Source organism: Vidua chalybeata (assembly GCF_026979565.1).
Source record: "Vidua chalybeata isolate OUT-0048 chromosome W unlocalized genomic scaffold, bVidCha1 merged haplotype SUPER_W_unloc_2, whole genome shotgun sequence".
NCBI lineage: Eukaryota > Metazoa > Chordata > Aves > Passeriformes > Viduidae > Vidua > Vidua chalybeata.
This window is the reverse complement of record NW_026530331.1, coordinates 1,196,845-1,268,933: the sequence shown is the minus strand read 5'-3', so window position 1 is coordinate 1,268,933 and position 72,089 is coordinate 1,196,845.

Sequence of the window (72,089 nt, the reverse complement as noted above, 5' to 3'; positions counted from 1 at the left end):
GGTGGAAGAGCAACGCGTGCCAATTGCGACCTCGACAGTGCATCGCCGGCAGTATAGAACGAATCGAGATGCCGTGATCCCCATCCACAAACTGATTCGTGAGCTGGAGAGCCAAGGGGTGGTTAGCAAAACCCACTCACCCTTCAACAGCCCCATCTGGCCTGTGCGTAAATCTGAAGGAGAATGGAGATTGACTGTGGACTACCGAGCATTGAATGAAGTGACTCCACCACTGAGCGCTGCTGTGCCGGACATGCTGGAACTCCAGTACGAGCTGGAGTCCAAGGCAGCACAGTGGTACGCCACTATTGACATTGCTCATGCGTTTTTCTCCATTCCTCTGGCAGCAGAATGCAGGCCTCAGTTTGCCTTTACGTGGAAGGGAGTGCAATACACCTGGAATCGACTGCCCCAGGGGTGGAAGCACAGTCCTACCATCTGCCATGGACTGATCCAGGTTGCACTAGAAAAGGGTGAGGCTCCAGAACATTTACAGTATATCGATGATATTATTGTGTGTGGGAAAACAGCAGCAGAAGTGTTTGAGAAAGGAGAGAAAATAATCCAGATTCTCCTGAAAGCCGGTTTTGCCATCAAGAGGAGCAAAGTCAAGGGACCTGCTCGAGAGATCCAGTTCCTGGGAGTGAAGTGGCAAGATGGGCGGCGTCAGATTCCTACAGATGTCATCAACAAGATCACAGCTATGTCCCCACCAACCAACAAGAAGGAGACGCAAGCTTTCTTAGGCGCCATAGGTTTTTGGAGAATGCACATTCCTGAGTACAGTCAGATCGTGAGCCCTCTTTACCTGGTCACCCGCAAGAAGAACAATTTCCATTGGGGCCCTGAGCAGCAACAAGCTTTTGCCCAGATTAAGCAGGAAATTGCTCATGCAGTAGCCCTTGGCCCAGTCAGGACGGGACCAGAGGTCAAGAATGTGCTCTACTCTGCAGCCGGGAACCATGGTCTGTCCTGGAGCCTTTGGCAGAAGGTGCCTGATGAGACTCGAGGCCGACCACTAGGATTTTGGAGTCGGAGCTACAGAGGGTCTGAAGCCAACTACACCCCAACAGAGAAGGAAATTTTGGCTGCCGACGAAGGAGTCCAAGCTGCCTCAGAGGTAATTGGTACAGAAGCACAACTCCTGGCACCCCGACTACCGGTGCTGGGGTGGATGTTCAGAGGAAAGGTTCCTACTACCCACCATGCCACCAGTGCTACATGGAGCAAGTGGATTGCCCTCATCACGCAGCACGCCCGTATTGGTAAACTGAATCGCCCTGGGATTTTGGAAGTGATTACAAATTGGCCTGAAGGTGAAAACTTTGGTGTCACAGACGAAGAACAAGAACCAGTGACACGGGCTGAAGAGGCTCCACCCTACAACCAATTGCCAGCAGAGGAAACACGCTATGCTCTTTTCACTGACGGTTCCTGTCGCGTCGTAGGAATGAATCGGAAGTGGAAAGCAGCTGTATGGAGCCCCACACGACAGGTCGCAGAGGCCACTGAAGGAGAAGGTGGATCAAGTCAACTTGCTGAACTCAAAGCCGTTCAACTGGCCCTAGACATTGCAGAAAGGGAGAAGTGGCCAAAGCTCTACCTCTATACTGATTCATGGATGGTAGCCAATGCTCTGTGGGGATGGCTGGAGAGATGGAAAGGGGCTAACTGGCAGCGTCGAGGAAAACCAATTTGGGCTGCTGAAGAATGGAAAGACATTGCTACCCGGGTAGAGAAACTGCCTGTGAAGGTTCGCCATGTAGATGCTCATGTCCCCAAGAGTAGAGCTAATGAAGAACAGCAAAACAATCAGCAGGTAGATCAGGCTGCAAAGATAGGGGTGTCAAAGATAGATTTAGATTGGCAACACAAGGGGGAGTTGTTCCTAGCGCGATGGGCCCATGATGCCTCAGGCCATCAGGGTAGAGATGCCACCTATAAGTGGGCACGAGACCGAGGGGTGGATTTAACCATGGACAGTATTTCTCAGGTTATCCATGACTGTCAGACATGTGCTGCCATCAAACAGGCCAAGCGGGTGAGGCCCCTATGGTATGGGGGACGGTGGTCCAAGTACAAGTATGGGGAGGCCTGGCAGATTGACTACATCACACTGCCTCAAACCCGCCAAGGCAAGCGCTACGTGCTCACAATGGTGGAAGCCACCACAGGATGGTTAGAAACCTACCCTGTGTCTCATGCTACTGCCCGTAACACCATCTTGGGCCTTGAAAAGCAGGTCCTTTGGAGGCATGGTACCCCTGAGAGGATTGAGTCAGACAATGGGACTCATTTTAAGAACAGCCTTATCAACTCCTGGGCTAGGGAACATGGCATTGAGTGGGTGTACCATATCCCCTACCATGCACCAGCTGCAGGCAAGGTAGAGAGGTACAATGGACTGTTAAAAACCACCTTGAAAGTATTGGATGGGGGATCTTTCAAAAACTGGGAGCAGCATTTGGCACAGGCCACCTGGTTAGTTAACACCCGAGGTTCCACCAATCGAGCAGGTCCTGCCCAGTCTGAGTCCCTGAATATAGTAGACGGAGATAAAGTCCCAGTGGCACATATCAGAGGTTTGTCAGGGAGGACAGTGTGGATCAATTCTGCCTCGAGTACAGACAAACCCATTCGTGGGATTGTTTTTGCTCAGGGACCAGGTTGTACATGGTGGATAATGCAGAAAGATGGAAAAACACGATGTGTACCTCAGGGAGACCTGATTGTGGGGTGAGACTCATATGCAAACATCTCAATTTGCTGGATGTCACTGCCATTGTTTGTACATTAAACCACACAGACATGGGACAGAAGGAAATGTGTAAATGTCGAAAGTCAGAGCAAGTGAGAATGGAAGGGAATGTGTAAGTGTGGAAGGTTTGAGCAGGTGGGAAGGAAGTTCAGTAACATGTTCACGATATGGGATAAGGGGTGGAATGTCGTGGGGACAGGACATTTTCATGCTCATTATCCCAATCGTGGTTTCTGTTCCCTGTCCTCAGTTTTTTTTGTTTTCCTTCCCCCCCCCCCCCCCCCCAGCTGGCTGCTGGCTTGCTGCTTAGCTTGCTTGCTGCTTTTGCTTGCTGCTGGCTGCATGCTTTGCTGGCTCTGCTTTCCTCTCTTTTTTCTCTGCTTTTCGCTGGCTTGCTTTTTTGCCTTTTTTTTTTTTTTCCCTTTTTCCCGGTTTCCGTTGTTCCCTTTCCCCCCCGCCCCCCATGCCCCAAGACATCGGACCTACTCCGGGCAGGAGCTCCCCCGGGGTCTGCGAAAGAAGCTGCGTACCCTCTGCGGTGAAGAGAGATACAGCTCAACCCCCTTGGACTGGTGAAAACATCTGTGGTCATCTTGGGCTATTTCTCTTGTGCTGGGGAGTGTTTTTTGTTGTGCCTTAATAAACAAGTTTTTTCCACTTCCCCTCTGAAGGAATTCCTCCCGAACCCGGTGGTGGGGGGGAGGTTGCGGAGGGTTTGGTTTCCTATAGGGGGCTCCTTTGGAGGTGTTTTCCCCTAATTTGTCCAAAACCAGGACAGGATGTCATCCTGGAAAAAGCAAAAGATATCAGAAAAACAACCCAGGTACCGGTCCAAAATGGGGAAACAATGTTAAAAACTGGCTGGTGGGGTAATGTATTGGGGATAGAATGGTGGAAGAAATTAGGCTTCTTTCTTTTGGGTGTTAAAACTGTTTTGATATTTCTTCCTTGTTTAATTCCATTTTATTTTATTACCAGCATAGTCCAAAGAATGCAAGTAGACAAGAAATATTGCTCAAGCCAAATGATTTATAAAGAATAAGAGGGGGGATTGTTATAGATAGATATTATAATATTGGCTTTTCACAAATATTAAAATGGATTTTATATGTGTGATGTTAAAGTAATTTTGTTATAAAGATATAGTTTGTATTTCTACTGTTAATTAAGCTTAGACATATTAGTGAAATAGCTATGCTTGTGTTAAAATGCCTGCTTGGATGGGATAACATCCAATGAACACATGATGAGGACACCTGCTACAGATATGCCAGCCATCAGCACTCACCATCTGAAGAAAGCATAGACCAAGGCCCAAACTGAAAGTGATAAAGAGAAGGAGCCAAAACTACAGCCAAGAAACACGCATGCTCTAAAAAGGCAGCCCCGAGGAGGGGCCATGTAAAATAGTTCCTGGAAAATTCAAACTAGTTTAATGGATATCCATAAGGGTCTATGAATATGCAACAGGCTGATGTAAGGGAAAAAGTATTTAAGGGGTATCCCCAAAGGTAACAATGTGGTCTTGGCTGAGTGCCAAGATGCACCCGGCCGTAATAACCTTATAACCTTTGCTTTATGGTGCTTGTCTCCTATTGTCCTTTAATAAACTTTTTAAATTTTCACAGGAGAATGAACGTCTTTTTCACATATATAGAACTTTCTCCAATCGACTGAATTGCAGGGTGTTTTTGCCTTTTTTTTTTTTCCATATGCTAGCGTGGGCCGGTGACGCGGATGCCACCACTCCGCCCTGGGCCGAGCCCAGATCCACTTGGTTTGTTCCCTTCCCCCAGCTTTTCACTTTAGGAGAGGGAAAGGAAGGAATGCAAGAGGGGCTTTCCAGGGAATATGGAATTTCACCCTGGATTTGGGGTCCCTGGCACAGCCCGTGCTTGCCCCAGGACGAGCGAGTCACTCTCGCTTTCTCCTTCACTGCCCTCCCCCACCATACAGCTGTCCTCTCGGCCAACTCCCTGGCGTTCCACCCATCCCGCACCCCTCCCAGGCATGGAACGAGCCGCATGCCCTCCCAGATCCCGCTCCTCCCGCCCCGGAAATGAGAGCAGGATGCGCGGTCCCAGGGAAGGTGCTGGTCCAGGAGGATGTTGGTCCCCAGGAAAGTTCTGATCTTCAGATTTCGCAGCACGGTGGTGCCGGTGCTCAACTGCAAGGACATGCCCCCGCTGAGGGAAAGGCTGTCGATTTTCCTCAGTATCACTGTCCGTGTCCCGTGGCAACCTGAAGGAAGCGGTGGGGGACGGGCCAGCTGGAAGCAGCGAGGCGGGCTGTCCATTTTCCTCAGTGTCACAGCTCGCATCCTGGAGGGGTGGCGGGCCATCTGGAGGAACCGAGGCAGTGGAGCCGGTTGCGAGCCCCGAGGTAGGGAAGTCGGCAGCAAGCGGTGGGGCGGGGGACCCGCCCATGGCGAGCGGAGCAAGAAACCAAGCCACTGGTGCGGCGGGGGGCGCAGCCTCTGGCGGCGTAGCCCTGCCCATGGCATGCGGAGCAGGCTGTGGTGGTATAGCTGCAAAAGACGTCAGGTCAGCTGATCCACACGCCGCACAAGGGGGAGGAGGCAGCTGTCCCTTTTGCGCTGATGGAAGCCGAGGGGCGGGGGCTATGGCAGGCGCTACTGGTGGCGGTGCCAGTATTGCTGAGACAGGGGGCGCGGCCCCCGGAGCTCCGCTTGCAGCAGGAAGAGGCAGTTGCACCCGTCCCGCAGATGGAGGCTGGGGGGTGAAAAGGAGCGCTGCTCCTGTTGCATCACTTGCCGATAGAAAAGATGCTGCTGGTGCCGCTGGCAGTGCCGCTGTCATCTGCGCCGCAGAAGCGGGGGCCGGGGGAAACTGGCGGGGAATCCGACGTTAGCTGGAACAAGGGTGCACCAGCGGGCACTGCTGATGCAGGGGGTTGTGGCCGGTACATTTGTGCAGGGTCCGTAGCTGGCAATGAAGGAGCTGTCGGTCCAGCACGTCACTCGCTGGCGGCGGAGGCGGTTCCACCCCCGCCTGCAGTGCAGGTGGAGGGAGAACCAGCAGCGGGGACAATGGCGCTGGCTGGCCGTAAAAGGGTTGTTCCCCGACTCTCTGCGGCGGAGAGGAGAGTGGAGTCGGCATGTGGGGTCAAGAAGCTTGTGGAGCAGGGATAGCCGGCACCGGTGATTGGGGCAAGGCTGGCTGAGAAAAAGACGCCCGCTGCTGCTTGTGCAGCAGAGATGGGTATCACCGGCAGCTGGAGCAGGCCCCACTGTGGCAGAGACCCCCCCGCCGCCGCCTGCGGGGCTGGGGGGCAGGGGGGGGCGAAGACGGTGCGAATGGAGAAGGGCGCTCCTCCAGGTCCGATTGGGATGTGGCTACTGAAGTTGATTTGCTTTCCCTTCGGGTCCGGCCCCCTATTGCTCTGGAAAGGACTCCCCAAGTCGGTACTGAAATGAACAGGGCTAATGCCTTTATTAATATTCAGCTCTTTATTAAAAAGATCAGCTGGGAAGGGGGCTCGACGCAGAGCTTGCCCCCGCGGTCATAGCTTTCCCAGGCAGCCGAAAGGAAGGAGGCGTGCAGAGTCTGTCACTGGAGTCCAGAGCAGCAGCTGTCCCCGCTCCTCCCGTGGTGGCAGCACCAGGGCTCTCTGTCTCTGTGTCTTCCTGCTTCTCAGAGCCTTATATAGTCTATTCTTTCTTAGGTGATGGCAACGGTTAAAAGTCAATCAGGGGATGTGTTTCCCTCTTCCTCAGCTAGGGCATTTGTCTAGACTCCTCTACTGTGTTCAGTTTTTGATTTATGGTCCTTTTTATCTCCTAAAAATACTCCCATGATCCTAAGCGGTTTTTTTATTTGCATGTTAGTCCCAGAATGGCAGTGTGGAGGGGTGGGAGGCCAGTTACCTCCAGGTAGTTTAGAGAAAACAAACAGAGCAATTAGCATTTCAATATCGGTACTTAGCTAGAGTTAGTAGTTTCTTTTAGTGTTGCCATGGGAACTAGGAAGGCCCTGCCCGTGTCTCTGGGGAACACGTGGAAACTGTTCATTACAAATCCCTCCTTTATTTCTTTGATCGGGTTTAAGTCCGCATCAACTTACAGTCTTTGGCTTTTGAGGGCTAATTTCTTTTGGCATTTGTATGCTTTCACTCATGTCTGATGGTAATTCTAGTGTTCTTTAGAAACCAAGTAAGACTTAATAATTAAATTTTTTTTCAGTTAACTCCTTTGGTTAAAGGACACTTAGTCTTATTAAACAATTACCAAGTACTTAAACCTTTACTATGGTATTTTAACTCAGAAACAGTTATTAACAGCTTACTGTATATCAGTCTCTAGCAAGTCTTCCTTAAAGTTAATTTTAAGTCCTCTAGTTTCTTAATTACGGTCCATGCACAAGAGGAGGCCGGTGACACTGCTGGGTCTGGACTAGCATCCGGGGTTGGCACTGGTCCTTTGACTCTGGTGACGTGGGTCCAGCCTTTTTCTTGAGTCTGCACCGCAGTGTGTGTGGTGAGTAGTACCTGGAAAGGTCCTTCGAATTTGGGGGTTAATGGAGTGGTAGTGTTCCAGGACTTTATCAACACCCAGTCCTCAGGACTGATGTTGTGCGCATTGCAGTCTAGAGGGGAAGTTTGGGAGAGATACCCCTTCTTCCTGAGGCCTTCTAGGGATTTTCCTATGACCTCTAAATATTTCTGAGTTGCTGCCTCCCCTTCCAGATAATCTGCTGTACTGAAAGGGGTGATTAAAAAGGGAGTCCAAACATCATTTTATACGGAGAGACCCCTATGTCGGACCAAGGTCTGGTTCTGATGCGCAAGAGAGCGAGAGGTAAACACCTGAACCAATTCATCTTTGTTTCTTCAATTAATTTAGTTAACGCATTTTTAAGAGTTCTATTCATCCTTTCTACTCTTCCAGAGCTTTGAGGATGCCATGGGGTGTGCAATCTCCACCTTATCCCCAGGGCTTTTGTTACCTGATGTAAAGTTTGAGCGACAAAATGTGGACCTCGGTCCGAGTCAATGTTATTGACTAGCCTGTATCGTGGTATGATGTTTTCTAAGATTATTCTTGCAACTTCCTGCGCAGTTTCCTTTTTGGTTGGGAAAGCCTCCGCCCAGTGAGTGAGGTGATCTACGATCACTAGTAAATGTTCGTACCCCTGCACAAAGGGCATTTCAGTGAAATCTACTTGTATGTTTTGAAAAGGTCTCAAAGCAAGTTTTCCTCCCCCACACGCTGTTTTTCTCATTACCTTTTGGTCAGTTTTCAGGCAAATCGCACACCCTCTTGTGACTGCCTTCGCCAGATCATATACTCCAAGACATAAATTTTCCCGTAAAAAGTGGTCGCACAAACCTTGGATTCCCCAGTGGGTCAACTCGTGTAACTCTACTAGCACTCTTCAAGCTAGGGCTTTATTTAGGAACCTACGCCCATCAGGAGTTAACCATTCTCCTTGTTTCCCTTGATGTAATTCTAGTTCTTCTATTATTTTTAATTCTTTTTCACTGAACCTCAGCTCTTCTACTTTTCTTTCTCTACTTGGTCCTACTTCTATTTTAAAAGCTTTTACTGGGTTTCTTGCGTCTAAGGCTGCTTCTTTAGCTATCTGATCTGCTAATCGGTTTCCCTTTTCTTCACGGGTGTGTCCTTTCTGATGTCCCTTTATATGCACCACAGCTATCTCTGTGGGCTTTTGTAAGGATTCTAATACTAGTTTTATCAGTTTCTCATGTACTAGGTTCTTCCCTTTTGAGTTTAAGTAGCCACGCTCCTCCCAAATTTTTCCGAAGGTATGGATGATCCCAAACGCATATTGCGAGTCTGTGTAAATAGTTCCTTGGTCTCCCTCTAACAGGTCTAATCCTCTTTTCAAAGCATAGACTTCGCAACACTGGGCTGACCAGTTCAAGGGCAGTTTCCCTTTTTCCATGACTTTCATGTCTTCCCCATCTATGACAGCATATCCTGAGGCTCTTTTCCCTCCTACTACTCTTGAGGACCCATCTATAAAAAGGGATCTCCCATATGGCAAGGGTACATCTTCTAAATCCTCTCTCACATTGGTCTGTAGATTTATGAGTTCAACACAATCATGTTCTAGATCCGCCAGGAGTTCTCCGGTAAGAAATTGTGCAGGGTTTAGACATTTGGAGGTGACTAACTCTAAGTCCCCTGTGTTCATTAAGATGATCTCATACCTCAATATTCTAGAGTCAGTCAACCACTGCTGAGCTTTTTGGCTTAGCACTATTTTGAGATTGTGGGGAGTGTGGACTTGAATTTTCCCTTGCAAAGTCAATTTTTGGGCTTCTTCTATCAGGATAGCTGCAGCTGCAATTACATGTAGGCAAGTTGGCCATCCTCTGGCTACTGGGTCTAGTAGTTTTGAGAGGTAGGCTATTGGTTTTTTTTGTCTTCCCCATTCCTGGGTTAATATCCCATATGCAATTCCCCCTTCTGTACTCACAAACAGGTTAAACTCTTTCTTAAGGTCAGGCAGGCTTAGAACAGGTGCCGAGGATAGTTTATCTTTCAAGCCCCGTAGCTGTTCCTCATCCTCTTCTGTCCACTTTACAGGCTCAGAGTCTACTAATTTATCATAAAGGAACTTCATGCTTTTGGTGTATTGATCTAACCACAGTTTACAATAACCAAACAGGCCTAGTAGCTTCCTTACATCTCTCTTGGTTTTGGAAGCTGGGATAGACAGGATACCTGAGATTCTCTCGGGACTTAGTTTCTTATACCCTCCTCCAATTATGTGACCTAGGTAAGTCACTTCAGATTCTACAAATTGTAGTTTTTCTTGGGATACTTTTAGACCGTTTTCTCCCAGGAAATGTAGGAGTCGAACACTGGTGGTTTTGACCCGGTCTCGCTCATTTCCAGATACTAATAAGTCATCTACATACTGTAAGATCTGAATGTTTTCTTCAGGGGTGAACTGCCCTAGTAGTTCCTCTAGTGCTTGCCCAAAGAGGTTTGGGGATTCTGTAAACCCCTGTGGGAGGCGTGTCCATCTTAGCTGTTGCTTTCTCCTTCTGTCAGGATCTTCCCACTCAAATGCAAACCAGTCACGACATTCCTCTGCCAGCGGACATGCCCAGAAGGCACCTTTCAAATCTATTACTGTGAACCAGGCATGTTCCCTTGGAATTTGGCTTAAAAGGGTATAGGGGTTGGATACCACAGGGTGTCTGGTAATAGTCCTCTTGTTTACTTCCCTTAAGTCTTGAACTAGTCTGTATTTCCCCTCTGCTTTTCTTACGGCTAGTATAGGAGTGTTATGGGGGGACATGCAGGATTCTAGAATACCTTGCCCTAATAGTCGTTCGACCACTGGGGCTAATCCTCTCCTGCCCTCAGGGGATATTGGGTATTGCTTGACTCGGATAGGGGGTGTATCTTTTTGCATTTCTATTTTTATTGGTGTGATGTTCAAGTATCCACACTTACTTTCTTCTGCCCATACTCTGGGATCTATTTCCTCTATGTCTCTCTGGGTCAGCCTCATGACCTGGACTACCATCCTCCCATCCCTTGGGATGATCCCTACCCCCAGTTGAACTTGCAAGTCTCTTCCCAAGAGGTTACTTCCTAAATTGAGCAGATAGATAAAGTCTGCCAAACATTGTCTTGAATTCCCCTTGATTTCTATATTCTCAACTATAGATGCTTTAAATGGTCTTCCCTCTGCCCCTAAAACCTCACAGACCTTCTTCCCAATGGTGATTCCTACTGGTAACTTGTTTATACTGGACTTATCTGCCCCTGTGTCAACTAAGAACTCAAATTCTTCATAGTGGGGACCCACCTCAAAGTTTACCAAGGGCTCTTCTTGATGGTTCATTGGGTGTGGTAGATAGGGACAGGCGAACGGAAGATCTCGGGATGTGACGGAAAGCTAGACCCTTCCCCCCTTCTTCCTGCTATAGTTAATCAATTACCCCTAAAGCATGCAGCCCCTCCTAAGCTCAGTAGTTTTCCACTCCTTACTAACCCTAGCCAGACCCACGATCCCCTTCTGACGTAGTGAAGCCCCCTTGACTATTTAACCCCATGAGATAAGATAATAAACGCCATTTGACCATCCACCACATTGGTGTCTGTGCATGTCTGTGGCCCGAGTGACCCGGGTGAGGCCGGGTTGCCGTGCTGTGTCTTGAAACCAGGTCGCCCGCCTTCTCATCAGAAGGCGACAATTGGGTCCCCTAACTTATAGAGCCCCTGACACCCCTAGTCGTCTCCCCTTGAAATCTCTTCTAAGACTTCTTGTTCTTTATGCATTACCTCATCAAACTGAAACTTCTTACAATTCCTTTTAAGGTGTCCTATCTCGCCACAGTAATAGCATCTCCTGTTGCTTTGTGAGGCCTCAGGTTTCCTGAACTCATTAAAGTTCTTATTTGCTCCATATGATGGTGTTGGTTGGTCTCTAATTTTTGGTAATGGCCCTGGTCTATCCTCACTTGACTTAGACGGCAGTGCTGGTGATCTGTCTGCTTTTATACTTTCTCGAGCAACCGCAACCATAATTCTAGCCTTAGTTTTGGCCTTTTCTTCTTCCCTCCTTAGATAAACTCTCAGGGCTTCTTTGAGCAGCTCATTCTTTTCTTGCCAGTCCTCCATCTTTTCTAGCTTCCATCTAATATCGGGCCAGGATTTGGTGACAAACTGGACCTTCAAGAGGACTTGGCCCTCTGGGCTATCTGGGTCTATATTTGAATATAACTGGAAATTTCGTTTTAGTCAGTTAAGCCACATGGCTGGCGTCTCATCCTTCTCCTGCATACTATCAAAGGCCAATTTCGTGTTGATTCCCCTAGGGATAGACTCTTTGATCCCTCTTATCATGAGTGACCTATAGTCTCTCATGTTTTGCCTTCCTTCTTCCTGGTTGGGATTCCAGTTGGGGTCTACTAAGGGTATCTTTTGGTGCCCTGGGGGCCCCAATCTATTTTCTCTTTCCCATATTTTTACCCCTGCTGTTCGGATCATCCGGACCTCTTCTGGAGAGAACAGAATGCTTAGAATAGAGTTAAGCTCTCCCCAGGTATAAATATTCGGCCCTAGAAATTGGTCTAACTGGTTAGATATTCCAACGGGGTCTTCTACTAAATTTCCTAGCTCCTTCTTAAATCCCCGGACTTCGGAAGCTGTCAGAGGTGCATCTACAAACCCAACTCCTCCAGATGCTCCACCCATAGGGACTTCCCTAAGGGGAAAGAGCCTTTCTACCCGTGGTGCTTTGGATCGGGTGTTACAATATGGCCCTCCTTCTAAGGCCCCAGGTAGGGAGGTAGTAGTTGAGGCAGGCGCACTAGGCAAGGGAGCTCCCGTTGGGGAAGGGGAAGAGGGAGTTGGGGAGGTGGTTGGAATAGAGGTGGGAAAACCGGGGAAAGGAATAATAGGAGGGGCCAAAGGATTAATTGGGGAAACTGTTGGAGAGGTAACAGGAGTAGAAGGGGGTAGGTAATCAAGGGGGTCCCATCTTTTTCTTTTTCTAGTCTCTTCTTCTCAATTCTCTTTGGCTTCTTCTCTATTTCTTTGTAACTTGCATATTCTCACAGTCTCATTATTTATAGAGTTCTCCAGCCAGCAAGCTGCATAAGATAGTTGTTCTATATCAAGGTCCTCTCGGGTTTTTAGGTGTTGGTTTAACTGATTAGACATCCACTGATCTTGGGTTCCATACCATGGCCACTCTCCCTGTAATTCTAACTTCGGCCATACTTCTATACTGTAATGTATCATCTTACTCTTGTTTAGACCCTTCGTGGCTTCCAGAGAATCCCATTGGTCTAACAATTGCCCTAAGGGGCTGTTAGGGGGAATCCTCTTTGCTTTCTCTTTGGAAGGATCTGCTCCTTTACTATAGCCTCTTCCCATTTTCAGGCCTCAGAAAGGAAGGGAAAGAAAATACTTTAAATGGTGAATCTATGTAAAATGGAATATACTAACAGGCAGCTAAAGCTCTATTCCCAGAACTTAGCACTTTGAATCCCTTGCCTGAATTTAGTCTTTTTTAACTAAACCCTGACTCTTGGTACTACCTTCTGGACACTTTAAATTGTTTCTTGGCTAGGACAATCACTAGTCACATTCACATCGATTGTCCTCTGTTCTCTTGCTCTTTGGCCTAACTTTTGGACTTCTTGTTGGACTTTCTAGGCTTGTACCCCTGCTAAGTCTCACCCCAACTCCTACTTGACCCTTTGCCTAACCTTCTTACTAGTCTTTGGAAGCTTGGTCTCCCTGCCGAGGTAAGGTCGAACGTCCTGCCGAGCCTTACACTCGAACTCCGGCCAAGCCCCCTTGCCTGACTCTCCTACTAGGCTTGGGAAGCTTGGTCTCCCTGCCAAGGTAAGGTCAAACGTCCTGCCGAGCCTTACACTCGAACTCCGGCCAAGCCCCCTTGCCTGGCTCTCCTACTAGGCTTGGGAAGCTTGGTCTCCCTGCCAAGGTAAGGTCGACCATCCTGCTGAGCCTTACACTCCAACTCCGGCCAAGCCCCCTTGCCTGACTCTCCTGCTAGGCTTAGCTTGCTTGCCTTCCTGCCTTTCTGCTTACTCGGGTTTATGCCTGCTCTGACAGGGACATCTGTCCATGCCTGCCATGGACGTCCCACCTGCCTTGTTATCCTGTCCTGCTTGCTGGGGACATGCCCTCTGCCTGGCAGGACTTGCTGTTCCTGCCTGCTAGGACATCCCACCCTACCTGCCCTGTTATCCTGTCCTGCTTGGCGGGGACATGCCTTCTGCCTGCTAGGACACACCTGCCAGGGACATTCCACCTGCCGTCCTATCCCATCCTGCCTGCCGGGGACATTCCCTCTAGGACCTCCACATCCCACCTGCCCTGCTGGGGACATTCCCCTTGCCCTGATTGTCAGGGACTTACTTTGCCCCTAGGGCACCTCCACATGCTCGGAGGAGGGCCTGCTTTACTTCTAAGGAGATGCCTCAGTCACTCCTGTATTCCATTCGCTTCCCCCCGTTCCTGGACGGCCCCTTCACAGGAGTCCGGAAATGCGGTACTAGCGTGTCCCTCTCACTTCGGGGGTCCGAGCTGCCGGCCCCCATCTCACTCACTCACTCAGTCACTCACTCCTCTCCCGGTTTTTCTTACCAATCCGATGCTCCTCTGCGTTGCTCGTCTCATGCGGATCCTAGGGTCCGAAGGTAGCCAGCGACTCCCGAGGGTCCCTCAAAGCAGGTGGTCGAGCTGTCCGAGGGTCCTCTTCAGGCGTGGCTATCCCGGACGAGCCCCCAATTGAAATGAACAGGGCTAATGCCTTTATTAATGTTCAGCCCTTTATTAAAAAGGTCAGCTGGGCAGGGGGCTCGACGCAGAGCTCACCCCCGTGGTTGTAGCTTTCCCAGGCAGCCGAAAGGAAGGAGGCGTGCAGAGTCTGTCACTGGAGTCCAGAACAGCAGCTGTCCCCGCTCCTCCCGTGGTGGCAGCACCAGGGCTCTCTGTCCCTATCTCCCTGCTTCTCAGAGCCTAATATAGTCTGTTCTTTCTTAGGTGATGGCAACGGTTAAAAGTCAATCAGGGGATGTGTTTCCCTCTTCCTCAGCTAGGGCATTTGTCTAGACTCCTCTACTGTGTTCAGTTTTTGATTTATGGTCCTTTTTATCTCCTAAAAATACTCCCATGATCCTAAGGGGTTTTTATTTGCATGTTAGTCCCAGAATGGCAGTGTGGAGGGGTGGGAGGCCAGTTATCTCCAGGTAGTTTAGAGAAAACAAACAGAGTATTTAGCATTTCAATATCAGTACTTAGCTAGAGTTAGTAGTTTCTTTTAGTGTTGCCATGAGAACTAGGAAGGCCCTGCCCATGTCTCTGGGGAACACGTGGAAACTGTTCATTACAGGTACTAAATGGGGTGCGGTCTTATCTCCCCTGATGACCCCATACCACAGACAATCGCCTAATGTGTCCCAAGTCAGTGGATTAAATGCAGTTTTCACATCTACTGGGAAGCCATAAGCTTTAGCCTAGTCTAAAAGGGTGCAGAGGGCATCTTCTGACACAGCAATCCCCTTATGAGGGATCATATTTCTCCACACAGGAAGAATTACATTTTCTTTTTCAGAAAGCTGATTGCCCATGGTAAAGGCAACCCTTCCCAACAGCCCGCAAGCCTACCCCGGGATGTAGGCAGCTGCTATGTTGGGAAAGCCATTCCTCGCCCAGCTCTTAAGCTATTTGGGCCAAAACCCGCGGTCCCAAAGGGACAGATCTTCTACAGGAAGATGCAGAGAAAAGTCACTGTTACCTCTCCAGGAGGACAGAAAGTGTCCGATCGTGATGGGACCGGCGGGACGCCTCGGTGTCTCCCAGCGGAGGAGTCCAAAGCGTCTGTCTGTCCTGCAATTTCACGAGGGGTCATTAGATGTCACCGTTGAGTCAGGAATGGATGAATGAGTGACACATAGACTCTAGGTCTCCAGAAGGCTAATAATCCAGTTTATTAGAAACCCATTCCTTTTTATACACTGTCGTGACACAGGTGGAAGTGACTGGTCATTCAATCAACACACCCTCACCACTAGCTAATTAAGAAAACACCCTTTGGTAAACAACTTATGAGAAACAACTGTTCAAAACACCAGCTGCAAGATTGTTTTAATTCTTTCTCTCAGCCTTCTCAAAACTCTCCAGAACAATTCCTGGGAAAATTTATCTGGCTTTCTCTCTCTGACCAGGCTGTCGCAACCACAGGAAAGGGAATTCACTGCCACTGCCATAGCCCAACCCAGTCCTGCTTCTTCTACTGTGGGGTGAGCCTCTGCTCATGAGAGCAGCCACTGAACTGGGACCTTATGAACACCTACCGCACTAAAAGAGGCACTTTTCACCATCTGCTTGGGTGCCTGGAATCCAAAGCCTGCCTCTCCCTGCCCTGCTTGGAACTGGGCTGCCACTGCCCCACCCCGCCCCCACCGTTTTCTTTGGCACAGCTTTGAGCTTTTGCTACACTGTAGCCCCTCATCCCTTGCCTGCCAAGATGTCCCACGGTTCCAGCTACAGCCGCGGAGTTTTTGCTACATCTCGTCGACCACCCTGGGATTTTTGCTCATTCCTGCCATTCCAGCTTGCTGCTTCTGAGAGTCCTGCTGGGGCACTGGGATCGGCTGCCCCTGGGGGGTTTATGAAGCAAAGCCTCTCTTCCATCCCTTCCCATCTCGGTCAAGCCGCCCTTACTGTGTGCTCCCCAAGCTCACGCTGGAGCACTCCCTGCAGCTGCAGGAGAATTATCACTCCCACCCTGCCCATTGGGAGCCACCAGCACCCCTGCCAGCTGTGACCATCACTACACCAAAGGGGAAAGTGCCTGTGGCCAAGAAGGCCTTTAGTGGGTTTCTGGTTCTGTTTGTTGTTAATGCCATAATTATTGTTGTTTGTTTGCCTTATTATACATACTAGTAAAGAACTGTTATTCCTATTCTCATATCTTTGCCTGAAAGCCCCTTAATTTCAAAATTATAATAATTTGGAGGGAAGGTGTTTACATTTTCCATTCCAAGGGAGGCTCCTGCGTTCCTTAGCAGACACCTGTCTTTCAAACCAAGACAACTCGTAAATTAAATATGCTTAAGGATGTTTCCTAGACATTAAAACCACCAAAAAGCAAAGAACTGTGTCCATGGCTGCTAGCAAAACATCTCCTTCCTTCAGACACTGCCTGTTGCAGGTGGACTGTTGAACACAACTCCTGAAGGGTACTTGTTTTGGTTTAGGACAAATTTGGAAGAAAACCTCAGAATGGGGTCCCTCTAGAAAGCAAGTTCAAGAGGCCCCTCCTCCAACTGGTTCGGGAAAAGATTTCCTTGGACAAAAGTGGAAAAAAACTGTTTATTTAACAAGCAAAGTACTCACAAACATGAAAAAAAATGAATACTATTAAACAATGGAACCTTTTGTTGTTCTCAAGTGATGGCAAATTCAGAGACAGTCCTTTCCGTGGAGTGTAGCTCAGCTTGCTCAGTCTCTTATCAGTCCCTCTGGTGCTGGAAAATGCCGCATCTCAGACCCCGGTGAGCCACAGGTGTGAGCTCCTGGTGTTTTTCTGGGTTTTCAGTCCAGAGAAGGCTTGAACAGTTCCAAGAAAAAGAAAAACCACAGTCTGGGGAAGTTTTCTGCCTCAGCTAGCAAAAAAAAACTAACTAAAAGCAGAGCTCCCTCCCGCATGTCTGTGCTGCAGACAACAGTCTGTGTGAAGGAAAAATGCAGGGGAGCAAATGCTGTTTCTGAAAACAAACTGCACTCTTCTTCTCTCCCCCACTTAGTTCTCAGAACCAGTCTTAAAGCTGCAGAACTTAATATCCAGCAGAAACAGAACAGATGATTTGGGATACAAGCATCATAAAGTCACCCTAGGGCAGTACAGAAGAAGGAGGCTGGTGGGAGCAGGGCACAAAGCATGTGGAGATAATCCTAAAAGTTTGATGTTACAGGTGACCATGTTCTAGCACTATTTAATTTACTGGAAAAGCAGAGAGTATGTTGCAAAAATACACATCACTATCTCCTGCAAATCTATACTCTGAGCTTTGACATGAGAAGAAGGAAGGAACCCCATTACTGACATCTCTTACTACTGCTAATCACATTTTTGTTCAGATACCATGGTGTTGGCAATGGAGGGAGATGGGGAAGACTGATTCGGTGATCAGAATCCGATTTATTGTGGGATACAAATGCTTATATACTATTTTAGGGAGGCTAGTAATGTTTCACTACAATGATTAGGTTAAAGATCACATAAACAAACATGCATTTTAAATATCTCTTGCTTGCAGAAGTCTGATGTAATTTTATTTTTCTGGTAAACCTGTCTGATTGAATCTTCTTGCAATCCTCAAAGTTCTGTTTGCTATTGCCAAGGCATCCTGTTATCAAATCTCTTATGTTAACCAGGTCCAAAGTCCATCATCTGTCTTTTGTCCCCAACATCCCAACACCATGGTTTTGTGGAGCATATTTACCATAAAGAATAGGCATGCAAAGTAAGTTTTTAAATCCCCTTGTTTTCTCTATCTTCCCAGGCTTCAATTTTCATGAGTCCAAGTAACACGGCTTTCTGCAGTACCAACTGGATTTCTGTATAATGTTGTCATGATCTGATTATTAAAGTTATTAGAAATGCCTCTGCCCAAATTAAGTTGCAAATAAGACCATGTGCCAATGTCAATAGTATGGGTTTTATTTGATAGTAAATATGAGAATGAGAGAGAGAGAGAGAGAAAAGAGATAGAAAATAGGTGGGGGGAACAGAAAGAGAGTGACAGAGACAGAATAAGGAAAATATCACTACTCCATGAATCCCAACAATGTTCTCTTGATCCTCTCCAGCTGGTCTTCTTGGTGGTGAAGGTCCCCCATAAAAGCATAGAATCTGATGGGTTAATATACACTCAGGCCACGTGGCAATGTCCAGGTATGTCCCCCGGGGCGGGGGGGGGCAGTCTCTTGCAGCAGACTCTTGATCTGTTGCATCACATGCAATCCTGTGGTGCATGGCCTCTGGGGAATGCTTTGGCGGGGGGGGGGGGTCTTTGATGGATTATGACACCCCCTCATCTGCCTACCACATGAATGTCCCATGGATGTGGCCTGTAGGGAGTTGGGGGTTCCACAGATAGGCCACTTTGTGTAAGGGAGGATGGGTGTTCACTGCCTCTCATCAGAGGTTACGCCATGCACCCAAAACCTGCTCCCCCACCTCCCCTTGTTTCAGGGGGAGTAAACCTGGCTTCTCTGGGCTGTGATCTCCCCTACTGCAAACTCAACCAGGGAAGAATCTCTGCTGGGGTTGGCTCTTCTGTGGGTCCATTCCTTTCCCTCAGCCTTGTTAGTTTTTCCCTAGGCCTGAGATGATTGAACGATAGTGTCCCCTTTATCTTATCTAGGCGGCTTAACTTACAGTCCAAAGTTCCAGTCAGGCATCTTCAGGGAGTCTTCTTTGGTTGTAGCTTCTTTATAGAGTTTTTTTTATAATGAGCAAAACTCTTTCATAACAATGTTTAAGGCATGAATCATTTCCATCTGACAAATGCAAGAAAGCTAGACTTTTAAAAATAGTCTTATTTGTTTGCATTTCATGCTAAATTTTCAAAGGGAATAGTTTCCCTTACCTCTTTCTCAAGTGTCTTGCTTTGAAAAGATAGGTGTCTGCTAAGGAGCACAGGAGCCTCCCTTGAAATGGAAAATGTAAACTCCCTCCCTCCGAATTATTATAATTTTGAAATTAAGGGGCTCTCAGGCAAAGATATGGGAGTAGGAATAACAGTTCTTTATTAGGAAAAAATAAAAAAATTAAAAGAAAATATAAAAATAAAAATGCAGTAATACAAAACAACACTGACAGTCAGAATACAACCTGACACTCTGTTGGTCAGAGTGTTGGTAGTAGTCCGATTAAATGGGGGCTGCAGTCCTCCTGGAGTGATAGATGTGGTTCTGTTGAAGCAGTGATCCTGTAGAAGGGTGTAGTTTTCCTCTGAAGGTCCAGTGGTGGTGTAGATGGGCCCAGTCTTCCTCTGGGAATCCAGTAGAGAAGAAAACTACTCCTCTGGGAATCCCGTGGGAGAAGGCTGCCTGTGGTATTCCAAAATCTCAGATTATATCCAGGTAGGAATGCTTGGCTCCTCCCCCTGGGCAGAGCATATCACAATAGGATGATGTAGTTTTATCAGTCATGCAGTGACACCCAATGGCCCATTAACAGAAGATATTTCCTGGAGGGAGGATTGGCTGTGGAAGAGATAAAGAAAACTGTACAATTAAGAGAAGATAACTGCCCCACCTCTAACAGATGGCAATAGAATACACACCCCCAGCTACATCTTGCAACCTAAGACATCAAGACTTACTATTCTGCTATTTTTATTTTAAAAAGTTTAATTTTACCATAAAGAACATAAATAAAAACTTTTAACTGATTTATTTTTCATAGTAATAATAATAATATTAGTAGTAGGCAAAGAAAGCAGCATATTTTTGTGAAACTTACCAACAACCAGCAGATTTACAACAAGGGAATGTTTTACCCAGACTTACAGACAGATACAACACAGTCATGTAAGGACATCACTGGTCCTTAAGAGATGGTATAATGTGTGCATAACAAATATTTTAATGTAGGGGAAGTTGGAGAGCTTCTTTTATGATGAAACCTAGGTGATATGTAACAAAAGGCTAACCAGAAGTAATATTGTAAGAAGATATTGTAAATGTGCAGGCAAAGCAAGCAAGAGAGCAGAGAAGGTGAGATACATGCAAGCAAAGAAAAGCAAGATAGCAAGTTTTAACAGAACTTGCAAACTGCAAAATTACCTAAAAACAGACTGAAAAACAAGAGCACAGGGCATGCGTAGAAGACAGAGGTAAAAAGTTCAAATGTGAGGAAGACTACAAAAGTCTTCATCAAAAGACCACCAGAACACTGATGACCACCACAGAAGGAACTGACGCATGCTCAAAAGCAACAAACTTATATAACCATGTTATAAATGAGCAATGCGATGGTTGGCTCTCAGAACTGAAGGATGAATATTATGTGTATGTTAAGACACATTTTATAAATGTATAGTCATGTTATTGCAACATGTCTTCCCATAGTCCTCTTTCCCCTCCCCCTAGTATTGTTGTCACGGGATGGCCTTGGTAGTTGGGGCATTTGGGGAGGGCTGGCTTGTTACTATGGCAACACCTGGCCTCCAATCAAGATGTAAGAAAGTGATCTCCACCAATGGACAGCAAAGAAGGAGTTGACTGACAAAACTTTGGGAGGGGCTAGGACTATAAAAGGCAAAGCATCCATTTTGTAGACTAGCATATGGCAGTTTAGTCTTATGCTCCTTATTCAGTCTTTTGTTGCATTTTGTTAAGGTTTAATTGAAACAGAGTAAAAATTTAAGGGGGTAGAAATCCATTTGGATTTAGGTGAAATGTGCCACGTAGTAGCTTGCTAACATGGGTAAAATATGCTGTTTAGTCTGTTAACTCTGCTGGGCTTGTAAAACTGTCCCAGCCAGGGAGAAAGAATGCAATCTCCAAGGTGAAGAGATAAGAAGGGCCCCTTGAACCCTGAAATGAAGAAGAAAAAACCAAAGCTAAGTCTGCAAGAGATGGACAAAGGGATTAGAGAATTGTCTGTACAAGGACTAGTTGCAAATTGTAACGCAAAATCAGCAGAATGAATATACATGAACCTATTGTGAAGTCCTATGCATATGTAAATTCGTAAGGGGAAATAAAAAAGGATCAGGAATCCTCAGGGGCGTGCATGTCCTTTGAAGGGGAACAACCCCCACATGCGCCCAGCACTGTAATAAACATACCATCTCTAAAAATCTTCATTGGAATTGTGGGGTGTTGATATTTCACTGCAATTCATTTGGCGAGCCAGGTAGGATGGCCTCTGTCCTCACAGGGGCAGAGGAGGGGAGTGGACCTCCTTGGTGCATCCCAGGTAATTTCCCTGGAGGGGCTCCGCTCCATCTCGGCTTGCCACCTGCGGAGACAGACAACAACCTGCTGGTGTGCGGATAAATGGTATGTATCGAAGGGCCCTGGGGGGAGAGAGAGACAGGACTGCTGTTAAGTCACTCAAGAGACATCTGAGTGTGCAGTCTCATTCCTGTGCCTGCAGGCCGCCCGGCCGATAGGACGGCTGGACTGGAGATGGGTTCACTGTTGAATAGGGCGGCCACTAGCGACTCTAGGGGTGAGTCGAGTGAACCTGAAATTTGTATGCTTGTTGTGTCCGGACACTGGGTGCACTGTGTGGTTCATGTGTTTGTAATTGTGTGAGTGCGTGGTGTATAAAGAGAGTGAACGAGTGAGTGTACCCGCGGCGCGGGGGGCGGGGGGGGAGTTCTACTCACATCTGAAGCAGCCGAGTGAGGCCCGAGGTGCTGGCTGGGATAAGCTGTGGGGGCAGGGAGTGCCCCGTGGAGAAGTGGAGAAACCTGGGTGAGGACATTTATTGTGTTTAAAGGTGGTGATTTGTGTAGACTGTGCACATTTTAACTGTGGCTCGACGAACTTCGGGGGATCCTCTGCCCCAGCGGTTTGGACTTGATTCCTGGAATTTTACTGTGTGCTGTTATTCTGATTGTGTCTAGAGTGTGTAAGGACCAGAGGAAGCTGATGTGGGTAGATGCTGAAGTGTTGTATGATGTGTTGTGTTGGAAAAGCGGGCACTTTAAGAGGTATCACCTTTCCCAGTGAGTTTGTGTGGTTCTTCCCCCGCATTGTGGTAATTTGATTCTCGGGATTGTAGGGATGTGTTTGTAGAGAATTCAGGATTTTGTCTGCAACAAGTGTAGCATTTTCTGCAGAAAAGCTACAGTATGGTGATTTATGTTTAACTGTGTTAAAACAAATTAAAGGAATTCCAGGAATTCCTCTCCCACAGCAACTTAAGCCCTGACTCTCATGAATTTGAGATAAGGAGGGGGGGGGGTCTGTGTTTGTGGGCATATCAGAGTTTTTGCTGTAACAGGCACAGCCTTTTGCAAGGCAGCAAAGTGAGTGTGAGTAGAAACAATGCTTTAATTAGATTGTGCAGGAAGAGAACTAGAAAAGACTGAGATTTTGTAAAAGAGAGTTTAAATAAAGGAGACAAATGAGTTTATATAAAGGGGCTTTATTGGACTTCAGCTGGTAATATAGTAAGTCTGGACTGAAAACAACCCGCCGTAGAGGTTAAGTGATAAACGCCAAATTGATAAATGGAATAGCCTACAGGCAATTCCCAGAAGTTTTTGGTGCATTGAGAGGCTGGCACCTTGCGTGAGTTCTATTGCAATGCAAAGTTTGTGAGAGGCACTAGTATTGCTGTTCTATGCCCCAAGTGTAAATTGAAGATTCCTGATCAAGCCGATTCAGAACCTGAGATCTTAAAGCTTATGTGTGAAGGATCGCATCTGATACCTGCCACCTGGAGGTCTGTGTGTGAGAAAAACTGAGAAAAGACTGTGAGGCTTGGGTGGAAACAAAATAGTATAAGGAATGAGAACTAACCACAGCAAAGAGGTTCCCAAACTAGCCCCTTTGGGGGGGCTCACTGGGAGAAAGCCACCAGTAGGGGTGGCTCGGAAAATAAAAAGATTTATAATACCTTATTGCAATTAATGCTGTTTCAAGACAAGAAAGCAAATAAGGTGAGGTCTTGCATGCTGATATGTTTTTCACCTTAAAGAATCACCCAGAATGGCAGAGTAACTGTGGGTTCAGAGCTCCCTCTGACCCACTGGTGTTAGCTCTTGAAAAAGAGAATAGAGCAAAGAGAAGACAAATCAAATGTGTTGTAAGGCAGCGATGTATAAAATCAGACAAAGTTAATCATGCTGAAACGCAAAAACAAAATACATGATTTGTTAAAGTCTCCTCCTAAGGTAACGGAGGATGAGGAGGACCTCCCCAAAAGGGAGGCTCCGAAGGTATACCCACTCAAACCCATCCCCCTCCTGGCAGTCCAATTTCATCCAGAACTAGGAGGTAACAGACCCATCTGCGAGAGGCAGTGGGACCAGAAAAAAGGAAAAGGGTGGAATTTTGGTTAATACAGGGGCCATATACTATATATTCAGTTTTAAATAAAGCTTTAGTACCTGTGGAGAATGATTATATTGTAGTGTGGAGAACAACTGGCCAGTCTGAGAAGGCATACTTTTGCAAACCTTTCAAGTAACAATGGGGTATTTACAAGTTTTTGTATATACACAATTCGCTAAACATTCTAAAATGGGGAGGTTACTTTGGAGGTAAATGATCAGAAGTACATAGAGGTGTTAAGTTTAACATTAAGAGCCATTGAAAATAAGGAGGAAATTAGAGCAGAGATATTAGGACAAGTATTTTCAGGGGTATGGGCATCTGATGTACCAGGGAGGGCAAAGAACGCCCCCATAGTAATCCAGCTTAAGGAAGGGCCACAACCAGTGAGAATTAAGCAGTACCCCCTGAAAAAGAAGATAGGGAAGAAATCAGCCCAGTAATTGTTTGAGGGCTGTCAATAAGATAACAAAATATTTATATACTGTGGTAGCAAATACATATATTTTACTAACTTAACACCTGAACTAACCTGGTTTACTGTTTTAGATCTGAAAGATGCTTTCTTCTGCCTCCCTATCCATGAAGCCAGACAGAAAATGTTTGCATGTGAATAGGAAAGCCCTAAAAGAGGGTGCAAAACCCAGCTCACATGGTCCATGTGCCTCAAGGCTCCAAAAATTCCCCCACTCTGTTTGTAGAACAACTTGCAAAGAACCAGAGTCCTGGGAAACTCCACAGGAAGAAGGAAGAAGCCTTTCAAATTTCCTAGAACTCCAAGAATACAGAGTATTAAAGAAAAAGGCACAGGCATGGCAGGGTGGTGCTGGCCGTGGGTTTATAATTACGGACCGTTCGTCAGACAGAGATCTCTAGTGGACAAAAGAAGCCATACGGGCCTTTCATAAACTAAAGAGTGCCCTCATGTCAGCTCCAGCTTTAGGACTTCCAGATGTAAGTAAACTATTCTTTCTATTCTCCCATGTGGCTCAGGACTTGAATTCATACCAGAGGGCAGTTGCTTACTTTTCCAAGCAACTAGATGCAATGCCAAAGGATGGCCAGGTTGCCTCAGAGCTGTAGCAGCAGTCACGCTGAATATACAAGAAGCAGGCAAGTTTACCCTGGGACAGAAAATGACTGTACTAGTGTCCCACACAGTGTCCGCAGTACTAGAAGTAAAGGGTGGCCACTGGCTCTCACCACAGAGGTTCCTGAAGTACCAGGCCATCATGGTAGAACAAGATGATATAGAGAGAGTGGTAACTAACATTGTCAACCCAGCTTCTTTTCTCAGTGGAAATCAAGGAGAAGCAGTACACCATGATTGCCTGGAGACTACTGAAGCTACTTACTCCAGCTGCCTAGACTTAAAGGACACTCCTTTGGACGATGCAGAGACCTGGTTCACTGATGGGAGTAGCTACGTTGCCAGCGGAAAGCAACATGCTGGATATGCAGCCACTACCTGCAGAGAGGTAATAGAATCTGGACCCTTACCAACAGGCACTCTGCGCAGAAGGCCGAGATTATCACACTGACCCGTGCCTTAGAAATGCATTCGGAGCTGTGCACACACATAGAGCTATCTGGAGAGAGAGGGGACTGCTGAAGAGATAATCCAGATACTGGAAGTATGCATATTAAAGCACAACAGAAAATGAGCTCAGAATTGGGAAAAAGAAATGAGCTGGTGGATGGAAAGGCGAAGAAAGCAGCAAAAGGTGAGGTAATTATGGACAGATTTCCCTTAAAGGTAAGACAGAATATAATAATAATACTAACCAAAAGGGACATATAACCAAGAGGGGTGGGCTCCCATTGAAAGGGAGCTGATAATCCCTTCCCATACGTGTGGTCACTAGTAAGGAAGGAGCACCAGAAAACACACTGGGGCCTAACAACTTAAAAAGTGTGTCTCCTGTCTTGGTTTTGGACAAATTAGGGGAAAACACTTTTAAAGGAGCCTCTTATAGGAAACTAAACTTTCTGCAACCTCTTCCTCTTACTACTGGGTTCGGGAGGAATTCTTTTAGAGGGGAAGTGGAAAAAACTTGTTTATTAAGGCACAACAAAAAACACTCCCCAGCACAAGAGAAATAGCTTAAGATGACTACAGATGTTTTTACTAGTCTAAGGGGGTTGAGCTGTATCTCTTTTTGCTGCAGAGGGTACGCAGCTTCTTTTGCAGACTCTGGGGGAGCTCCTGCCTGGAGTAGGTCTGATGTCTTCGGGGGGGGGGGGGGGGGGAAGGGAACAACGGAAACCGGGAAAAAGGAAAAAAAATGGTAAAAAAGTAAGCTAGCGAAGAGCAGAGAAAAAAGAGAGGAAAGCAGAGCTAGCAAAGCATGCAGCTAGCAGTAAGTAAAGCAGCAAGCAAGCTAAGCAGCAAGCTAGCAGCCAGCCGGGGGGGGGGGGGAAGGAAGACAAAACAAACTGAGGACAGGGAACAGAAACTACGATTGGGATAATGAGCATGAAAATGTCCTGTCCCCACGACATTCTACCCCTTATCTCATATCGTGAATATGTTACTGAACTTCTTTCTTACTTGCTCAAACTTTTTACACTTATACATTCTTTTCTATTCTTACTTGCTCTGACTTTCGATATTTACACATTTCTTTCTGTCTTATGTCTGTGTGGTTTAATGTACAAACAATGGCAGTAACATTTAGTAAATTGAGATGTTTGCATATGAGTCTCACTCTACAATCAGGTCTTTCTGAGGTACACATCGTGTTCTTCTATCTTTCTGCATTATTTACTATGTACAACTTGGTCTCTGAGTAAAGACAATTTCACGAATGGGTTTGTCTGTACTTGAGGCAGAATTGATCTACACTGTCTTCTTTAACAAACTTTTGATATGTGCCATTGGGACTTTATTTCTGTTTACTATATTTAGGGACTCAGACTGGGCAGGACCTGCTCGATTGGTGGAACTTTGGGTGTTAACTAACTAGGTGGCCTGTGCTAAATGCTGCTCTTAGTTTTTGAAAGATCCCCCACTTAATGTTTTTAAGGTGGTTTTTAACAGTCTATTGTACCTCTTTACTTTGCCTGCAGATGGTGCATGGTAGGGGATATGGTACACTTACTTAATGCTATGTTTTTTAGCTTAGGAGTTGATAAGGCTGTTCTTAAAATGAGTCCTATTGTCTGACTCAATCTTTTTAGGGGTACTATGCCTCTAAAGGACCTGCTTTTTAAGGCTTAAGATGGTGTTACGGGCAGTAGCATGAGACATAGGGTAGGTTTCTAACTATCTTGTGGTGGCTTCTACTATTGTGAGCACGTAGCGCTTGCCTTGGCGGGTTTGAGGCAGTGTGATGTAGTCAATCTGCTAGGCTTCTCCATACTTGTACTTGGACTACCGTCCTCTATACTATAGGGGCTTCACCTGCTTGGCCTGTTTGATGGCAGCACACGTCTTACAGTCATGGATAACTTGAGAAATACTGTTTATGGTTAAATCTACCTTTTGGTTTCGTGCCTACTTATAGGTGGCATCTCTACTCTGATGGCCTGAGGCATCATGGGCTCATCGCGCTAGGAACAACTCTCTTTTGTGTTGCTAATCTAAATCTATTTTTGACACTCCTATTTTTGCAGCCTGATCTACTTGCTGATTGTTTTGCTGTTCTTTATTAGCTCTACTTTTGGGGACATGAGCATTTACATGGCGAACTTTTACAGGCAGTTTCTTTACTTGGGTAGCAATGTCTTTCTATTTTTTAGCAGCCCAGATTGGTTTTTTTCGACGCTGCTAGTTAGCCCTTTTCTATCTCTCTAACTATCTTTACAGAGCATTGGCTACTATTTATGAATCAGTATAGAGGTAGAGCTTTGGTTACTTCTCTCTTTCTGCAATGTTTAGCGCTAGTTGAACGGCTTTGAGTTTAGCAAGTTGACTTGATCTACTTTCTCTTTCAGTGGCCTCTGCGACTTGTTGTGTGGGGCTCTATACAGCTGCTTTCTACTTCCGCTTCATCCTTACGACGCGATAGGAACTGTCAGTGAAAAGAGCATAGCGTGTTTTTTCTGCTGGTAATTGGTTTTAGGGTGGAGCCTCTTTAGCCTGTGTCACTGGTTCTTGTTCTTTATCTGTGACACTAAAGTTTTCACCTTTAGGCTAATTTGTAATCACTTCTAAAATTTTAGGGCAATTCAGTTTACTAATACGGGCGCGCTGCGTGATGAGGGCAATCTACTTACTCTATGTAGCACTGGTGGCATGGTGGGTGGAGGGAACCTTTTCTCTGAACATCTACTTCAGCACCGGTAGTTGGGGTGCCAGGAGGAGTTGTGCTTCTGTATCAATTACTTCTGAGGTAGCTTGGACTTTTTTGTAGGCAGCCAAAATTTCCTTTTCTGTTGGGGTGTAGTTGGCTTCAGACTCTCTGTAGCTCTGACTCTAAAATTTTAGCGGTCGGTCTTGAGTTTCATTAGGCACTTTCTGCTAAAGGCTCTAGGACAGACTATGGTTCCTGGCTGCAGAGTAAAGCACATTCTTGACCTCTGGTCCTGTCCTGACTGGGCTAAGGGCTACTGCATGAGCAATTTCTTGCTTAATTTGGGCAAAAGTTTGTTGCTGCTCAGGGCCCTAATGGAAATTGTTCTTCTTGCGGGTGACTAGGTAAAGAGGGCTCACGATTTGACTGTACTTAGGAATGTGCATTCTCCAAAAACCTATGGCGCTTAAGAAAGCTTGCGTCTCTTTCTTGTTGGTTGGTGGGGACATAGCTGTGATCTTGTTGATGACATCTGTAGGAATCTGACGCTGTCTATTTTGCCACTTCACTCTCAGGAACTGGATCTCTTGAGCAGGTTCCTTGACTTTGCTCCTCTTGATGGCAAAACTGGCTTTCAGGAGAATCTGGATTATTTTCTCTCTTTTCTCAAACACTTCTGTTGCCGTTTTCTCTCACACAATAATATTATCGATATACTGTAAATGTTCTGGAGCCTCACCCTTTTCTAGTGCAACCTGGATTAGTCTATGGTAGATGGTAGGACTGTGCTTCTACTTCTGGGGCAGTCGATTCTAGGTGTATTGCACTCTCTTTTACGTAAAGGCAAACTGAGGCCTGCATTCTGCTGTTAGAGGAATGGAGAAAAACGCATGAGCAATGTCAATAGTGGTGTACTACTGTGCTGCCTTGGACTCTAGCTTGTATTGGAGTTCTAGCATGTCTGGCACAGCAGCGCTCAGTGGTGGAGTCACTTCATTTAATGCTCGGTAGTTTACAGTCAATTTCTATTCTTTTTCAGATTTACGCACAGGCCAGATGGGGTTGTTGAAGGGTGAGTGGGTTTTGCTAACCACCCCTTGGCTCTCCAGCTCACGAATCAGTTTGTGGATGGGGATTACGGCATCTCGATTAGTTCTATACTGCCGGCGGTGTATTGTTGAGGTCGCAATTGGCACTCGTTGCTCTTCTACTCTTAGGAGCCCTACTGCAGATGGGTTTTCTGTCAGTCTAGGCAAGGTGTTTAATTGCTTAATGCTTTCTGCTTCTACAGCGGTAATTCTAAATGCCCACTTGAGTCCCTTCGGGTCTTTGTAATAGCTGCTCCGGAGGAAGTTTATGCCTAGAATACATGGAGCCCCTGGGCCGGTCACAATGGGATGTTTCTTCCATTCCTTCCCAGTCAGGCTTACTTCAGCTTCTACCAGGGTTAGTTGTTGTGATCTCCTTGTCACACCGGCAATGAAAACAGGCTTTGCCCCCACATATCCCGATGGTATTAGCGTACACTGTGCACCAGTATCTACTAAAGCGTCATATTCTTGTGGCTCTGATGCGCTAGGCTATCGGATCTACACCGTTTAGAAAACCCGGTTTTTCTATGCCTCTACCTGGCTAGAGGCAGGGCCCCTCTATGCCTGATTATCCTTCTTTTTTTGGGCATATGTCTTGGAGGTTCCCTTAAGGGGATCAGACGTGTTATCATCATACCTGGCTGTTCGGCTATGGGCAACTGGGGCTGTTTTCCTTTTCTTACTTTCCTTCAATTTACGCACCCGTTGTGCCAGAACAGCAGTAGGCTTCTTATCTTATTTCTTCATGTTTTCTCTAGACTCACGCAAGAAGAACCACAACTCAGCTCGTGGGGTGTACCTTCTCTCCCTAACAAAGGAACGTCTGCGTTGGGTGCCAGGGCCTCTAATTTGCACAGCTGAGATTTGGAGGAGGTCCTCCTTAATCTCTTCTCTGAGTTTCTTGCGGCTTTCTTCTATTTTTCCTTCTAATTCCTGCAGTCGTGTCTCCACAGCTGCAATTTTGGCATGGGTCGGGCTATGTACAGCATCCGCATATGCCCGAAGCTTCTTTGCTATATCAAGCACAGTCTCATATACCTCTTTCTGCTTCATTATTGCTAGAGCAGAAGCGTATTCATGTGGCCCAAGTCGCACTAGTTTCTTTCACATTACAGGTGTGCATGGTACAAGGTCTGGATTCCTAATTGTTACGTCTTCTGAAAAAATGATCTCTACTACTGCCATCTCTTTTAGGCGCTGGATCCCCTGTTCTATGGTCTTCCATCGTGTCTGCTGGACATAGAGGTCATCGGCACACAGATATCTTTGTGCTACGCTGTCCAGGATCCGTTCTCAGAGGCTTTGAGGGCTAGCGCCCCTCATCATGCCTTGGTCGATGACAGGATCATGTGACAGGGACTCCAAATGCCTCGCTTCAGTGCCATCCAGAATGGTAGCCTCCCCTGCCGCATCCCAAAGGCGGACTAGCTAACTAATTATAGATTCGTCGGGCTGTCGCCGATAATCTTTTCTTAGGCTTTGGAGGTCCTTTAGGGAGAAGGAATCAATATTAGCTTCTGATCTGGTGCCACTTGCTTTGACTCCTGATTTTATGTCAGGAGGTGTTGAGGGTCCTTCTCCTGCATCGTACTCATTATTGTCATCTACGGGTCGATCAGTCTTTTTTGTGCACTTTCCACTTCGTGTGCTAGTAGCTACGGCTATTGGTTGAGGCTTACAGTCTGGTTTAACTACTGGCTTCGAACCTGGGCTGTTGGCTGCAGCCTGAGTGACTGGGATTGCTGCTGGTTTATCTTCCTGCCCCCCTTCCTCTGTCTGCTGCCCTACAGTATCGAGTAGAGTACGATAAGCATATGCCAGGGCCTAGTTTACTGCAATGATCCTTTTCTCCTTGGGGTTATCCTGGCATTTCCCTTTCAGATACTTTGCCACCTCAGCTGGGTTCTGGATGTGTTCGGATGGAAAGTCCCAAACTACAGGATCAGAAAACTCCTTTAAAATTTTGCCCATATCTTCTTATTTCCCGCACTACTCAGGATTTTTCACCCTTGGTTGTACTCTTAAATCAGAGGTCTCACCAGCCCCTCTAGAAATCTCAGCTTTCATTTTATATAAACTGCAGACAGTATAGAGAAAGGTTATTAAATTAAATAACAGAAAGATGGTATCTTTGGCAGTCAGGGAGGACAGGACATTTCCTAATAGAGATGTAAACAATTCGGAGGAGGAAAAGGAAAGCAAAGGCTGAAAAACCTCCTCCCCGATAACAAATTTAGTACACAGCCACAACTATGAGTTATACATTCTTGGAGCCGATAACAACATTTTTATAAGCCCCTTGCAAAGTATTACAGCTAAGCCCAGCCCGATAAATATTCTCGTTAGTGCCCCTCTGCTACAAAAGCTACGTATTAGGGACAATACCGGAGCTACTTCTGGATAAGAAAATAACTCTAGGGACTATAAAGCGATCAAAACTTCAAAGAACCCTAATGACTACAAATAGAGGCAGGCTTTCACTCCAAATGACATCATAACTTTAAAAAAAGACATACTAATATTCTCGCAGAACGGTTAAAGTCAAAAATATTATTAGAATAAAGTTTTTTCCACTTTGTCTGGGCCTCCCCGTACGGGCCACCAAATTATTTGTCTTGGTTTTGGACAAATTAGGGGAAAACACCTTTAAAGGAGCCCCCTATAGGAAACTAAACCTTCTGCAACCTCCCCCTCTTACCACTGGGTTCGGGAGGAATTCTTTTAGAGGGGAAGTGGAAAAAACTTGTTTATTAAGGCACAACAAAAAAACACTCCCCAGCACAAGGGAAATAGCCTAAGATGACTACAGATGTTTTTACTAGTCTAAGGGGGTTGAGCTGTATCTCTTTTTGCTGCAGAGGGTACGCAGCTTCTTTTGCAGACTCCGGGGGAGCTCCTGCCCGGAGTAGGTCCGATGTCTTCGGGGGGGGGGGGGAAAGGGAACAACGGAAACCGGGAAAAAGGAAAAAAAATGGCAAAAAAGTAAGCCAGCGAAAAGCAGAGAAAAAAGAGAGGAAAGCAGAGCTAGCAAAGCATGCAGCTAGCAGCAAGTAAAGCAGCAAGCAAGCTAAGCAGCAAGCCAGCAGCCAGCCTGGGGGGGGGGGAAGGAAGACAAAACAAACTGAGGACAGGGAACAGAAACCACGATTGGGATAATGAGCATGAAAATGTCCTGTCCCCACGACACTCCTTTCCCAGAATGACCAAGACTGCCAGTGTTACAGAGCACATCGAAATGAAGTGTTGACTTTTAGGTGGTATTTTCCACAGGCTTTTTAGAACACATATCTCACTGAAGGATCATTGCCAGGAATTTATATGCCACTATCACTCAGGTGAATTGACAATGTGATCCTTGCCTCCAGACTAACCCCAAGAATACCCCCAGACCAAAACTCGTTCAGATTAGGAGGGGCCATGGACCCAGACAGCAGTGGTAAATTGGCTTTTCAAAACTCCCAAGGAAAGGGGGGTATAAGTATTTATTAGTGTTGACAGATACATTTTCAGGGTGGCCAGAGGCATTCCCCACCAGAACTGTCAAAGCTCGAGAGGTGACCAGGGTATTATTACAAGAAATAATACCACGCTTTGGAGTTCCAGCCACAATAGCCTCAGACAGGGGATCACACTTTATTTCCAGAATAGTGCAATAGTAGCCACCTGGGCATAGATTGGGAACTTCATACTCCATACAGCCCCCAATCGAGCGGCCAGATGGAGAAAATGAATCATCTGATTAAGGAGCAAATTGTAAGGCTGGGGCAGGAAGTTAATCTACCCTGGCCCCAAGCTCTTCCACTGGCACTGTTGCGGATTCGAACTAAACTTAGAGCTAAAGAAAAGCTGAATCCCTTTGAAATGCTTTATGGAAGGCCATATGGAATACAAAAGGGAACGTTGACCCACATTGGGGAGGTAACACTGGCCACCTATATGGTGGCTTTAAGTAAACAGCTCAGAAAAATTGAAAAACATGTGGCTGGAACTCGGAGCAGGGAATTAGATGGATCAGTACATAACATACAACCTAGGGACTATGTATATGTTAAGTCTTGTGAAAAATGCATGTTATATGGCTCTACGCAGATATTTACTATATGTATTATGCTGAAAGTTATGCTGTATTAACATTTTAATAATATAGTAAATGTAGTTTTGTAATCAAAATTAAGCATTAGTAGTTAAAATAGAAACTATGTGTGTGAGATATTCTTTTTATTAGAAAAGGAGAAGATAATCAAGGAATTCTTCACACAGAGATAACAATTACAGAAACCCCTAAATTTTCCAGAGAAGAGGAATTTATGGTTTTCCTTATCAACAGAAACAAAGTTCTTCAAGCCTGACTTAGACTCGAAGGCGCCTAGGGATTAACAGAAACTTTTTGACAAGTACCATATGAATTTCTTGTTTTAAATAAAATATATGCTTAATCATGAAGTGTTTTGTATATGCAACAGGCTATTGCTTTTAAGGTTATTCCTTTGTTCACAAGGCATGCTTGTCGTGGCTTAAGTGCCCGAGAGCATCCAGACATCCATAATTCTTTGCTTTTTATTGTCTTGTAATTGTCCTAACTCTAAATTTTTATTACTCTATTTGTATTACTATTTTTATAACCATTTTATTATTATTAAACTTTAAAATTTTTAAAAAACAAGTGATTGGCGTTTTTCACAATTATGGTAGCAGAGGATGGTTCTTAACACCTCTCTGCCGGTGCCTTAGGAGAGTCAGAGTGAGGGAGATGCGTCCTGCCCTGTTAGGCAGCCTCACTGTGCTCCCCTGGTGTGACCGACAGACGCAGGTTAAAATCCGATGGACAAAAAGACAATAAAACAAAGAAAAGGGAAGGGATTCCCTAAAAACCGCGGTAATTAGCCCCTAAGACTAAAGTGTACACGAAGAACAAAGACCAAGGACAAAGGATAGGTAAGTATTTGTTGGGACGGGGTGGATAAAGGGGGGATGAATGTGTGTGAATGAGAGGCAGGCTGGTTATCCCAGACCTGCTAGAGCGAGAGCAGTAGTCTCCCATGCTGCGTTTCCGTCTTTTTTTGCGAGAAAAGCGGCCAGTAAAGAGACAAAGCGAGTGGTAAAGAGTGAGAGAAACCCCCACGGGAAACTGAGACTGGGTCTCAGGGAAAGAGTGGGACCCCTTGGTGGGGGAGGAAAATAAAAAGGTAATTAATTGGAAAAAAAATTAAATTAATAAAAGGTTAAAAGAGGGTTTTCTTGGCATAATCTATTGGGGAAAAATAAAAGGTATTGGGGAAAATTCGAGAGTACTCAGGATGGAATAAAAATTTTGCCGGTTTGAGGATAAGCCCAAGAGAATCTGGGGTTGGAAAACACAGCTGGATTGAGGGATATCCAAGAGCTCTGGGATTGGCCAGAGCAAGGTACCTTGTTGTCTTGTTGTGTACGCGAGGGTGGGTCCCACACCAACAAGTCCCCGCGGGTGGGAGCTTAGGCAAAACACCGCAAACCTAGCCTTGTTCCCCCGGGCGTGAGGGGGAAGCTGTGACTCGCACCAGGTGTGAGTCGCATGCAGCCAGCCTCAAAGGTGAATTGGCACCAGAGGCAACGAAATTCAGGGCACTTCCCAGAGGCCTGGTGGTACTGAAGCCCAGAGAGGCTGCCCCCAAAGCAAGGATGGCTCAGTATCGTAGGACCTTTTAGCACCGCGGCTGCGAAAAGTAGTCGTTTAACCCATTCCCCTGGGGGAGGGGGGGGGGAGTCCAGATCGAGCATCCGAACCCCTGACTCTGAGGCTATCCCTAGGGAAGAGGGATAGCCAAACGTCGGGGAGGTGGAATGGGTCAGGGTGGGGCTTACACGATCCACGATTTCCTTCCTCTGTGCAATAAAATAAAGGAAAATGTAGAAGTGTGAATGAACAGGCTTGAGGGTGTGAATGTGTGTGCAAGAGTGAGTGGAAAATAAAGGTGAGTAAATGTGAAATGAACAGGGCTAATGCCTTTATTAATGTTCAGCTCTTTATTAAAAAGATCAGCTGGGCAGGGGGCTCGACGCAGAGCTCGCCCCCACGGTTGTAGTTTTCCCAGGTGGCCGAAAGGAAGGAGGCGTGCAGAGTCTGTCACTGAAGTCCAGAACAGCAGCTGTCCGTTCTTCTTTCCTTGTGTCACACCAGTGGCCAGAGGGTGAGGAGGCGTGGCGTGCTGAGTCTGTTGCTGAAGTCCAGAACAACAGCTGTCCCTGCTCCTTCTGTGGTAGCACGAGGGCTCTCTCTCTCTGCCCTTCTGTCTCCCTGCTTCTCAAAGCCTAACCTAGTCTATTCTTTCTTAGGTGATGGCGACGGTTAAAAGTCAGTCAGGGGATGTGTTTCCCTCTTCCTCAGCTAGGGCATTTGTCTAGACTCCTCTACTGTGTTTAGTTTTTTTATTTATAGTCCTTTTTATCTCCTAAAAATACTCCCATGATCCTAAGGGGTTTTTATTGCATGTTAGTCCCAGAATGGCAGCGTGGGGGGGTGGGAGGCCAGTTATCTCCAGGTAGTTTAGAGAAAACAGAGTAATTAGCTAATTAGCATTTCAATATCGGTACTTAGCTAGAGTTAGTAGGTTTTTTTTTAGTGTTGCCATGGGAACTAAGAAGGCCCTGCCCGCATCTCTGAGGAACATGTGGAAACTGTTCATTACAAATGGAAATGAGTGGAAGACGAAAATTTTGCCGGTTTGAGGATAAGCCTGAGAGGATCTGGGGTTGGGAACAACACAGCTAGATTGAGGGGTATCCAAGAACACCGGGACTGGCCAGGGACACCTAAAGGTGTAAAGGTACCTTGTTGTTGTGGTTGTTTTGTTAGCACCCAGAATTAAGCTTGCTGGGTTGAGATATTATTTGAGAGCACCCAGAATTAAGTTTGCTGGGTTGAGATATTAATATTCGAGAGCACCCAGGATTGAGTAGGATCTGGGGTTGGGAACAACACAGCTGGATTGAGGGGTATCCAAGAACACTAGGACTGGCCAGTGACATCGAAAAGTACCTTGTTGTTGTGGTTGTTTTGTTGTGTATGAGAGTAAGCAAAAAAATAATGTTGAGCAAATGTGGACGAATGAAAGTATATGTAATGTAGATTGTTTATTTTAAGCTTTATTATAGTTCCTCGGAGGAAAGTGTTGTATTGAAAAGTAGTGTGAGAAAAAGGAGGTTTTTTGAGAATATAGCCAAAAGAAAAGTGGTATTTAGGTAGTGAGAGGAAAGTGAAAAACAGAGGCAGGGGGTGAATAGATAAGATCTTGAAAAATGGGACAGAAATCCGGTAAGGAGAATAGAGGAGAGAAAAAAAGGAGTAAGAAATTATCAACAGAGATACCCCAAGATAGTCTTCTGGGAGTTATGTTAGCCAACTGAGAAAAAAAACCCCTGTACAAGAAAAAAGGACAAAGTAAAAATGATACAATTTTGTATGCTTGAATAGCCAACAAAGGAAATAAGATCGGACCACGTTTATTGGCCTAGATATGGTTCTTTTGAAAGATGGATTTGTCAGGCTCTAAATGTATTTGTAAACTCAAAGGAACCATTTAATCCAGAAGAAAGATAATATGCCACATGTTGGACAGGGGATTTTAGGAAAATAAAAATCTTTAAGGTATCAGAAATACCTGAAACAAAACAAGAAAAGAAAAAAGGGAAAGAGAAGGGAGGGGAGCAAGAGGAAAAAAGCGGAAAAGAAAAAGAATGAGATCCTTTACAAGTTCTACCCCCTCCCTTCCCATTCGCGCCTGCACCACCTGCGGCCCCAGTGCCGGTTTCAGGTCCCAGCGAGCTGCTCCCTTCAGCTCCGCCGGCCCTGGTGTTGGTGCCTGTCCCGGTCCCAGCGCCTACCCCGGTGTGATAAACTGTGGTAACTTGTTTGTTCATCAAAAAAATTGGAATATTAAAGGAGGAAATATAAAATTAAAGTATAAGGGACTAGCTTGCTTGTTAGGAGATAGGGGAAGCATCTGTGAAGTTGGGAAACAGCAACTTGTGGGTTTTACTAAAAAAGGACAATAAAGAAGCAACTGCTACAAACCGCAAGGCTACAGGCATATTGCAAGGCTATAGACATATTGCAAAACGCAAGATCACAAGTATAATTAATCACCATATAGGGAGCTTTTCTTAGCTTCTCTTGCAGACACAGGCTAAGGATGTTGGGGGATGGCCGGAGCTGATTATGAAATCAGCGACCACCAGGCAACGGCCACCGGACTAGACAAAGTAGGAGTGCTCCGGGTACGCCCATCACTGTCCGGAACCGATTGTGAAACCAACGATCACCTGCCTCGACACAATGCAGACACGATGCAGAGGGATGCTCAAGCTACGCCCACCGCTATCGCAAGAGACACGAATGAAGAAACCTCCAAGAAACTATAAAAGAGACTGAATAAGGGGGTGGGGTGTGGGGCACTGCAGTGTGGGACACTGCAGGAGGGGCGGCTTGGAGATCCCTACCCACCCAGCGCTGTTTTGCTTGCTACTGCTTGCTGTAATTAATAAAATTCTAATTGACCTTAAAAAGGCTGAATCAAATTATTCGCCTCAATTTATCACACCGGGTCCTGGCTTGCCGCGTGTTCCTGCCCCGGTTTCCGTCCCAGGCGCGAGTTCGCTGCCCGCGGCGGCGGCTCTGCAGATTCCCGCCCCGCTGCCTGCAGCAGCCCCCCCGCTCTCTCTTTCGCCACCCGCTGCTTCGGTACCGGCCCCCGCCTCGCTGCTCGCGGCTGCCCGAATGGCACCCGCCCCCATCCTGCCCGGCTGGTCCGCGGCTAGTCCGCTAGCCGCGTCCGGCGGGCTCCCGCCGATCCCGGCCATCCCGTCTTTAGCCGCTTCTCCCGCAGCGGTTTTCTCGGTCCCATCCCCAGCGGCTTTGCCCATTCCGGCTACGCTGAGTGCTGCCGCCGCTGCCTTGCCTCTGCTGGGAGCGGCTGGCTCTGCCGCCATTAGCCACGTAGAGGCTGACCGCGCTGCCGTCCGGCACCCCCCGGAAATGCTCCCTCCTTCAGCAGTTCCAGCAGCAAGCCCCGCCCATGCACCGCCTCTGGAGGACCAAGTCTCGATGGTATGCCCTTCTCACACCCCCCTCCCTGCTCGGAGTTCCGTTCCCTTAGAAACCGCTGCTCCGGCTCAAAGGAACTCCCTGTCCCTAAAAGATGCTCCTTATAAAAATACTAAAAGTACAGTTAAGAGACAACTTCCTGCTGATTCTTCCTCACCACACGAAAATAAGGCTACAGAAAAAGACAGGGGTAAAGAAATTGGTCTATTTCCACTGAGAGAGGTCCCGATGGGAGGGGGTGGGACTGGATTTGTGAATGCTCCCCTGACTTCTTCTGAGGTCAGGAATTTAAAAAAGGAAATCAAAGGGATTTTGGAGGACCCCATAGGCACAGCTGAACAACTTGACCAATTTTTAGGTCCAAACATTTATACCTCGGAAGAAATGCAGTCTATACTAAAAATACTATTTTCTCAGGAGGAAAGGGAATTTATCAGGATTGCAGGCATAAAAGCCTGGAATAAAGAAAATCCACAGGGGCCTCCTGGAGAGGAGAAAATGCCCACTGCACCTCGTGAGTGGGGTCAAAACAATGAGGAGGGGAGAAAACATATGAATGAGTATCGTAATTTGATAATCAAGGGAATAAAAGGGGCAGCACCTCGAGGGCAAAATGCTAAAAACGCTTTTGAGACACAGCAGGGGAAAGAAGAGACCCCAACCGAATGGTTAGACAGACTCAGGAGAAATATAAAACAATATTCCGGAATAGATCCTGAAACTGATGTGGGAAAAGCTTTGTTAAGAATTAACTTTGTTACAAATGCTTGGCCAGGTATTAGAAAGAAATTAGAAAAAAATTGAGGATTGGCATGAGAAACCATTAGAGGACTTATTGAAGGAAGCTCAGAAACTTTATGTCCGGAGGGATGAAGAAAAAGCTAAACTGAAGGCAAAAATTATGGCAGTCACCATGAGAGAAAACAATTACAAGAAAAATCAAAAACACACGGGCACTACTCCTAAATATGACGGTCGTAGAGACAGGGGGACAGAAAAGAATAAAACCCCAATACAAACCAAGCCTCAGGAGCATTCCAGGAATGTCTGTTTTTACTGTCAGGGCGAAGGACATTATAAGAGGGACTGTCCTAAACGGGCAAAAGATCTGAAAATCTTCAAAGAGATGAACACAGAGGAAGAATAGGGGTGTCAAAGGCTCTATTTTCTAGGGGACAAATACCATCTAGAGCCTGTGATAACTTTAAAAATAGGTCCCCAAGAAGAAGAATTGGAATTCGTGGTAGATACAGGAGCAGAAAGAACCTGTTTGTTAAATATTCCAAAAGGTTATAGTGTAAGTAAAGATACTGTAAAAGTAACAGGAGCAAAAGGAGAGAGTTTCACTGTTCCTGTCATCAAAGATGTGGTAATGGAGGGAGAAACTAGATTTTAGATAAGAGATGTTTTGTTAGTCCCGAGAGCAAGTAGTAATTTATTGGGACGAGATTTTCAAGGGAAATTAAGAATAGCAGTCATACCAGAAGATGAGAAGATGACAGCTAAAGTGCTAAAATTAAACCAAGAGGATGAAAACAAAATTAAAAAGGAAGTTTGCGCTGGTGAAGGAAATAGGGGAGGATTAAATATTGATCCCATAAGGCTTACAATTGAGAGAGAAGGTTGTCCCATACGTGTGCGTCAGTATCCTATTTCATTAGAAGGACAGGAGGGTTTGAAGCCAGTAATAGAAGGGCTAATAAAGGATGGGACATTAGAACCTTGTATGTCTCCCCATAATACCCCTATTCTCCCAGTAAAGAAGCCTGATGGGAGTTACAGACTGGTACAAGATTTAAGGGAGGTAAACAAAAGAACTCGGACTCGCTACCCAGTGGTACCAAATCCCTATACTCTCCTAAGTAAGGTCCCTCCCCAGCATCAGTGGTTTAGTGTAGTGGATCTTAAAGATGCTTTTTGGGCTTGCCCATTAGCCAAGGAGAGCCGAGATATCTTTGCCTTTGAATGGGAGGATCCCCAAATTGGAAGAAAGCAGCAATTAAGATGGACGAAATTACCACAAGGCTTCACAGAATCCCCAAACTTATTTGGACAAGCTTTAGAAACAATATTACAAGCTTTCCCCACTCCTCCTGGAATACAAATTATCCAATATGTGGATGATCTTTTACTATTGGGGGAAATTGAAGCTGAAGTCAGAGAGGCTACTATAAAACTTCTGAATTTTCTTAGGGAAAAAGGATTAAGGGTATCAAAAGGGAAGCTGCAATTTGTGGAACCGGAGGTAAAATATCTTGGACACTTAATAAGTAAGGGTAGTCGGAAGCTCAACCCAGAGAGAATTGCAGGAATTTTATCCCTTCCCCCTCCCTCTTCTAGGAGGGAGATTAGAAAACTACTCGGGTTATTGGGATATTGTAGATTATGGATTGAGGGATACACACAGGCAGTAAAATTTTTGTATGAAAAATTGACAGAGGGAGATGATATAAAATGGACCAAGGAAGATGATGATAAATTAGGAGAACTGAAGTTAAAACTGGCCTCAATACCAGCTTTAAGCTTACCTTCACTAGCAAAACCCTTTCATTTGTATGTGAATGCAGAAAAGGGGGTGGCTCATGGAGTTTTGGTTCAGGAGTGGGGAGGAGTAAAGAGACCAGTGGCTTACTTATCAAAGATGTTGGATCCAGTGAGCCATGGCTGGCCAGTATGTATTCAAGCTAGAGCAGCTACTGCAGTCTTGGTGGAAGAAAGTCGTAAACTGACTTTTGGAGGTAAACTAATTGTGTGCACACCTCATGCAGTACAAAATGTGTTGAATCAAAAGGCTGAAAAATGGTTGACAGACTCTAGGATGTTAAAATATGAAGCAATCTTGATAGACAGTGATGACTTGATACTAGAAGTAAATAGAAGTTTAAATCCAGCTCAATTTTTATATGGGGAACCAACAGATGATCTAATACATGATTGTCTAGAAATTATCCAATACCAAACAAAAGTTCGAGAAGACCTTGAAGAACAAGCCCTTTCAGAAGGGGAAATAATTTATGTGGATGGTTCCTCCAGGTGTCTACAAGGGAAAAGAATGTCAGGGTATGCAGTAGTTGATGGGAAAAACATGCAAATGATTGAAAAGGGGAAATTACCTTCAAACTGGTCAGCTCGAACCTGTGAATTATATGCTCTAAAAAGGGCACTGGAATATTTAGCACACAAAAAGGGAACTATATATACTGATTCAAGGTATGCCTTTGGAGTAGTACATACCTTTGGGAAAATTTGGGAAGAAAGAGGATCGCTTAATTCAAGAGGAAAAGAATTAGTACATGAGGGGCTCATTTTTGAGGTTTTAGAAGCATTAAAATTACCGGAAGAGATAGCTGTAGTACATATTAAGGGTCACCAAAAGGGAGTGACTCCAGAAGTAAGGGGAAATAATTTGGCAGACAAGGAAGCTAAGGATGCAGCAGAAACTGGAGCTGACAGAGTTATGCTAATATTAACTCCAAATGAGGAGAAATTGGAAATTCCAAAATTTAGTGAAGCAGAGGACAAAGAATTAAACAAGATAGGAGGTGAACAAGATGAATCAGGGAAATGGAAACTTCCTGATGGAAGACAATTACTTAATAAAATACTTACTAGAAGAATATTAGAATACATGCATCAGAAAACTCACTGGGGTACTCAGGCCTTGTGTGACCATTTTCTAAGGAACTATGGCTGTATTGGGATTTTTGGGATAGCAAAGAAAGTAACTGAAAAATGTATAACATGCCAAAGGATAAATAAAAAGGTAATGAAGAAATCCACACTGGGAGGTCGAGAATTAGCTGTTAGACCGTTTCAAAGTATCCAAGTAGATTTTACTGAACTTCCTCAAGTTCAAAGATGGAAGTATTTATTAGTAATGACAGACCATCTAACTCATTGGGTGGAAGCGGTTCCCGCTGCCAAGGCCACAGCCAATGTGGTAAGTAAAACCCTTTTGGAACAGATTATTCCCAGATATGGAATGGTTAATAGGATAGACTCGGACAGAGGAACACATTTTACGTCAAAAGTGTTACAACAATTAATTCAGACCTTGGGGATAAAATGGGAGTTACACACCCCATGGCATCCACAAAGTTCTGGCCAAGTAGAGAGGATGAACCAGACTCTAAAAAGAACTTTAACTAAATTAATAGTTGAAACCCAAATGTCGTGGGCACAATACCTACCTTTAGCCTTACTGAGATTCCGAACACAACCCAGGTCAGACCTGGGAGTGTCACCTTATGAAATGATGTTTGGATTACCATTTTTGACCACTCAACATGAAAATGCTACCTATGAGGTAGGGGAAAAGAGTGTTAAGAGATATATTAACACCATTGCAAAAACTCTTCAAAATTTGAGGTTAAAAGGAATAATCCCTCAAACCACACCTTTAGACCTTAAAATCCATAATATTCACCCAGGGGAATGGGTATTGGTAAAAACGTGGAAAGAACAATCTTTAACTCCACAATGGGAAGGTCCTTTTCAGGTATTGCTGACGACCGAGGCTGCGATCTGGACCAGGGAACGAGGGTGGATCCATGCCAGCAGAATCAAAGGACCTGTGGAAGAACCTAAGGAGTGGACGATAACATCTGAACCGGGTGATACAAAGTTAACTCTTAAACGAGGAATGGGTGGTAATGAACTGGGAAGGCCCGAATGATACAAGAAATATACGCAGGATCACACCTGACTGGGAAATTAGACCGAGTTTACAGCAGTGGTTTCAAATACCGCCTGGACAAACTTTGAGACGCCTCCGGTGCCCTCCTTGGGAAGGAATACTGCCACCACAGACAGGAGGATAGGGACTCTTTCGGACAGAGAACTCCTGTATTTTGGCCTTAGCCTGTGATTTATACAAAGAGGAGAGTGAATTACAACCTCAATCAGTGCCACGTAATATACCGTGTTTGATTCACCCAAATACTGGGCACGTTAGTTGGGTTAAATGTAAATGTTTGAGTTGTGGGAAAATCTGGTATTGTAGTTCACACAATCGATGCCCTTGTTGCAGGAAGTGTCGAGTGCCAACTAGATCCCCTATCCAAGTAGAACTCAAAGCAACTGAAATAATAACTTTGTTTTGTGGATGGGAATTATTAGTGCCTGTTGAGTGGGAAATAGCTGAGGAACAGTGGGAAACCACCGTTAAGGAGTGTCAAAAACAATTTGCCTGGAAATTAGTTAAGAGGAAGTGACAAGAGAAGAGAGGGCAAGACCAGATTGGCCTCTATAATCGCCACCAAGAAGATCACATACACCTGCTGTGGGTTGCAACCCCATAGGCATGGGAGGTGGGAGTATAAGCCATACTGGACCTCTCCTTTTTCTGTCACTCATTTTCTGTCTTTTCCCTTTTGGGATATTGACAAGGCCATGCTACAGGTGTTACTGGAAGCTGTATATGGAAAGACACCGAGGCTCCTTTTTTATCTCTCACACTCATGTAAACAGTCACTGTTATAACCCATCCAAATTAGGAAACTGCATGCACAATGGACAAAAGTACTGGATTACGGAGAATTTAGGAATAAGTGGTAACAGGATGGGAAGTGAATGCCCAAAAGGGGAGAAATGGATTTGTTTCACATACGCTATTGGGAATAAAGCACAGGATTTGGTAAAAGAGCAATTGATAAACAAAAAGGCTAAGCCAGCACCACCACCTAAACCTGTACCAATCTCACTTGACGATTTGTATACAAAACTGGAACAACAATTAGAAAAAGAAATAGATATTTCAAGGATGGGTAAAAATCAGTTTGTGGAATTGGGAGAAAGAATAAGTAAGGAACTTAACATAACCAATTGTTGGGTCTGTGGAGGGGCCTTGATGTCAGAAGAATGGCCATGGAAAGGCAGCAGCTTAGGCCCAATTGAGCTCCTTAAGTGGAACCAGACAAGTATAAGCGGAGAAAACTGACCAGAGGGGTGGATTTTGAGTTCAGTAGTCATAGGGGAAGAATGTCTTTGGCGCAATGGGAAAAAGTTCCTTCATGAAGTAGGAAAAACTCCCTGTAAAAGATATAAGGTTAGTAATGGAACTTCTGTATGGTGGGTCCCAGAAGAACCTACCATGTATTGGACCCAAGAAAAAGTAAAAAAAGGAAATTGTAAGTATAATAATAAAATCAGACTTTTTCAATGTAATGACACAGGTAAAAATCCTTACGTTGGCATCCCAGAGATTTCTAAATTTTGGGAGAATATAGATGAGCAAAAATTTGATTATTGGAAAGCTCCAGATAGCTTATTCTGGATATGTGGAAAAAGAGCATACCCAAAACTTCCCTCTCAGTGGAGAGGGAGCTGTACTCTGGGAGTCATACAGTCAGGATTTTTTCATTTGCCAGGGCCTGAAGGGGATCACTTAGGGATACCAGTTTATGAGGATCTAAAAAGAAACAAGAGAGACTTAATTGGAGGATTCCAACAATGGAGAGACGAGGAGTGGCCCCCTGAACGTATATTGGAAACATATGGGCCAGCCACCTGGGCACAAGATGGGAGTTGGGGATATCGAACTCCAATTTATATGTTAAATCGTATTATAAGACTCCAAGCAGCTGTAGAGATAATAAAAAACAAAACTGGCCGGGCAATGGCATTAATATCAAGACAACAAACTCAAACCAGAGCAGCCGTGTATCAGAATAGGTTGGCTTTAGATTATCTATTAGCTGAAGAAGGGAGTGTTTGTGGAAAATTCAATACATCGGATTGCTACTTAAAAATAGATGATAACGGGGATGCTGTCCTTGATATAGTCAGTGATATCAGAAAAATCGCCCATGTACCAGTTCAAAGGTGGGAGTCAATGCTGAGTACTACCTGGTGGGATAATGTGTTGGGAATAGAATGGTGGAAGAAACTAGGCTTCTTTCTTTTATGTGCTACAGCTGGTCTAATATTCCTTCCTTGTTTGATCCCCTGTTTCATTCGACTTATCACCAGTGTAGTTCAAGGCATGCAAATAGTGACCATGGATCAAAAGTTGGATACAACAAAAACGGTGCAAAGGATTATGGTATTAAAGAAACAAAATAATATAGAAGACCCCTTTCAAGAAGCTAGATTGATTTATGAAGAAAATGAACGAAAAATGAAGGCTAGAAAGCAGTAAATATTGCTCGAGCCAAAGTAATTATAAAAAAAGAAAGAAGAAGGATTGTGAAAAATGCATATGGCTCTACGCAGATATTTACTATATGTATTATGCTGAAAGTTATGCTGTATTAACATTTTAATAATATAGTAAATGTAGTTTTGTAATCAAAATTAAGCATTAGTAGTTAAAATAGAAACTATGTGTGTGAGATATTCTTTTTATTAGAAAAGGAGAAGATAATCAAGGAATTCTTCACACAGAGATAACAATTACAGAAACCCCTAAATTTTCCAGAGAAGAGGAATTTATGGTTTTCCTTATCAACAGAAAAAAGTTCTTCAAGCCTGACTTAGACTCGAAGGCGCCTGGGGATTAACAGAAACTTTTTGACAAGTACCATATGAATTTCTTGTTTTAAATAAAATATATGCATAATCATGAAGTGTTTTATATATGCAACAGGCTATTGCTTTTAAGGTTATTCCTTTGTTCACAAGGCATGCTTGTCGTGGCTTAAGTGCCCGAGAGCATCCAGACATCCGTAATTCTTTGCTTTTTATTGTCTTGTAATTGTCCTAACTCTAAATTTTTATTACTCTTGTGATAACTTAGAAAAGACTCTTTGTTCATCAAGACAGAAACGAGAAGCCTTGTGTAGATAACAGAAAACCACCAGACAGAAACTAGCTAGTATGTTGATTACTTAAGCTGATTGTGCAACTAGAACTTAGGTGCATATAACATATAACCTTATATGGAAAAGATCATTACAAGGCAGTGGACTTTCACCGAGGAAGAAGAGAGGAGCCTTCATCAAACGACCACCAGAGAGTAGAAGACCCCCTAGCAACAGAGGGCGCAAGCGCAGAGTACACCCAGAGATACCGCAGACACGGAAGAAAAAGAGTATAAAAAGAGGGCGGGAAGGTGAAAACGGTGTGAGCCGTTTGTGGAGCGGTAACTCCCCGGCTGCACCCAGCGCTGTTTGCTTGCCATCGCTTGCTGTAATCAATAAATTTCTGATTGACTCTTGAAAGGCTGAACAAATTATTCGCCTCTAATTATAACAAAATTATCCGCTTCAATTTATAACACTCTAATTGTATTACTATTTTAAAAACCATTTTATTATTAAACTTTAAAAAATTTAAAAACCAAGTGATTGGCGTTTTTCACAAGTCTCTTACAGAAAAGACTTTGGAACCACAGTGGGAAGGACCATTCCAGGTGCTTCTTACCACCTTCACCGTGATCAAGGTCAAGAAGCAGAATGCACGAACTAGACACCGAATCCCAGACTGAGGAGAGAAGCATGGCCAGAGAAGGATTCCTGAACAGATAGCTTAAATCTCTGCAGAGACGAGTCGCCTCAAATTCGACCTGGAAAGGAGGAGAACTCAAGGCGCCTGGGAGTTTCCGCATTTGAGATCTCTCCGGATCGAGTTTGCAGACAACACAATTAGTGGTAAGACCGGTCAAAAGCAAGAACACTTATCTCCAGAAGATAAAATGACCTTGAAGCTTCAAGATCCAGCAAATATTATGCTGGAGGCAACTTTATAGGGAACCGCGGGGGCTGCTCATAGCCATCAGCGGCCAGCTGTTACTTCCCCCGGGACAGAGAGGGGGGAGGGGTACCGTCTAACCAACAGCGGCGCGCGGCCATGGTCACGGCGGCAGTGGCGGGACACAGCGAGCGCGCGCTGATGACGTCAGCGGAGCGCGGAACCGCGCCGGGTGCCGGCGTTGCCAAGGAGCCCGAAGGGCGCGGCCCAGAACGGGACCGGGACGGCGCGGGGGCCGGCTGGGGGAAGGAAGAAGGCGTTCCCGCGGGCGCGGCCGCGCCAGAGTCGGTGCAGGCGGGGCGTGGTCAAGGCGAGGGCGTTCCTTCCCACGTCCCCATGGCGACGCAGACAGAGAGGGGGCGAATCCAGGCTGCGCATGCGTTTGCGAGAGTTATGGCGAACGCGGAAGTGGCTGAGAATGTGGGCGCTGGTTTCAGTGAGGCAAATCCCAGGTGCGAGCTAGGCACAGCAGACACCGGGCGTGAGCGGGGAGGGGGCAAGCAAGAAAGAGGCGCAGCCATGCCAAGGCAGGCAGAAGCGGGGCGTGACTGCACCACAGACCCCTGCACACCCCCATGCCAATGCAGACAGGGGCTGAACAGAGCCAAGGCAGGGATTCCCTTTGGTCACCGCCCTTCCACAGCAAGTGCGAGCAACGCACCGCCCATTTCCTTTCATCAGCAGTGGCGGGCAAGCAACATCAGAGCTGCATTGTGGCAGCGGCAGAGCAGCGGTGCCGCAATTTTTTCCGCGGCATCGCTGAGCCTGCAATCGCATGGTTCAACTGCAGTGCACGTCCAAAAATTAACAACAAATACACAGCAGTGCCCGGAAACCACAGCAGCCAAAGCAAACAACTTTTTACAAGCACACGCATTGCATCGAATGTCCTGCGGCAACGCTGAGAGATTGAACCTCAACATTCACCCCGAAATGAGATTCAGTCAGTTGTCTTTTGAAACTGTGATAAACTGTGGTAACTTGTTTGTTCATCAAAAGAATTGGAATATTAAAGGAGGAAATATAAAAATTAAAGTATAAGGGACTAGCCTGCTTGTTAGGAGATAGGGGAGGACAATAAAAAAAAAAAAAAGCAACTGCTACAAACCACAAGGCTATAGACATATTGCAAAACCGCAAGATCACAAGTATGATTAATCACCATATAGGGAGCTTTTTGTAGCTTTTTTGCAGACACAGGCTAAGGATGTCGGGGGATGGCCGGAGCTGATTATGAAATCAGCGACCACCAGGCAACGGCCACCGGACTAGACAACGTAGGAGTGCTCCAGGTACGCCCATCACTGTCCGGAGCCGATTGTGAAATCAGCGATCACCTGCCTCGACACAACGCAGAAACGACGCAGAGAGATGCTCAAGCTACGCCCACCGCTATCGCAAGAGACACGAATGAAGAAACCTCCAAGAAACTATAAAAAGAAACTGAATAAGGGAGTGGGGTGTGGGGCACTGCAGTGTGGGACACTGCAGGAGGGGCGGCTTGGAGACCCCTACCCACCCAGCGCTGTTTTGCTTGCTACTGCTTGCTGTAATTAATAAAATTCTAATTGACCTTAAAAAGGCTGAATCAAATTATTCGCCTCAATTTATCACAAAACCAGTGCAACACAAGGCCTTCTCCAAACTTCTCCAATGTTTCTAGCACCAACCCCAGACTCTTCAGTTAGGTCGACACGACCTGGTCAGCAGCCGCACTCCAGAGGTGTGGCGACATCGTCATCCAATGACAGAATGGCCAAATCGCAACGGTTTTTTCATATCATTGATAATGAACAGATTTCCAGAGACACTCATCTGCCACAGTTTCAAGAAGAACACCAACGGAAAGACAACAGAACTCATGACATTTCTTCTCAAGAGCAACAACAACCTGTGTCATCTGAGACTCCGCCACAATCTTTTCCATTTACAAGAGACTTTTTGTTACAACCTTTCCTCCAATTTACAGGCTGTGCTCTGGAACGGTGTTTGCATTTGGCAATGCATTTTTCCCAATTGTTCCTTCCAGCAGAAGGTAGCCACACCCTTTCCATATCATCTGTAAATATTCCTTCTTCATCAGCACCCAGGCTACCTGCTGGACAGACGGCGGTTTTGGCCGTGGTTTCCCCTGACTGTGCAGCACAGGGACTGTGTGCTGCACATGGAAGGCAGCTTCCCCTTCCTCAGCCAGGAGGAGAAGAAATGCCAGTGCGGATTCCCACTCATCATCCAAGAAGGAAAGAGATACTTAAGGTGTCAATACCCCTTGGGAACAGAGAGGGCACATCTTGGTGAGGTGCAGAAAGGCCAAGAACCTCAGTGTTGTGGGGACAGGACATTTTCATGCTCATTATCCCAATCGTGGTTTCTGTTCCCTGTTCTCAGTTTGTTTTGTCTTCCTTCCCCCCCCCGGCTCACTGCGGGCTTGCTGCTGGGCTTGCTTGCTGCTTTTGCTTGCTGCTGGCTGCCTGCTTTGCTGGCTGTTTTCCTCTCTTTTTTCTCTGCTTTTCGCTTGCTTGCTTTTTTGCCATTTTTTTTCCTTTTCCCCGGTTTCTGTTGTTCCCTTCCCCCCCCCCCCCCCGAAGACATCGGACCTACTCCGGGCAGGAGCTCCCCGGGGTCTGCGAAAGAAGCTTCGTACCCTCTGCGGCGAAGAGAGATACAGCTCAACCCCCTTGGACTGATGAAAACATCTGTGGTCATCTTGGGCTATTTCTCTTGTGCTGGGGAGTGTTTTTTGTTGTTCCTTAATAAACAAGTTTTTTCCACTTCCCCTCTGAAGGAATTCCTCCCGAACCCGGTGGTGGGGGGAAGTTGCGGAGGGTTTGGTTTCCTATAAGGGGCTCCTTTGGAGATGTTTTCCCCTAATTTGTCCTAAACCAGGACAAATAATTTGGTGGCCCGTACGGGGCCTGTCCGCAGTTTATATAAGATGAAGGCTGAGATTTCTAGAGGGGCTGGTGAGACCTCTGATTTAGGAGTACAACCAAGGGTGAAAAATCCTGAGTGGTGCGGGAAATGGGAGGATATGGGCCAAATTATAAAGGAGTTTTCTGATCCTGTAGTTTGGGACTTTCCATCTGAACACATCCAGAACCCAGCTGAGGTGGCGAAGTATCTGAAAGGGAAATGCCAGGATAACCCCAAGGAGAAAAAGATCATTGCAGTGAGCTGGGCCCTGGCATATGCTTATCGTACTCTGCTTGATACTGTAGGGCAGCAGACAGAGGAAGGGGGGCAGGGAGATAAACCAGCAGCTATCCCAGTCACTCAGGCTGCAGCCAACAGCCCAGGTTCGAAGCCAGCAGCTAAACCAGACTGTAAGCCTCAACCAATGGCTGTGGCTACTAGCACACGAAGTGGAAAGTGCACAGAGAAGACCGATCGACCAGTGGATGACAATGATGAGTATGATGCAGGAGAAGGACCCTCAACACCTCCTGACATAAAATCAGGAGTCAAAGCAAGTGGCACAAGATCAGAGGCTAATATTGATTCCTTCTCCCTGAAGGACCTCCAAAGCCTAAGGAAGGATTATCGGCGACAGCCCGACGAATCTATAATTAGTTGGCTGGTCCGCCTTTGGGATGCGGCAGGGGAGGCTACCATTCTGGATGGCACTGAAGCAAGGCATTTGGGGTCCCTGTCACATGATCCTGTCATCGACCAAGGCATGATGAGGGGGGCTAGCCCTCACAGCCTCTGGGAACGGGTCCTGGACAGCGTAGCACAAAGATATCTGTGTGCCGATGACCTCTATGTCCAGCAGACATGATGGAAGACCATAGAACAGGGGATCCAACGCCTGAGGGAGATGGCAGTGGTGGAGATCATTTTTTCAGAAGATGTAACAATTAGGAATCCGGACCTTGTACCATGCACACCTGTAATGTGGAGGAAACTGGTGCGACTTGGGCCACCTGAATACGCTTCTGCTCTAGCAATAATGAAGTGGGAGGAGGTATATGAGACTGTACTCGATATGGCAAAGAAGCTTCGGGCATATGCGGATGCTGTACATGGCCCGACCCATGCCAGAATTGCAGCTGTGGAGACACGACTGCAGGAATTAGAAGGCAAAATAGAAGAAAGCCGCAAGAAACTCAGGGAAGAGATTAAAGAGGACCTCCTCCAAATCTCAGCTGTGCAAATTAGAGGCCCTGGCACCCAACGCAGACGTTCCCTTGTTAGGGAGAGAAGGTACACCCCACGAGCTGAGTTGTGGTTCTTCTTGCGTGAGTCTGGAGAAAACATGCGGAGATGGGATGGAAAATCTACTGCTGCTCTGGCACAACGGGTGCGTGAATTGAAGGAAGGTAAGAAAAGGAAAGCAGCCCCAGTTGCCCGTAGCCGAACAGCCAGGTATGATGATGATGAAGACATGTCTGATCCCCTTGAGGGAACCTCCAAGACATATGCCCAAGGAAAGAAGGATAACCAGGCATCGAGGGGCCCTGCCTCTAGCCAGGTAGAGGCATGGGAAAACCGTATTTTCTGGACGGTGTGGATCCGATGGCCTGGCGCATCAGAGCCACAAGAATATGACGCTTTAGTGGATACTGGTGCACAGTGTACGCTAATACCATCGGGATATGTGGGGGCAGAGCCTGTTTTCATTGCTGGTGTGACAGGGGGATCACAACAACTGACCCTGGTGGAAGCTGAGGTGAGCCTGACTGGGAAGGAATGGAAGAAACATCCCATTGTGACCGGCCCAGGGGCTCCATGTATTCTGGGCATAGACTTCCTCCGGAGCGGCTATTACAAAGACCCGAAGGGACTCAGGTGGGCCTTTGGAATTGCCGCTGTAGAAGCAGAGAAAATTAAGCAATTAAACACCTTGCCTGGACTGACAGAAAACCCATCTGCAGTAGGGCTCCTAAGGGTGGAAGAGCAACGAGTGCCAATTGCGACCTCGACAGTGCATCGCCGGCAGTATGGAACGAATCGAGATGCCATGATCCCCATCCACAAACTGATTCGTGAGCTGGAGAGCCAAGGGGTGGTTAGCAAAACCCACTCACACTTCAACAGCCCTTTTTGGCCTGTGCATAAATCTGAAGGAGAATGGAGATTGACTGTGGACTACCGAGCATTGAATGAAGTGACTCCACCACTGAGCGCTGCTGTGCCGGACATGCTGGAACTCCAGTACGAGCTGGAGTCCAAGGCAGCACAGTGGTACGCCACTATTGACATTGCTCATGCGTTTTTCTCCATTCCTCTGGCAGCAGAATGCAGGCCTCAGTTTGCCTTTACGTGGAAGGGAGTGCAATACACCTGGAATCGACTGCCCCAGGGGTGGAAGCACAGTCCTACCATCTGCCATGGACTGATCCAGGCTGCACTAGAAAAGGGTGAGGCTCCAGAACATTTACAGTATATCGATGATATTATTGTGTGGGGGAAAACGGCAGCAGAAGTGTTTGAGAAAGGAGAGACAATAATCCAGATTCTCCTGAAAGCCGGTTTTGCCATCAAGAGGAGCAAAGTCAAGGGACCTGCTCGAGAGATCCAGTTCCTGGGAGTGAAGTGGCAAGATGGGCGGCGTCAGATTCCTACAGATGTCATCAACAAGATCACAGCTATGTCCCCACCAACCAACAAGAAGGAGACGCAAGCTTTCTTAGGCGCCATAGGCTTTTGGAGAATGCACATTCCTGAGTACAGTCAGATCGTGAGCCCTCTTTACCTGGTCACCCGCAAGAAGAACAATTTCCATTGGGGCCCTGAGCAGCAACAAGCTTTTGCCCAGATTAAGCAGGAAATTGCTCATGCAGTAGCCCTTGGCCCAGTCAGGACGGGACTAGAGGTCAAGAATGTGCTCTACTCTGCAGCCGGGAACCATGGTCTGTCCTGGAGCCTTTGGCAGAAGGTGCCTGATGAGACTCGAGGCCGACCACTAGGATTTTGGAGTCGGAGCTTCAGAGGGTCTGAAGCCAACTACACCCCAACAGAGAAGGAAATTTTGGCTGCCTACGAAGGAGTCCAAGCTGCCTCAGAGGTGATTGGTACAGAAGCGCAACTCCTCCTGGCACCCCGACTACCGGTGCTGGGGTGGATGTTCAGAGGAAAGGTTCCTACTACCCACCATGCCACCAGTGCTACATGGAGCAAGTGGATTGCCCTCATCACGCAGCGCACCCGTATTGGTAAACTGAATCGCCCTGGGAGTTTGGAAGTGATTACAAATTGGCCTGAAGGTGAAAACTTTGGTGTCACAGACGAAGAACAAGAACCAGTGACACGGGCTGAAGAGGCTCCACCCTACAACCAATTGCCAGCAGAGGAAACACGCTATGCTCTTTTCACTGACGGTTCCTGTCGCGTCGTAGGAATGAAGTGGAAGTGGAAAGCAGCTGTATGGAGCCCCACACGACAGGTCGCAGAGGCCACTGAAGGAGAAGGTGGATCAAGTCAACTTGCTGAACTCAAAGCCGTTCAAGTGGCCCTAGACATTGCAGAAAGGGAGAAGTGGCCAAAGCTCTACCTCTACACTGATTCATGGATGGTAGCCAATGCTCTGTGGGGATGGCTGGAGAGATGGAAAGGGGCTAACTGGCAGCATCGAGGAAAACCAATTTGGGCTGCTGAAGAATGGAAAGACATTGCTACCCGGGTAGAGAAACTACCTGTGAAGGTTCGCCATGTAGATGCTCATGTCCCCAAGAGTAGAGCTAATGAAGAACAGCAAAACAATCAGCAGGTAGATCAGGCTGCAAAGATAGGGGTGTCAAAGATAGATTTAGATTGGCAACACAAGGGGGAGTTGTTCCTAGCGCGATGGGCCCATGATGCCTCAGGCCATCAGGGTAGAGATGCCACCTATAAGTGGGCACGAGACCGAGGGGTGGATTTAACCATGGACAGTATTTCTCAGGTTATCCATGACTGTGAGACGTGTGCTGCCATCAAACAGGCCAAGCAAGTGAAGCCCCTATGGTATGGCGGACGGTGGTCCAAGTACAAGTATGGGGAGGCCTGGCAGATTGACTAGATCACACTGCCGCAGACACGCCAAGGCAAGCGCTACGTGCTCACAATGGTGGAAGCCACCACAGGATGGTTGGAAACCTACCCTGTGTCTCATGCTACAGCCCGTAACACCATCTTGGGCCTTGAAAAGCAGGTCCTTTGGAGGCATGGTACCCCTGAGAGGATTGAGTCAGACAATGGGACTCATTTTAAGAACAGCCTTATCAACTCCTGGGCTAGGGAACATGGCATTGAGTGGGTGTACCATATCCCCTACCATGCACCAGCTGCAGGCAAGGTGGAGAGGTACAATGGACTGTTAAAAACCACCTTGAAAGCATTGGGTGGGGGATCTTTCAAAAACTGGGAGCAGCATTTGGCAAAGGCCACCTGGTCAGTTAACACCCGAGGTTCCACCAATTGAGCAGGTCCTGCCCAGTCTGAGTCCCTGAATATAGTAGACGGAGATAAAGTCCCAGTGGCACATATCAGAGGTTTGTTAGGGAGGACAGTGTGGATCAATTCTGCCTCGAGTACAGACAAACCCATTTGTGGGATTGTCTTTGCTCAGGGACCAGGTTGTACATGGTGGATAATGCAGAAAGATGGAAGAACACGATGTGTACCTCAGGGAGACCTGATTGTGGGGTGAGACTCATATGCAAACATCTCAATTTGCTGGATGTTACTGCCATTGTTTGTACATTAAACCACACAGACATGGGACAGAAGGAAATGTGTAAATGTCGAAAGTCAGAGCAAGTAAGAATGGAAGGGAATGTGTAAGTGTGGAAGGTTTGAGCAGGCGGGAAGGAAGTTCAGTAACATGTTCACGATATGGGATAAGGGGTGGAATGTCATGGGGACAGGAAATTTTCATGCTCATTATCCCAATCGTGGTTTCTGTTCCCTGTTCTCAGTGTGTTTTGTCTTCCTTCCCCCCCGTGGCTCGCTGCGGGCTTGCTGCTGGGCTTGCTTGCTGCTTTTGCTTGCTGCTGGCTGTCTGCTTTGCTGGCTCTGTTTTCCTCTCTTTTTTCTCTGCTTTTCGCTTGCTTGCTTTTTTGCCATTTTTTTTCCTTTTCCCCGGTTTCCGTTGTTCCCTTCCCCCCCCCCGCCCCGAAGACATCGGACCTACTCCGGGCAGGAGCTCCCCTGGGGTCTGTGAAAGAAGCTTCGTACCCTCTGCGGCGAAGAGAGATACAGCTCAACCCCTTGGACTGGTGAAAACATCTGTGGTCATCTTGGGCTATTTCTCTTGTGCTGGGGAGTGTTTTTTGTTGTTCCTTAATAAACAAGTTTTTTCCACTTCCCCTCTGAAGGAATTCCTCCCGAACCCGGTGGTGGGGGGAAGTTGCGGAGGGTTTGGTTTCCTATAAGGGGCTCCTTTGGAGATGTTTTCCCCTAATTTGTCCTAAACCAGGACACTCAGTTACCTTCCAAGATGAAACAACCACATCTTGGCAAGGTGTGAAAAGGCCAGAAATGTCAGCGAACTCCGGGATGACAGAGGATACATCAAGACAACAATTTGCGCAAGTGTCTGGTGTCACAGACTGGGCAGAAATCAGAAAGAGAGCATTGAAAGACAAAAACGTTGATATAGTGAACATGGACAGCATCATATTATTAGTGACTCATAGTCCATGGACTGCAAACACGAGATGGGAAAGACTGGACTATGAGGTTGTGAGAGACTTAAAAACAGCACTGCAAGAAGATGGATTGGATTCTAAATATTTTAAACAGTTATTAGAGGGTACATTTGAAATATATGATTTAACACCGCACGATCTCAAATACCTCATTTCAGTGATTTTCACTGAATCACAGATTTTTATATGGGAAGCGAGGTGGAGGAGGGCTCTTGAGGAGCTCAAAAACAGATATCAGGGAGGACCAAATGCAGCCATCTCCGTAGCGCAGATGGCAGGTGAACCCCTGGGACCAAATGATGATACAGGACAACAGATTAAAGAGCTACCACGGGATGTGTTGATTGGCATCAAGAATGCAGCATGCAATGCAATTTTACAAACTCCATCAGCAGGAACACCTGAAAACCTCTACACAGGGATAAGGCAAGGACCTTCAGAACCTTTTACTTCATTCCTTGAGCGTCTCACACAGGCAGTGAACAGGCAAGTGAATGAACAAACAGCAAAACCACACGTGATTCGGGGTCTTGCATTTTCAAATGCCAACAAAAATGCAGACAAATCATCAACACACTGCCTGGTCAACCCTCGTTGGAAGAAATGTTGAGGCCCTGCAGCAAAAATGATACACCTCAACACACTGCATCGATTCAGGCAAACGTCTGGGGAGAGCAACTTGAAAGGATCCTCCAAGTTCGGGATGGAAGATTTCTCACAGCACTTCAACTACTGTTTCTGCGAAACAACTTTACAGAAGACACATGAAGATTGTGGAAGAGGACCAGAAGAAAGAATCACAATCACTTGTTCCTTTGTTGTGTGACAGGTCATCATTGTGTGGGATACACAATGTGAGAAAAGGACATCTTATCATAATGAAAATTGAAATAGAAAATTAAATAGCATGAATTTTTAGTAATTTATTATATTAAGGTTTAAGTTAGGTTGTATTTTAACATTTTATTAATGATGGGATTGATTTTTATATAGTTTGGTTTGAGTTAAGTATTGTTTAATTAGAGTATATCACTTTAAGTTTTATTTTAGGTTTGGGCCCTGAAGAAGTTAAGTTTTATAAAAGTTGAATTGATAATGAATTTATATATTATTAATTTGATGCATATGGATTTTAAAAAGTTAATATAATTTAGGAAATTTTTACCAAGATTTTTTTATATATTGAGTTTAAGTACTTTTTAATTCAAAAATTATTTTAAGTTTTTCAGAGATCTAGTTTATTTAGCTAACAAAGTTTAGTCATTTTTCTTTAAGGATGGGAGGATTTTGACTGAAAAGGAGGTCATGAAACATTGATGAACATTGATTTAAGGAGAAGACACAGTTTTGTTGGATCCTTGGTTTTGTTTCAGTCTTTCATGTTTTACTATAAGTTTATCAATATATAAGAGTTTTAAAGGAATTTGTTTTGGATTTTCTGAGATTGATTTCATTGTTTAATAGTCAGTTTTCATAGTCTGTTATTTCCTTGTATAATGATACAAAAGGTGTTTTTGTTTTCAAATCCTTTCTTTTATTTTTTAACTATTTAAGTGTTTTATAAATGTTCTTGTTAAGAAATTTTATCATATTACTAGGTGAAGCCTTGTGCTTTGTTTTTTCCTAGCAAATTTTCATATGTTTTATTGTCTTTTATGCAATCTTATCCAGGTTGCATGCCCTTTTGACGTCTCATTTTGGTTTCTAACTGTATTGTGCATTTTTCTAGTTGGACCTTCTGGCTTGTTTTTATATCTCTTGTGAGTGGAATCATTACATTTCTATTTTTTATCATTCTCAAATGTTTTTCAGAAGATCTCAGAGGGAGATGCCTGAAACATTTTGACAGCCTTTTGTCAACTGTTGATCTTATGATTTCTTCCAATTGACATCCTTTTTCCCTCAAAGAAGTTTCAAGGAAAATGAATCCTTGTGTCATCTGATCGATTTATCCTCTGGAACTTCAAGTGTTTATTTTATGTGAAAATGTTATGATAGGTTGTTATGTTTTAAGTATCATATATGTTTTGTTGGTACAAGCTTTGTTTTAGATAATATGTTAGGGGACATCACTCCACTTTAAAGTTTGGGTCCTGGCCAGGCCCTGATTTTAACTTGGACAGATGAGTTTGCCAGCAAAATCCAGAGGTTTCTGCACAAAAATGAATAATATGCAGGTCATTTTGACCTACCAATTCGATCCTTCAGATGTAACAGCTGATGCAGCTTTGAAGTGAAACTTGTCAGCCTTGCCTGGGAAAGGATGCCAAGGATTTTCACTGGAAACAAAAGTTTCATCTGTTTGCAGCCTCTGAAGTGCTGACACAATGTTTCTAATGATTGTGCTTTGTTCAATTTTACATATGTTATTTAGAATCTCTTTCTTTTGAACCTTCTTGAATTGTTGTTGGTTTTGATAAGTTTTATGCATTTTATCATTGAGGTATTTTGTCTTATTTTATATTATGTTTTATATTTTTCAACCTTCCTGTTTCAAAAAAGGAGAAAAAGGTGAAGAAGTGCCTGAAATAAGGCTGGAATGAGGCTGGAGATTTTGTGTATTTTAATATTTTGAAATAATTCTTTTGTAAAGCCCACTTCACTGATCATCGAGTGAAATGTGAGGAGAGTCCCAGACACTCAACAGATCAAACTGAAAAAAACATTCAAATTAATAACTTTGGGCAAGGATTGTGTTTGTGTTTTCACAGGGGTTGAAAGTGGGTGTCAGCATGATGTGTGAGATCTTGTCAAGTTCAGAGGAGAGCAGGTCCTGACTCAAGAAGCAGAGAAGTCAGCACGCAGATGTGAGCAGGTGTCAAGACAGCAGACATCTCTTTGTTCTACGTGCAAAAAGAGGACTCTGGGACTTGGGTTTCTTTTGGGACTTGAGTTGTCGTCTTTCCATTTCAGGAAAGGGAGATGTTGATGTTGCATTCCAGATTCCCACGGGGAATGAGGCCTGCAGTTTGATCAAGTGTTATATTTGTGCCTCATCTTCTCACTGATTGCCTTGGGCAATGGGGTGGGTTTGTTCATGTTTCAACCAAGGAAAATGTTTGGGAAACTCTGGGCAGCACATCAGGGTTGACACCATCAGTCTGAAACACTCAAAGCCAGAAAAGCCCTTTTCAACTTGTTTGAATTTGCCAGTGAACAAATGGCTGATTCCAAAAGACATCCCTCCAACAATTTTGCAAGTGCATTCTCAATTTGGAGAATGGAGGTGGTGTTTGGATGAGGTTTCTTTCTGTGGCTCCTTATGAGCCTTGATAACTGGAAAGTTGCAGCAAAAATGAATTTTTAGATAACAATTTGTCTTTTTGGAGTTGTTATGGTTTGACACTGGCGCAATGCTAGCGCCCCCATGAAAATACACCTTCCCAAATAAATGCTGTGAGATGTTATCAGGAACAGAGCAGAGCAGGCCTAAGCTTAATAACAAAGGAAAAAAAACTTTATTAAACTACTATTACAGAAGACACACGGACTAAATTCAGGATGAAGACCCTCTAAAACACCCCTCCTCCTCCCAATTTCTAAAACAACCACCATGAAACGTCCCTCGGGATTCTTGATCAAATTACCACCTTTCAGATAATCCATACTCAGTCTAGCAAGGGAGAGAGAAGTCTCTCTTGCGCCATAGACCCCCCAGGAAACACAGTTGCCACCTCCTGTGTTTCCATGTCACACATGGCAACCGCCCGGAGAAAATCTGCCAGTGTGACACTCTCCTTTCCATGTCACAGTGCTCTCACCACCGTGCATGGACAGACTGCCCATAGGGCTCTTTTAAGGATGCTTTGCCACAGACTAAAAGAGACAACAGTTCAGCTTCTCATCTTGGGACTACAGTCCCCCCCATTTTCCCCTGGGGACAAGGGTCCAGGAACAGAGATCATCTTCTTCTTGAAGACAGAGGGCATCACTATTCCCTCCTCAGCTTTCTTCTGTTCTTGCCATTCCTGTGCTGTTGGTGTCTGAAGCAGGTCTCCTTGGGTCACTACTGCATCCCCTTAAAATTCAGTCTCTATTGCAGGAGAATTTGGTTCAGTCTATGGCTAACAAGAAAAGTCCAGCCAAAAGCTACTCTATCATCTCCTCTCACTTAAAAATTTCTTCTTCTAACATCTCAGGTTCCGGACTGTCTCTCTTCCACTACAAATTGAGGAGGAGTAATATTTTACAACGCCTTCATTTCCCGGAAAGGGTTAAAAGTTCAGACTCTCTGGACGGCTGAAAACTCTGCCCAGAACTCTCGACTCTCACACTGGGCATCATCCCCCCCCTTTCTGCTTCTCCTCTGCCGGCAAATCTCCAGGTGCCGTCAGGCTCTCTGTCTCTTTCCCTCTGGGGCGGGGGGGGGAACAAAGGCATCTCTGCTTCTCTCTACCCTTCCGTCCGCAGGAGCTGGTTCGGTTCCAGACCTTCAGTCCCCTCGGCTTACCTGGACAAGGCCGCATGTCTTCCCCTCCCTCACCCAGCCCATGGTTGGGCAGGGGAGAGTCTGCACTCTCTGACGACTGGAACTAAAGAGACAGTTCCCCTGGGAGTTCTTGCTTTTAACCCCCTGTGTTCTCAGAGGCGTGTCCATACTTTCAGTGGTCACTCTAGGTGCCAATATCTAAACCTGACCACTGATTGGTTTGACCCAAGTTCCTGAAAAAAAATTCACTTCCATGTTAAACTGCGACATTTGGAGAATGGAGGTGGTGTTTGGATGAGGTTTCTTTCTGCGGCTCCTTATGAGCCTTGAGAACTGGAAAGTTGCAGCAAAAATGAATTTTTAGATAACAATTTGGCTTTTCGGAGTGGCACAAAACAAAGATAAAATCATAGAAGTCACTCCAAACCACAGAATTTGTAAAGAAGCATCATCTTGGTGTATCTACACTAAGATGTCGAACAAACCATCCAAGCAGGTTTCAAAATAATTGCCACGGGAGATCTTTTTCATTTGTAAGAACACAGCTTGATTTGCTATCCCTACGGATGTCAGGGACAGTCCATGCAGCATTGGGAGATCTTTTGTTAACATGCAGCATGACTTTGATAAAAGGGCAGGAAGGGAAAAAACATCTAATGAATGAAGTGATCCAGATTGTGACAATGATAATGTTAATGCATGAAAAAAGGCTCGGAAAACTGGAATGGTTCTGCTTTCACAGCAGGTGGCATCAAAAAGAGCCTTGGCACAGTTGGATCAAAAGAGGTTGTGGGCGGAGTAAAGATGTCCATGCCGTTTCTTTTGCATTGAATGATTTGTTAGCTAAGAGTGTGAAATGAGAACAAAGCAGCAATTGAACATCTATTGTGGACACATGGACCCAAGAGTGATAAATTTGTAGAGGTATCATGAGAGAAAACACACCTGAAGGAAAACTACATCTTAGATGGATGGAGTGTTCAATTTGTTTTACCTTTCACAGTTGTAGAAGGAAATTTGAAAAACAGTTATATATATTTATAGGGTATTGTAATTCTTCTGATGCTTGTGCCATGCTTGCTTCAGCACATGCGGCAGACCATGGACAGAGTTGTCAAAGAAGTGTTCTTGCTTCAAAAAGGAGGGGGAGATGTGGGAATCCAGGGCATCCCTCTCTGGCTGCCCTGGAAGGTCTGGAACCCTGCCAGGGGGTCAGAAACCCCCCTGTACAGAGCCCCGAGAGACACTGTCTCTGATCTCTGTCCATGGAAAAGAGTTTTCAATCTTACAGGATTAATTACAAGCTCTGAGTGTTTGATATAAGTAGTAATTAGTGTGGCACGGGTGCAAAAGTAGAATTTTAGGATTCTAGATAAGGGGTTAAAAGGGGGCAAGATGGAGGAAAATTGGGCGTGCCTTGTCCTTTTTCTCCTTCTTCATGCCTTCCATGTTTCACTGTGGTGTTGGCATTTTTCTATTGGTTTAGACTGGGGACACACTGTTCAACATGGGTGATAGATATTGGCACGTTATTGTAAATATAGCACACATAGTTTCTAGTATTTAATGTTTGTAACATCCCACTGAGGGGCAGAGCCCCGCACGCTGTCCTGCAAGACAGACCTGCTGCAGGTCAGAGAGGAAATAGTTTAGATAAGAAGAAATAAACAACCTTGAAAACCAGCACAGATGAATCACGACTCCTTCTTTGGCAGCGGGGCTGAAAGACAGAGACTTTCTACAGTCTCGGGAGCATTAAAATATCACAGATCCCGTCAGGGAAGGAAGTGAAGGTGATTTTCCAGCTGAAATTCAAAAGATTGTCTGGGATAATGCGATTGATTCCGAAAGAAAGTTTCAGTCCTGGTGGACTATGGTAAATTTTACCTATGATCCTGCTTCTAATGTGGCCACTGCCTTTGTGCTTACTATACGTAATGCCACTGTTTATGTGATCCACCCCATCATCGCACTAGGATTAAATAATAAAAAACAGTGCTCTACCCCTCAGAACAGAGGGTGTGGGCACGAAAGGTGAATGAAAAGTGGCAAACAGTATACTTAGAATCTTGTGTTACTAGGGAACAACTAGGATTCATTTGTGAAGGCAATAGCATTAATGCTCAAGATGTGTGTCTTGACACTGAACAAAGTATTTGCCACTTTGAGATTCATCCAGTCACTAATCAGAAAATTGTGCTTGTATATACTGGTAAAGGTAGTCTATGCTTGAGAACTGCTTGTGATATTGTAAAAATCGATAACAGTGATTTTATTTTGTCTACTAGAAATCATTCTAATTTTTGTATTTGCAATTTTGTTAAGATTATCGGGTGCGATTTTTCGTATTTGGTCCCAGTGACATCCTACCAGCTAATTAAAGCCAATTACACAATGTATCATAAATTATCACCCACTCCTATTGGAATGGACCTCACATTGGTGAAACAATTAACTGAACACCAAGACCTATTAGAGATTTTGAAGAAAATCCAAAAAAGCGGAGGAAAAAACCCTAGTTACTGTCCATCATGATACCAAAGAAATAACCAGAATTCTGCAAAGAATAAAACTTTCGTCCCCGTCCTGCTCAACGGCGACATCTGGTGACCCCTCGTGGAATTGCAGCCTCGGCTGAAGACCCGAGCCAAAGTGTCTTGCGAGGGGGTTCTGCAGCCGGGGCTCCACGCCAGTAGCCTGGAGGCTCTGGCCGGACACCTTTGGCCTCCTGAGAGAGGTAACGCTGAAACCGCATGCCTTCCAGAGAAGGCTTGGTCCTGTCTGGACCGCGGGTCGGCGCTTAGAAGCCGAGAACTGAGCGAGACGGTTTTTCCCTGAAGTAGTGGTCCGTCTCTCTCTTGAAGTGGACGTCTGCTAAGGGAGGGTTTCCTAACAATAGGCAACCAGTCATCTACGGCTGAACGGGTGGTTTGGCCGCTTGGCAAGGCTGGGCCCCACAATTGGGGGTCCAGGTCTCCAATGATGATCTCGCCAGGCTCCTGGGTTGGGCTCGGAACCGTGGATTTCCTGCGGATCTTGGACGCGCCTTTGATCGTAGAGTCTGGCGCGATTTGGTCCGGTGCCTTATGAAGGAAGAGGACAAGCGGGACGCAATAACGCCAGAACTGCTCAGAGCCTGGGGGTGCATCTACACAGCCTTGTGTGGCAAGACCCAGAGAGGCAGCCGTTCCGACCGGGAAATTTCGGGATTCCGGACACAGACCTCGCCGCAGCCCGCGCTGCGACCGGCTGGGCAGACGCATCTCGCCTTGAGCGCGATGCCGGTGACATCATCCACCTACCAGGCGGCGGGGGTGCCTTTGTCGCAACTATCAGCTTTGGCACACCCGACATTGCAAGGATTGCATGGGGAGGCCCCGGACTGGCGGCCGCCGCCACCGCCTGTGGCTCCGCAGCGCACCGCTTTCCGGACTGCATTCGCGGGGGGGCCGGCGCAGCCTCTCGCTCCACCCACCGCCCCGCCCGGAGCGAGCCCGCCGCTGCTGCCACCGCAACCGCTGCACCCTCCCACCCCGGGACCGCCAGTGAGTCGACTGCCGCTGCCAACCCCGGGACCGGCAGAGTTGCCGCAGCCGCCGCCGCGACCGCCAGCGCCACTCCTGAGAGAGACGCCGTCGCCACCGCTGCGGCCCCCCACCCCGGGACCGACGGTGAACTGACTGTCGCCACCGACCCGGGGACCGCCGGCGCCGAAAGACGCCGCCGAAGCCACGCCGCCCGCTCCGCTTGGGCTGGCGACGTGCCACGCTGCGGGGGAAACTGCACCTGCCGCGCCGCTAGCTGCGGGCGGGGAGTGCCCGCAGGGCACGGCGGCTCCCGGCGCCGCGCTGCCTGAAGCCGTCTCATCAGCAGCGACTTCGCTCTGTGATCCACCGCCGCCAGCAGAAGCAGGCAGCCCTGTGCTGGACAACACATCCAACCTGTTTGTTTCATAGCCTGCATCCAGCCCACCACTCCCTCCGCTTCCCCCAGACTGCCCCGAGCTCTGTCCCACTGAGGCAGAGGCAGAGGCAGCAGGAGCGAACACCGGCTTGGTCCGCAGCAGCGCCACTGCTGCTGGTACCGTGGCTGGGGATGGGGGTGGGGCCGCGATTCAGTCCATTGTATCCCGCGGCAGGACGGACACACTGAGAGCGAAGAGCAGCCCCTTGTACTGGGCAGGCATGAGTGGTGCCAAGATCCCCAAAACCAGGGTGGAATTTTATATTCCCGGGAAAACCTCCCCTGCCCGCGCCCCGCGCGTCCTGCTCCTGTTTGCAGAGCGGGATGCCGAGAAGCTGTGGCATGGTCCATGGCCAGGTGGGGTGGGGGGAGGGCGAAAAGCCGGAGGAATTGCCGGGATTCTCGCAGCCTGGTGGAGGCGTGCACCGAAATATAAACTTAGAATAGGTCGCCCATCTGCGGGCGGCCATGGAGTGTCCCAGGGACCCCAGATTCAGGGGCCCCAAGTGATACCTATGAGAAGCTGGGGGGAGGGACCGAGCCGTGTGGATCTTGGCTCGGCAGAGAGCCTGGGCTCTCCGCCTCCCCGGCCAAGTTTGGGATGCTTGGCCCGGCCCCCTGGAAGAGGTCCTCAGCCTCGCCTCGCAACACAGGGTCCTAGAGCCCGCAGGTGCTGCTGGTTTTTCAAAAAAAAAAAAAAAAAAAAAAAAAGGGGGAAAGAGCTAACAGCTCAAAGTACTGGAAAGCCACAACAGCCTCGGCCCAAGTGATTGAATTAAGGGCTGTGGCCATGGCATTTCAGAGATTTCATGGCGTTTCATATGTCACTCAAGTGGTTCATTGAGGACATGACTGCATGGGCCAAAAGCCTTGCATGATTCTTCTATCAAGTGCACACACCTTGCAAAAGCAATTTGATGAATGCCAACCAAGGCTTGCCCTGCTGCACCTTACTGGCTGGGATAAATCCCAGAGGCCTAAAGGCTTTGCAGCTGTGGCAAACAGATGTTACTCATCTTGCCAAATTCCGAATTTGGCTGATTTGGGTATGTGCACATGTTGTTAATACCTTCTTTTCTGTCATGTGGCATCTGCTCACACTGGGAAATGGGTTTTGACAAGTTGGACTGCCAGTCCTTTGGCATACTGACAATGAGTTGTTATTATCCTAGAGTTGGTAATTGTTTTCTTGAAATTTATAATAAGAGTTTGGAATCTCTTTGACTGTTCTGAGTCAATATCCAAACTGAGGTTTTGATTGATTGGAGTTGATAAAGCTCTCGAGCTGTGTTTGTTCTCTTTCCTGCAAGGGCCCTGCAGGAGGGCACAAACACCGCCTTTTCTTTTTCTTTTTGTAAACAAAACAGAGGAAATGTGGATATTCTCAGCTCATTCAGAGAGAAAGAGAAAGGTTTTCTAACCAGGCGAGAGCCTGGGAAGCAGTTGGGAAAGAATGTAAATAATTCTCTAATCTATCTTGTTGTTCACATTGTTTATAGATATGTTCTGCTACCATGCGTCATTCACTGCACACCAATGGTGTGAGATGTTTTTACTCAAAGACCAATGAAATTAATCCGCACGATGTTCTCTATATATAGAGCGGTGCATTTGAAATAAACCGGAGTTCATTCTCTTTGCCTTCTAACTTGGAGTCTTTCGTTCCCATCCTTCTCAACAGCGACACAGGGAAACTGGGACTGGGTCTCAGGGAAGGGGTGGGACCTCTTGGAGAGATGGAGCCGAGGGTTTTCCTGGCATAATCCACTGGGAAAACAGAATAAAATAAATGAAAAAGTATAGAAGGGGCCCCTAAAAATTCTGCTGGGTTGAGGGATGAGAATGTCCGAGAGCATCCAGGATTAAACCTGCTGGGTTGAGGGATTAATATTCCCAAGAACATTCAGGGTTGAGCAAAATTCTGCTGGACTGAGGATATGCCCAAGAGCATCCGGAGTTGGACAACACAGCTGGATTGAGGGATAAAAATGCGTAAGAGCATCTGGGGTTGGACAACACAGCTGGATTGAGGGATATCCAAGAATACCAGGGCTGGCCAGTAATACCTGAAATTGTAACAGGTGATTTGAAAGTAAAAGGTACCTTATTGTTGTCTTGTGGTGTGTGAGAGTGAGTCACACACAAAATCAGCCTCAGCTTCCCGGGCGGGTGGGGGCTGTGGCAGAAGGTGTATGTGACCCGCAAACAAGCCATTGTTCCCCAGGCGGGTGGGGGTTGTGGCAAAAGGTGTAGGTGACCTCCAAACAAACCATTGTTCCCCTGGGCGTGTGGAGAGGGCCGTGATTAAAGAGTGTGAGTGACACGCAGACAGCCCCACAGGTGAACTGACACCCGAGGCTACCAAATTCAGGGCACTTCCCGGAGGCCCGGCGATACTGAAGCCCAGAGAGGCTGACCGCAAAGCAAGGGGGGCTACAGTATTGTAGGACCTTTTAGCAGTGCAGCTGCGAGGGGTAGTCATGTGACCCATTCCTCAAGGTAGGGGGGGTGGGGAGTCCAGACCGGGCAAGGTGTGGAGGTCCGATCCCCTGACTCTGAGACTATCTCTAGGGAAGAGGGATAGCCAAACCTTGGGGAAGTGGAAGGGGTCAGGGTGGTGGCCTATATGGACTGGTGATTCTCTGGCACCAGGAATCCCTTCATGTAAGTCTAAGAGGTTTGCTAATGTTTCCTTCCTCTGTCCAATAAAATAAAGGGAAATGTGCGGAGTGCTGAACCTAGGTCAGTGGGGAAACTTAGGGGTGTCAGTACTTAAGGTTCTGGGGTGTCAAATAAAACCTTACACAGTCCAGGTGGGTGAGACACAAGAACCAAAAACTCGGCTAAGCAGAAGTCAAGAAGTATGAATGAACAGGCCTGAGGATGTGAATGTGTGTGAGAGTGAGTGAGAAATAAAGGTGAGTAAATGGAGATGAATGACAGTATATGTAATGTAGATTGTTTAAGCTTCACTTTATCTCCTTGGAGGGAGGTGTACTGTATTGAATAGTATTGTGAGAAAAAGAATATTTTTGTGTGGGTAGTTGAAAGAAGGTGGTATTCAGGTTGTTAGAGAAAGGGGAAACAGAGGCAGGGGACAAATAGATAAGGTCTTGAAAAATGGAACAGAAAACCAGTAAGTTTGATACAGGAAAGAAAAAGGAGTAAAAAGGAGTAAAAAGGTACCAGAAGGTATACCCCAAGATAGCCCTTTGGGAGTTATGTTAGCTAACTGGGATAAAAATCCTTGTACACGGAGAAAGGACAAGGTAAAGATGGTTAATTTTTGTATGCTAGAATGGACAAAGAAGGAAAAAAGACCTGACCACGTTTATTGGCCTAGATATGGCTCTTTTGAAAATTGGATTTGTCAGGCTCTGAATATGTGAAAAATGCATATTTTATGATTGGCTTTTCGCAAATGTTACAATGAATATTATATGTGTAATGTTGGAAAGTTATGCTGTATTAATTCTCTCAAGTAGTGTGCTGAATGTATTTTTAGGTTATGACACAATGTTAAAACAGAAACTATACGATGTAAGATACTTTTTAACTAGCTCAAGAAAGAGATGAGATAATCAAGGAATTCTTCGCACAAAGATAGCAATTACAGAAACCCCTACATTTTCCAGAGAAGAGGAATTTATGGTTTTCCTTATCAACAGAAACAAAGTTCTTCAAGCCTGACTTAGACTCGAAGGCGCCTGGGGATTAACAGAAACTTTTTGACAAGTACCAGACGAATTTCTTGTTTTAAATAAAATATATGCATAATCATGAAGTATGTATGAATATGCAACAGAGTATGGCTTTTAAGGTTATTCCTTTGTTCACAAGGCATGCTTGTCGTGGCTTAAGTGCCCGAGAGCATCCGGACGTCCGTAATTCTTTGCTTTTTATTGTCTTGTAATTGTCCTAACACTAATTTTTTATTATTTTTATAACCATTTTATTATTATTAAACCTTATAAATTTTAAAAACCAAGTTGAAATGAACAGGGCTAATGCCTTTATTTATGTTCAGCTCTTTATTAAAAAGATCAGCTGGGCAGGGGGCTCAACATGGAGACCACCCCTGGAGTTGTAGCTTTCCCAGGTGGCCGAAAGGAAGGAGGCGTGCAGAGTCTGTCACTGGAGTCCAGAGCAGCAGCTGTCCCTTCTTCTTTCCTTGTGGCACACCGGTGGCCAGAGGGTGAGGAGGCATGGCGTGCAGAGTCTGTTGCTGAAGTCCAGAACAACAGCTGTCCCCAGTCCTTCCCTGGTGGCAGCACGAGGGCTCTCTCTCTGTCTCTCTGTCTCCCTGTTTCTCACAGCCTAACCTAGTCTATTCTTTCTTAGGTGATGGCGACGGGTAAAAGTCAATCAGGGGATGTGTTTCCCTCTTCCTCAGCTAGGGCATTTGTCTAGACTCCTCTACTGTGTTCAGTTTTTGATTTATGGTCCTTTTTATCTCCTAAAAATACTCCCATGATCCTAAGGGGTTTTTATTTGCATGTTAGTCCCAGAATGGCAGCGTGGAGGGATGGGAGGCCAGTTATCTCCAGGTAGTTTAGAGAAAACAAACAGAGTAATTAGCTAATTAGCATTTCAATATTGGTACTTAGCTAGAGTTAGCAGGTTTTTTAGTGTTGCCATGGGAACTAAGAAGGCCCTGCCCATGTCTCTGGGGAACACGTGGAAACTGCTCATTACAAAGTGATTGGCATTTTTCACAGAATATATTTGTAAATTCAAAAGAACCGTATAATCCAGAAGAGAGAGAATATGCCACATGCTGGACAGGAGATTTTAGGAGAATAAAAATCTTTAAAGTATTAGAAACTCCCGAGACAAAGCAAGAAAAGAAAAAGGGGAAAGAAAAGGGCAGGGAGCAAGAGGAGAAAAAGAAAGAAAAAGGGTGGGATCCTTTGCAAATATTGCTCCCCCCCCCCGTTCCCGCTTGCTCCCCCGCCACTCGTGGCTGAGCCAGTACTCCCAGCCCCCGTCCCAGGTCTGGGCTTTCCGCCTGCGACTGCACCACCCGTCCCTGTCCCACCGCCTGCGGCTGCTCTCCCGGTTTCAGTCTCGCCGCTCGTGGCTGCACCGCCGTTCCCCACCCCCATCCCGGCCGCCTGGCCCGTGGCCGTTCTGCCGGCCGCGCCAGGCAGGGTCCCGTCGGTCCCGGCTGTCCCATCCCTGACTGCTTTTCCCGCGACTGTTCCCCCCTCCGGGTACTCTGACCGTGCCGGCTGCGCTAGGTGCCGCAGCGGCTGCTGGGGCCGCCCAGCCTCCTTTGTCTGCACTGGGAGCTGCCGCCATTAGCCATGTGTGGGCTCTCCATGCTCCGCTTTGGTTTCCACTGGAAGATCCTCCTCCTTCGGCGGTTCCGGCAGCAGACCCCGCCTGCGTCCTGCCCTTGGAGGACTGAGTCTCGGCGCGAGGTCCTCCCTTCACCTCCCTTCCTGCCCTGAGTTCAGTTCCCTTGGTAACCACAGTTCCAGCTGTTCAGAGAAACTCTCTCTCTAGAGGAAGCACCTTATCAAAACACTAGAAGCTCAGTTAAAAGACAGCCCTCTCTCGATCCTTCCTCAAAACACGAGAAAAAGGCTATAGAGGATAAAAACCAAAAAGAGTGGGATGAAGGGATTAGTCTATTTCCACTAAGAGAGGTTCCAATGGGAGGGGGTGGAAGGGGGTTTGTAAATGCCCCTTTGACTTCTTCCGAGGTCAGGAATTTTAAAAAAGAAACCAAAAGGATTCTGGAAGATCCCATAGGCACAGCTGAACAATTAGACCAATTTTTAGGTCCGAACATTTATACTTGGGAAGAAATGCTGGCTATAATGAAAATGATGTTTTCTCAGGAAGAAAGGCAATTAATCAGAGCAGCTGGAATAAAAGTTTGGGAAAAAGAAAACCCGCAGGGCCCTCCAGGAGAAGACAAAATGCCAACAGCACCTCCTGAATGGGGTCAAAATAATGAGGAGGGGAGGAAACACATGAATGAATATCATAATTTAATAATCAAGGGAATAAAAGAGGTGGCACCCCGAGGGGAAAATGCTAAAAAGGCTTTTGAGGGACAGCAGAGGAAAGAAGAAACTCCAACTGAATGGTTAGACAGGCTTAGGAGAAATATGAAACAATATTCTGGGATAGACCCTGAAAGTGATGTGGGAAAAGCTCTGTTAAGGATTAATTTTGTCACTAATGCTTGGCCAGATATTAGAAAAAAAATAGAAAAAATTGAGGATTGGCATAATAGATCATTAGACGATTTCTTAAAGGAGGCTCAGAAAGTTTATGTCCGGAGAGATGAAGAAAAAGCTAAAGTGAAAGTAAAAATTATGGCAGCCACCATGCGAGAAAACAATTTCCGGAGAAATCTAAAACACTCAGGCACTACTCCTAGATATGAAAGTCGTAGAGACAGGGGAAAGGAAAAGAATCGAACCCCAATACAAACCAAATCTCAGGAGCATTCCAGAAATGTCTGGTTTTACTGTGGGGTCGAAGGGCATTATAGGAGAAATTGTCCTAAGCAGGTAAAAGACCTGAAAATCTTCTGAGAGATGGGCCACAGAGGAGGAATAGGGAAGTCATAGGCTCGATTTTCTGGGAGACAAATACCATCTGGAGCCTGTGATAACTTTAAAAGTGGGTCTCCAAGAAGAAAAATTAGAATTTGTGGTAGACACAGGTGCGGTCCTGGGTGCTTCGTGGTGACTCTCTGCCTGCGCTACGGCTCTGCGCTGGCCATGGCCCCACGTTGGGTGCCACTTGCGGCTGTGTGTTACTTTTCTCGGCCCCGGTCAGTTCCCGAGTGCCCGGCTTGGGCGCCTCGGCTTCTCGTCGGGGTCGGGCTGGCCGCTACTTCCGGGCGCTTCTGCGGCTGCGCCCTGGGGTGGGCTGGCCACGCGTTGCCATCGGCGCGAGGTAAGAAATGAAGAGGCAGGAATTCGTCCAAATCCATCTGCGTGGCGGCTGGATGCTTTATAGGTCACGGGAGCCGCGATGGAGAAGCCGCGGCCGCTCCCAACCTCGCGTGGACAGATCTGGCCCCGAGGCTGGGGAGCTGTGGAAGGATATAGGGGAAGGGATAGGGGAGGACGGGAGCCCTCCGCCCAATGAATGCAGATGCCGTGGCGGTGACGTGGCCACAGCGACCAATGGGAACTCGACGGGGGCGGACACGGGGCTTCGGGGCCAGTGGGACTGCAGGGATGGGGTGACGGGCACGGAATTCCCAGGACCGGATGGGGGAGTGGTCACAGGAGTGGCGGGGAAGACGCTCCAATCGCTGGCAGCCTGGAGCTAACTTCTGGGGGGGGGGGGGGGGGGGAAACCATGGGGGATGCATGAGGATACATAGAACCGGTAAGCTAACAAAGACCAGAACCCTCAATATGAACCCAAACCCAGGATGCAACACACAGAGGCAGAAAGAACCTGCCTGTTAAATATTCCAAAAGATTACAGTGTGAACAAAGATACTGCAAAAGTAACAGGGGCAAAAGGAGAGAGTTTCACAGTTCCTGTTGTTAAAGATGTGGTAATTGAGGGAGAAACTAGAATTTGGATGAGGGACGTCTTACTGGTCCCTGGGGCAGGTAGCAACTTATTGGGAAGGGACTTGCAGGTGAAACTAGGAATAGGGGTTATACCAGAAGACGGGAAAATGACAGCTAGAGTTTTAAAACTTGGCCAAGAGGGTGAGGAAAAAATTAACAAGGAAGCTTTGGCTGGGGAAGGAAATAGGGGAAGATTAAATATTGACCCCATAAGGGTTACAATTGGGAGAGAAGATTGTCCCATACGTGTACGTCAGTATCCTATCTCATTAGAAGGACGGGAAGGTTTGAAGCCAGTAATAGAAGGACTAATAAAGGATGGGACATTAGAACCTTGTATGTCTCCTCATAATACCCCTATTCTCCCAGTAAAGATGCCCGATGGGAACTATAGATTGGTACAAGATTTACGGGAGGTTAACAAAAGAACTCGGACTCGTTACCCAGTGGTACCAAATCCTTATACTCTTCTAAGTAAAGTCCCACTCCAGCATCAGTGGTTTAGTGTAGTGGATCTTAAAGATGCTTTTTGGGCTTGTCCACTAGCCGAGGAGAGCTGAAATATCTTTGCATTTCAATGGGAGGATCCACAAACTGGGAGAAAGCAGCAATTAAGATGGACAAAATTACCACAGGGCTTCACTGAATCTCCAAACCTATTTGGGCAAGCTTTGGAAACAATACTACAAACTTTCCCCGCTCCTCCTGGAATACAAATTATCCAATATGTGGATGATCTTTTACTATCTGGGGAAGATGAAGTTGACATTAGAGAGGCTACTATAAAACTTCTGAATTTTCTCAGGGAAGAAGGATTAAGGGTATCAAAAGGGAAGCTGCAATTTGTAGAACCAGAGGTAAAATATCTTGGACACTTAATAAGTAAGGGTAGCCGGAAGCTCAACCCTGAGAGAATTGCAGGAATTTTATCTCTTCCCCCTCCCTCTTCAAAGAGGGAAATCAGAAAACTACTCGGATTATTGGGATATTGTAGATTATGGATTGATGGGTACACACAGGCAGTAAAATTTTTGTATGGAAAATTGACAGAGGGAGATGATATAAAGTGGACCAAGGAGGATGATGTTAAATTAGAA